This window comes from Amphiura filiformis, chromosome 7, assembly GCF_039555335.1.
Source record: "Amphiura filiformis chromosome 7, Afil_fr2py, whole genome shotgun sequence".
Taxonomy (NCBI): Eukaryota; Metazoa; Echinodermata; class Ophiuroidea; order Amphilepidida; family Amphiuridae; genus Amphiura; species Amphiura filiformis.
Window position 1 is genome coordinate 71,215,495 of NC_092634.1, and position 72,089 is coordinate 71,287,583.

The 72,089-nt window shown below is 36.8% G+C and overlaps 3 protein-coding genes across 3 annotated transcripts; all 3 read left to right on the forward strand.

The window, feature by feature from the left end:
- Positions 1-17,865: 17,865 nt before the first annotated feature.
- LOC140158057 (uncharacterized) lies at positions 17,866-18,525 on the forward strand. The gene has a single exon (XM_072181305.1). The coding sequence runs from the start codon at positions 17,866-17,868 to the stop codon at positions 18,523-18,525; it is 660 nt and encodes a 219-aa protein (XP_072037406.1).
- A 1,182-nt stretch (positions 18,526-19,707) lies between these two features.
- Positions 19,708-20,367, forward strand: LOC140158058 (uncharacterized). Its single transcript, XM_072181306.1, has one exon. The coding sequence runs from the start codon at positions 19,708-19,710 to the stop codon at positions 20,365-20,367; it is 660 nt and encodes a 219-aa protein (XP_072037407.1).
- A 1,181-nt stretch (positions 20,368-21,548) lies between these two features.
- Positions 21,549-22,208, forward strand: LOC140158059 (uncharacterized). The gene has a single exon (XM_072181307.1). It carries the CDS (start codon positions 21,549-21,551, stop codon positions 22,206-22,208), a length of 660 nt encoding a protein of 219 aa, XP_072037408.1.
- Positions 22,209-72,089: the final 49,881 nt, after the last annotated feature.

The following is a 72,089-nucleotide window of genomic DNA, read 5'->3' on the forward strand; positions in this document are numbered from 1 at the left end:
ATTTTTGGCCATTTTCGTCCCATTTGCTTTGCCCTCCAAACTTCTGTCTTCTGTAAGATCATCGTTTGTAATATTTTAACCCTACGGTTAAAATTGAACACGGATCTGTGGATTGAACCACTGAAGCAATACCAAGGACTGAATAATTTGATCGAATCTTTATGAGCATTCATACAGATTCCAGCATGATGAACTAACAAACATAATCCAATTAATATCAAAGATCCTAGTACAAGCATGACAAGATTGGATATACAAAATCTGTCATTTTTCACTGTACACACGAACATCAATACGGACTGTATCAAACAAAATTGTACAAGTGAAAAGCGCCCTCTTTGGCAATTAGAAAATACCGTTGTGACACGATGCTTACATTAACATCAAGGTTGCAGTCTAAGCTCTCAAATGTCTAATGCACCTCCCCCTTCGGGACTCGTGCATTAGACGCATCAACATCAGCGCGTGCATTTTATTTTGTCTAATTTCGCTCCCAACAAGTAATACGCTTTAATTAACCTATAAGTGTACAATATTTGTTGTCTTTTAACATGTCTTGAGTAACAAAGAGAACATGATAAAATCATTGACATTATATTTGATTTTACAACAGAATGTGAAATATTTATTTATCTTTTAATCTGTTTAATACCTGTATCATGATAAAACAGTAAAAACAATGTTGTATTGTTGTGTAATTGATGCTATCATATCAATCATTGATTTACAGCCCCTCTCCCCTAGTATTGTGTGCGGTATTATCGGAAGTAGGAGCTTCTTCGTGATGCGTAGGTTGCGCGCAGGACATTCGGAACGATTCTCACCCCAAGAGTTATCAAAACAGAAGCTACATGTTCACCGCCATGATCATATTGTTGAATGGGCTGTTTATAGCTCGCGCCGCAATATTTACACATTCCCCGTGTGACCTCGGGGTCATTGCAAATGTACAATAATATTAGTTGGTATATAATTTGTGCGGTAACTGTGTCTCACTATAAACAGCAAGGGTATCAGGAGGATCTCCCCTATATAACATAACAACTAGGCCTAATTATTATCGTATACGGTATACTCAAAATGCGGTATATTCACTATAAACACGCTGAAAGAGGCAGTGAAAAATCAGGTAGGACGATAACCTTTACTCAAGTATTGACGATCTTCTGATAAAAAAAAACAACTAACAACAGCGCTGCAGAATAACTAGTGGTAGACAGAGGTCGTCACAACAACATCATCAGTGTTAAAAAGAAATCTGACTAGTTTTCGTAACGTCCATTGTTACGAGTCGTACTTGACTCAAGGCCAAAATCACCTTTTACCCGAACTCACACGAATGCACAACACAAATACACTGTTTGATTATGCTAACAAAATCCAAGTCTTTAATTGAAAGCAAGTTATGATTGGTACAATATATGACAACAAATGCACATACACAATAATCAAATATAATCACTCTTTAACTATTTAGTACTTAGCCAGCATTCTTCTTCTTGGTTATCATAAAGAGTTCTTGCAATGTTCTGGACGGCTGATGTATATCCTTATTCTCTTGCCCTGCGAAAATCAGCGAAGTCCTTTGTACACTTGCATTGATAAATATCCATGCGAATAAAATCCTCACACAAAAATGGCGTTGCTTTCTCCAAACTCTTATCTCCTTGCGCCGTTCTCCAAACGCCTAAATCCTTGCGCTGCTTTCTCCAAACTTAACTCCTTGCACTGCTCTCTCCAAAATTAACTCCTTGCGCTGCTTTCTCCAAACTTAACTCCTTGCACTGCTTTCTCCAAAATTAACTCCTTGCGCTGCTTTCTCCAAAATTGGTGCTATTTCCACCTTTCACACAATATCTTCAGGAAGCAGGACTGCGATGCAGTTGTCCCCACTTATATTGACAGTTGCGTTGAATCAAAAAAACCATAGATCATCATATTTAGATAATCTATGCATAAACAAGGCTTCAGCAAGTCGACAGAAGAATATACATTCCTTTCTTGGAAGAAGTACGCTCTTTGACGTATTGTAGATATTCTCCAACAACACTGGCAGGCAGTAGTACATTAACTACAAAATATATTTCTGGTTTGCAATTTCCTTTCTTTAAAGGAATTGGACTGTAAGCATATTATTAGCTAGCTAGCCCAGATCAACACTATAAACTGTAAAGAATTATGTTTACATTCGCTTATATATCAAGCACCGGGAAATCCCATAATTTTAATGCACATGATGTGATCTTGGAAATTCCCAAGCCTTAATTATAACATTAACCTTTCACATGACATCACTTCCTGAGGGGAATCTCATATATGATGTCATCTTCACTTTACAATCTCAGGGGAATTCCCATATGATCCAAAATTAGAAATGATTCAATTTGTTTTTGATCAAGTTGATGCAAGAAAGGGGAATCCCTAAAATGTCTCATTAAATAGATTTTAATTGTAAACAAAGATAAATCATCAAATTAAAATAGTCAGGGCACATCACACCATATAGTAAGTGCTGTTAAGTCCTGACGAACATGTATAGTAATAATTGTTGTCATATTCTACTTGAATGCTTGATGTGCGCATTGCAGCGCTTAAGAGTCCTTATGATTCTAATATTCTCTGTAAATTTGATATTTTGCCAACATTCGAGCGCAGGCGGAAATTTGAACGGAACAACAATGGCGGATTTCCTTTCCCGACCTGTTTTATTGAGTTTTACTCTGTAATTAATTAACCCTTGGATGATATGAATGTTGGTTGGGGTTTGTGTTGAAAACTTTTTAGTTTTTTTAATTTTATTTGAGCAGAGGTAGAGTTAAATAGATAATAAATCTGAAACAGTTAATGTTTCACGCAATATATAAACTCCTCTACAAAAGTTTGGAAAGTTTTTTCAAGCATCTATATCTCAGATTATTTGTGACTTGCTCATAGCGTGTTTCATATCAATGGATAGCTACATTATTCCCCTCTACATTGACATAACATTTGAAACAATCAACTTTTTCCCGCCTGAGTACACGTCTTGTGAATGTAGTGGGTCTCAATCAGGATTTGTAACTTGTTACAACAATATTCTGATTTTTGATCAAGTACAAAATATTATCTATCATATCTTCAAGACGGTTTTATCAAATGATCTCTGATTTTATTTATGTAAACATTTGTGCGACACCCTGTATTGTTGGATGCAATATCGAGTTTGTTAGATTTTTGTCGGATTTGTCTCTTTTGAGTATAATGCATTTGTTTATTAACAAAACGAACAAAACTAGGTCAAACACTGATGAAGTAATATATTAATAATAAATTAGATTGTAACGGAAAGAGGTACGGTATAGGTAACAAATATTCACGACACGATCGCTGACAATCTCTCTCAATGTCTCTGTCTCTTTCTCTTTCTCTCGCCCTTCTCTCTTTCCTATCTCTTGTCTTTATCTATTATCATTAATGCTATCGCTTTCCATTTTCTCCTCTCGTCTCTACGTCGCTCCAAAATATTTACTCTTTCTGTATCAAGACGGTCTCTTCCTGCATGTATGACATTGTGTAATTATTAAACTAAATAAACATTCTTGATTTACACAGTTTGTTCCAAATGATTAGTAGCCATGCATCCGTGGGGTTTCAACTGACCAACCAATATGATTGCGGTAAATTTTCCAACACGTCCACTATCAGGTGGATGTCAGTTCATAAGAGCAATGTCGGGGATTATAGATCACAATTTTTCAATCGATGGGGAGAGATGAGGTACCACCAGGTCCGACCGAGTCTCCTACACAGGTTACGCTCCCTGTGGAGGGGCGGAACCAAACTGGCTGATGTGGAGACTAAGTCAGTTTGCGTTGGTCTGATACTCGTCTATCCTCGTCTTTGACCATGCGCAGATCTGGCTGGTCAGGAAGATATTTAATATCCCGAATTTATAATATGCCTACCAGTTCCACCGTATAACCGATTTGCTAGAGAATATTTGTTACCATGTTTAATAAATTCGTATTAATCGTATAATAAAATGTGGCCAAATGTATATTTGTGTACATAGTGTGTGGATCCACTCTTCTACGGACTTGGCTACTAAGCATTTCGGGAAGGATATGGCGGTATGCTGACCTGGGTCAATATGTTCTGGGCAGATGAGGTCCCACCAACGACCTACGACCTTGTGTGCGATCATGTGTGACAGGCAATTCCCGATATAATAGAGATTCCCTGCCACTATACACAATGATCCATTTTAACGTGTTCTTGTGGTATTTACCGCGATCACTTTGGCACCCTATGTGAGTAGCACATTAACCCTGCTCCTTCATATTGCTGATATAATTTATTCCGACAATTCCCTCGTCTTGCCCGTCTATCTGTCGCACTCGTTTGATATCTTTGACACTCTCAAAGCAGGAACAAATAATTCAGTTTTATGCACATCAGTACAATACATGAATATCAAAATTTCTATTCAATATTTCATGACACAGATCATAACTTGAGGCACGTTTTCTAGGTATCAATGTTATTTTCAAATTTCCGTTGAAATTAATAATGACCAAAATGTGGAGTTGTAAGTAACTTTTCCAATTTCCTGTCTTGGAATACATTAAATCTTCAAGTTGTTCGTGCACTCCTATTTTTTTTTTTTTTTTTGTAAAAACGTTGAAAATAAGCCCTTAAATCACAGAAGGTCCGCTTATGAGCATGTCGCACCCCAATGCACATGTACAGGGCCACAGTGTCACCCTTCCCTCGTATCAATGTCTATCTCCCTGCTTCCTCCTGCTCCCTCCTCCCAATGATCAGTCTCCCTACTCCCTCCCCGGTCCCTACTCTCTCCTCTCGAGTTCTTCTCATTCTAGTCTTTCCGTCTCTCCACTCTATCTTCGTCACCCCCTCCCACTCTCACTTGTTCAGTCTCAATTTATCAGTATGATCCATGACTGAAAATAAGCTCTGCAAAAATAAACATTTAAAATAACCCCGAGTCTTGCATATACGCCGTAGAAGTGACGTCATAATCGGATTAACTACAATAGATGAATACAATTTTTGAATATACCGCGCTGCTCTACAGCAGGTTGCACTCATCACCTGTCTTCAATCAAATAATGACAATGACTTACCAAAACGGATACGGATACGGAAACAGAAACTGAAAAGATAAAACGACGGTAAGTCTAATTTCAGTTTATGCATTCTAATTTTTGGAAAAGACATTTTTCATTCTTATAACCAACCATTTATTAAAATAACACAAAGAAAGTGAAAATTAGAGCAAAATTTCGGCATATACTCAAGATTTTGATTGCTTAGACTTGTTCCAAGTCTGTGATTTTTGTGACTCGATTGTCAGAATACATGCCGAAAATGCATGTTTTTGGCTCTTTTTTTCAAGAAATTAGTAAAATAGTGAACCTTTTTCTTTTATCTCCAGTTAGGACTAAATGAATGATTAGGATTGAGCTATGTTTCATTTGGCAGAACTTGATAATAATTTTGCAATCCCAAAAAATTAGTGCTATATTTTTCTGAAATGGGGAGTACTTCCGTGGCCATTAATTTCTTATTCAAGGGCGTCAATTACATTTTAATGGGTTCAAATTCACCCCCTAATTTCATGCCCATGAATCCTTGATTGAGGATTTGTTGGCCCGTTCATGCCACATACAAAACAAAAGAATCGGAATGTCTTACCATGTTCATGGCATGATTTGCATAGCAACCAGTAGCGAATTTTGGGCATACCCATGATTTTTTTGGCCTGTGTGCGATATTTTTTATCTTTGCAAGGCTGTCAGGTTGCCATCTTTATTACAACAATACAAATACATTTAAAAAATACAACCTTTTTTCATTTTTTTTTATACAGAAACATAATTAAGAAAAATTAAAGTAAAAATTATATAAGATCACAAAAAAAAGAGATAGATTGAACAATGCACCATGTATAAAATCAAACAAACAAATATTGCACATAAGTCATGTATCTTCGAATCCACAGTCATGCATACCACAGGAAAAAATTTAAAGATCAAACCTCCATTTTTTGAAATGAAGTGAGCGTTTTCCCCTTTTTTTTTGCAATACAATATTCAGTCTCTCTATTATTTTTAATAAAAACTTTACAACTCACAATATTAGGCTTCTTTTTTTGATTTTTACTAACATAAATATAGTATTTTATACAAAGAAACAAATATGTAATAAAGTTGTCTTGAAACACCCCAAAAATCTTATCAAAATTTGAAATGGAAAAAGTAATGTCATGTTTATCTTGAATAATCTGAACAAAGTCATCCCAAATAGGTTTGACACAATCACATTCACAAAAGATATGAATGATTGATTCAGGAAATATGCTACAAAAATCACAAAGGGAAGAATCTTTCCTATTAATTTTGAAAAGAAATTCATTAAATGCAATTGCCTTATGGAAAATTTTAAAATAAAAGGAACGAAGCCTTGTATCAATAGAACATTTAAAATTACGCAAATGAATTTCTTCCCAGTCCGTGTCCTCGGGGCCATCATCATCAGAATCAACATCGACAAGAGTCTCCCAAAAATCAATACGACATCTTCACTAATTCTAACTTGCCCATCTGAACCCCGAAGCCACGAGCTGGGAATACATTTCATGAGAAAATTAAATTTCCTTCTGTCATGATTAGAAATACCAAAGTCCAAAACCAATTCTTCAAACAGTTTACTACCTGGTAAGGGAGGATTAAGAAAGTCATTAATATACACGATTCCCATGTCACACCACTCCTCATAAAAAAATATTTTTTGGTCTTGGACCTAATATTTCTATTGTACCAAAGACATTGATTAAAGCCCATATCAGAAAATTTTTTATTATGAATTTCTTGACAAGCCCTGTCACGATAAACGTACCAAGTCCTAAGCGAGTCAGCTAATTGAGAACAATCAAGTTTATTAAGAAGACTCTCAGGAGCGTACGAAAGCCATAGCAAATCACCATACTGTTGATCCATACTTGATATCTCAATGGTTTTCCAAAAACTATCAAAGTCTTCATCAAGAAGAAATTTAACCCAGGTCATTTTTTTGCCAAACAGAAATTGTATGGGTCAATCATACGGAGACCACAAAATTCAAAATTATTACAAAGATAAATTCTTTTAACCCTATCATTACCCCCATTCCAAATAAATTTATAAAACATCTTATCAAGCTCTTTGAAAAAAATGTTTTGGGACTTTCATACATAAAACTGTAAATAAATAAAGAAGCTGTGGTAAGAGAAGAGTTTTAATAACACATATTTTCCCAACCATAGAAAGGTTTCTTGCACGCCAACAATTCAAGATTCCTTGAATTTGTTTTAACTTTACTTTATAGTTGAGATCAAACATACAAGTACTTGCAGATCGGGAATTTAGGGAAAAGTTTATACCCACAGTTTTAAATTGATTTCTTTTCCAAATAAGACCCTGTTCTAAAAAAGGAAAATTCAAAGACCCCCTTTTGGATCCCACCCAAATAGCCTCAGATTTAGAAAGGTTGATTTTGCAACCAGACCAATTTGCAAAATTATTCAATATAGCAAAAAGATTATCAAAGGAATTCTGCGAGCCGTCCAGAAAACATGTCGAGTCATCAGCTAAAAGAGAAATTTTCAACTCTTTGTCACCAATAGGAATACCTTTAATATTAATATTTTGACGCACTGCAATAGCCATAGTTTCAATAACTAATAAAAATAAATATGGTGAGATTGGACAGCCCTGAAATATTCCTTTAACCATATCAATAGATTCAGTTAAAAACCCATTATTAATAATGTAACTTTTCTACAAGCATAAATAGTTTCTACATATGAAATAAAATGATTCCCAAAGTTAAAATGTTTTAAGACTTGTAATAAAAAATCATGACTGACACTATCGAAAGCCTTTTCGATATCCAGAAGTAAAATGGCACCAGGAATGTCTTTTGCTTCGGTATACTCAATGATATCTAAAATTAAACGGATATTATTACCAATATTCCTTCCTTTAAGGAAACCAGACTGATCAGAATGAATAAGATCATGAATACACTTTTTCAAACGACTGGCCAACACTTTAGCAAAGATTTTGTAATCAACTGTCAGCAATGAAATCGGTCTATAGTTTTTAATACATAAAATATCTTTATCTTTCTTTGGCAATAATGTTATAATACCATTTCTTTGGGACATTGACATGAGACCATTTTCAATTGAAAATTTATAAGAATTAAAAGGCATGTCCGAAATATCTTGCCAAAAAACAATATAGAACTCAACTGGAAACCCATCATACCCTGGTGTTTTATTCTGTTTCATTGAGAGGAGGGCATCATACAATTCTTTCTTTGAAATTTGTTGATCAAGAACTTTCTTGGACTCAGCACTCAATTTGGGAATGTTAATACTCGTAAGAAAATCCTCCATAGTATCACAAGAATTGTCAGTAACAGTTTTACAGAATACAATCTATGGTAAAAGTTATAAATTTCTTTAACAATGTCAGACTGGTTAGAAACAATGTTACCATCACCATCTTTAATCTTATAAATACATTTCTTCTCATAAGATCTTTTTTCCAAGTTACAAAAATATTTTGAACTTTTCTCACCTTCCTCCATCCATCTAGTTCTTGAACGAATAATCAAACCTTTTGTTTCAAAATCCAAGATTTTGTTTAATTCTGCCTCCAAATTTTCCAACTGCGAAAACAGTGAATTATTGGATGGATTATCATTAATCTGAATTTTAACTTTTCTATATCACTCATTAATTTTGTTTTAACACCTTTCCTTTCTTTCTTTTTTCTTACACAGTATTCAATACAAACACCAGCAATAGTACACTTAAATGAATCCCAAAGAACATTTGGATTACAATCAGAATTTGTATGAATATCTTTAAAATCCTTAATTTTCTTTTTGACCAAATTAATGAAATCGGCATCATGATGCAAATAATTACAATTAAGTTTCCAAAAACCACGACCTTTAGTGGGTCGGCCATCATTAAAATTTAAAATGACAACCGAATGATCAGATTGAACACCAGGAATAATTTTACAGCTAATACAAATCTTCAGAAATAAGGATAAAGTCAAGCCTTGAAAGAACCCTTGGATTACGTTGGTGCCTAGTATATTGCCTCAAATTAGGATGGAAATGTCTCCACACATCACAAAGGTTAAATTCATCCATCAATAAAGAAATCATTTCACTGGCCTTGACATTGGAATGCTTATTTTTACTACCTTGATAATCTAAAGGGCCAAGCACTGCATTAAAATCACCACCTACAATTAGGGAGGTATAATTAAATTGATCCACTTTAGCAAACAAATTCAGAAAAAAATCTGGGTCATCATTATTGGGAGCATAAACATTAACCAAAAGTAGGGGGAGATTATTAACTGAAACTAAAATGATTAAAAAACGGCCGTTTGGGTCACTAAACATTGAATGAAAAACAAGAGCGACGGAGTTGCGAATCAAAATTGCAACACCACAACTATTTGAAGATAAACTAGAGAACCATGCATGCTCACCCCATTGGTTTTTCCAAAAATGTTCATCGTTAACTGAAGAATGGGTCTCTTGAAGAAAAATAATATCACTATCAATAGAACGCATGTAATGGAAAACTTTTCTCCTTTTAACTGGGTCTTGCATCCCACGGCAATTAAAAGTACTCAATTTAAGAGGCATTGTGATATGACAAAATATAATCTACACATGATACACATAAAAAAAAAATTAAAAATAGATACAAAATGACTGAACTGTGGATAAACATACAAAAGCCTTATTCTAAACAATATGATACAATTACATATTGATACATGAATTTGCTGAACACACTTAATATACATGGCAACTTTTAAATTGACAACTTGATTGCTTGAAGATTGTGATTGGAAGTAATTAGAAAAAATAATTTGGTTTAAAATTGGAAAAGAAATTGGGAAAAAAAAACAAAAGAAAAAATAAAACCAAAAAAATCATCAGAAAAACTTGATTACACAAACAATGCGACACGCAAAAAGTGCCAGATGGCAGCTAGAGCTTCAAATTAACCTACAGCTCTAGTCAAGGCACAGCGCAAAAGACCACAACCAACTTGTGGGCACTCACAAACGAAATACCGCAAAGCGGGGCGACCCTGGACCACAGGGCGACCCCAGAAATGTTTTTTAAATCACCATCTCAAACCGAGCAACCCGCCCCACATGCATGCCCAAAGTCACCCCACCGCCCAAAGTCACCCCGGCTTACGGTAATCAAAAGCCAGCCAAGATTGTACAAAGTATAAACCAAATACCAAACCAAAACAATCCAGAGGATTGAGCACAGTTTGTATAAATGAAGAAGCACATATTAAAAATGCACTTTTATGAAAATGTCACATTATTAAATCAAAAACAATGTCATTTTACGAGTCCACTTCTTTTTGCCACAAAACTGGTGAAGAAAATATTTCAAAAACAAATTTAGCGAAATGTTTCATGACACAAACATTTTCTAATGTCCCGTCCTCACTCCAGTTCTTGAGAAAAACAGACGCGATATATAGTCACGAGTATAAAACAGATAAAATCATTCTCCTCCAAGTCCAGGAATTATGAAACTCGATGAATACCGACAGTCTACTTTTGCTCAGGGGTTTTGAAATCTTTGAAAACACCCTTTTCCACATATTTCAAAATGGCAGGGAATTTGAAGAATGGCTTTTTACCTTCATCACGTAGCATTTTCATCGCTGGCAGAAGTTCCTTCCTTTTACCTTGCACTCTCTTGCTGAAATCATCAGCCACGAAGAGTTTACGATCTTTGAATTTTTCTTCCTTGAACTTAGCAACTGCAGCTTTACGGACAGAGTTCTTAGTCTGCCAGTTCAGGAAGCAACAATGCATTGGACGTGGCTTAGCCTTATTGATAACTCCATGAGCTGGTGTACGATGTGCACGTTGTATCATTCCAGGTTCAATATTATAACCGACAAATCGGTCCATGAATTGGTAAATGAACTCAGTACAATTGGATGGATCTGGCTCAGTCCCTTCTGGGATGTTGTAAAATACTAAGTTATTGCGACGAGACCGATTCTCTAAATCATCGATCAAGTCAAGATGATGTTTCAGCTCTGCTTCAATTTTACTGAACTTACGATCGTTCTCAGATGTCTGAAATTCCAAAGTATCTTTCACCTCTCGTATTTCTTCTCTTGTTGCTACCATCAAGTCATTAAAACGTTCCTCAAATCCATTAAATCGTTCCTCAAATCGCCGGAACCATACGGGTGCATTGGTGTCCTGGAGGCTGCCATGTTTTTCTTGCTGACCTTCGACCCGAGGAGACAGAGTCCCGGATGCACTTGCCTTAAGCTTATCAACATTAAAATCCAAAGATTTCTTCATCTGTTTATTGGAGTCTGAGAAGGCCTCGTTGGAGTCTGAGAAGGCCTCTTCTTACTCTCTGGGTTTTGGTTTCCAGGCATGTTTACAAAGGATTTCAAAAGACTGGCTATAAACTGTTTAAAAAATGACAATTTACGGAGCACCCACTTCAGCGTGCGAACTACTCCAAACGCATCACGTGACCATGCGATAAGCTTTCTTGGGGCTTTCTTGCAGATTCGGTCGTTTGATATCGTCCAATTGTATGCGTAACATGCAAATACGATGTCCGAATCAACTTAACAAAGAAGCCTTTATCGTGGATAGATAGATAGATAGATTTATTATTATCTTTTCACTCATTTCATGATACAAGAATAATACATAAGAATAATACATTATAAAAGATATCAGGAATAATACATATATAATAAACTATGGAAATGCATAATTCAACGATGAGTGAAGGAATTACAGTAAAGGCCCAAAGGCCTGTAGCTCTGTAACCCCTTGATACAGGTATATGGCATTTATTTGACATGGCAGCAGGTTGGTAGACAACAAAAATGCCGAGTCCAACCAACCAGCTGTCATGTCCATCAATGACATATCCTATGTTAACATTTAAGGAAAAACAAAATGCACATATCAAAAACTAATTATTGAAAGTAAATTAATGAAATTAGTGAACAAAATATTGGTGAGGTACACATGATTGAAAGACTGAAAGATATCTGTTGAACCATACTATTAAAAATAGAATTCTAAAACCACGAAATATCCCTTTAACTATTCATGAAAAGTATTAATTTTTGCAACGAAAACTGGTAAAGGAATCTAATTTATAGATACAGATGTACAAACAACAATTTTGGAGAAAATCACACACAATAATTGCACTGTTTTTGGAACGCAATATATAAAAAGGATAATTCTAAATTTTGACTTTCGTGTGTGTGTTTTCCTTTTAATCTAGACACTCCAGGGGATGTTTTTATTATTATTATTATTTTTAAAAAAAAGATTGCTCATAGTTTACCATGAGCCATACTACTTTTACTAGTTTGAGGAAAGGTGTGATCGGCAATTCTTCAATTGAAAAAGCGTCGAAAAGTCGTCTCATTTTTGTATCATTCTTTCCAACGTCATATCTTTGTACTAGTACTAGTCCGGTCGATAAAAAATAGCTTTACAATGTGGGCTCTGGGAAAAATCAAGATTCATATCAATAAACCATAATTAACCTTATGCCAAAATGTTTGCCAACCCTTTAGCGTTTGTTCAGTGCACAGCTAAAGACCGCTGGACATCTGGTAAGAGGGGCGTGCGCTCACAATGTTGCCACGCATGCTTCACACAGTGCTATACTAACAATAGACCTGTAGGCTTTATCACTCACTGCCAATCTCTTTTGCAGTAAAAAAGCAAGTTTCCATAATATTATTCATATTTTTATCAATGTGTCATTTTTATTTGACATATTATTCTTAATTACACAGATGACAGCCCACTAAAGTAATGAGCTGACCCAGATCAAGTTGTAATAGAATTAAAGACAGAGATAAAAAGAATTTATCGCGTCTGACGTCATCTGTCAATCAAACTCGAGCACGGTTTGTTTACAAGTGTCGTGATGATGACTTGCAAACCATCTCAAAAGTTAGGTCTTTATAGTAGGAACCCAGCAAACACAAAAACCTTTTAAGAACGTTTTAAATAAGTTATATTTTGGCTTTTGGTTTAAGTAAAAACGTATTAATAACATTAAAATGTCGGGTTATATAAAGGTCATGATAATGTTTTAAAACGTTTTGTATGATAACACACTACAACAATATTTTTAAATGTTTTCAAAAAATGTTATTCTAAACTATTTTGCAAACATTTTTGCCAAATATTGTGTCAATACTTAAATAACATTATGTTAAAATATTTGAACCCAGCAAAACCTTTTAATAACATTTAAATGTCGGGTTATAAAAAGGTCATGAAAACGTTTTTAAAACGTTATTGAAAATATTTTGGGCAAACATTTTTCGCAAAATATTTTTTCAACCCCAAAATAACATTTTGTTTAGAATGTTTTGTATCAAGTTTTCAAGAATGTTTTTGGAATGTTATTAAAACGTTTTTATACCCTTTATATAACACGACATTTAAACGTTTTCTGTAAAACATTTTTGTTTGTTGAGCAGTAGATTATCAAAAATGTTTTTAAGGTTATGAAAACGTTTTATACTCTTAATATACCCTTTATATAACCCGACATTTAAACGTTTTCTGACAACCTTTTATAACCTTTTGCGAATGATGTCGAAAAGGTTTTGTGTTTGCTGGGAAACTTTCTTTGACGAAGGTACCATGTCAACAATGCCTAGAAAAGCTGCTTTTTGCCTTGTAAAAGTACGTATTTTTCGCCATTTGCTGCTATTCCTTTTCTCCGATCAGCACCAGATAGATCGGTCTTCCTTTTACGCGCTATTAAGCTGTGTTAACCAATCAAGGATCGTAATTGACAGTGACATCAGACGCGATAAATTCTTTTATCTCTGTCTTTAATTATAGGAGTCCTATCATCTAGAGTTCACTCACACAGTAGAATGTGTGTGGTGCGAGCTTTTGAGAAAACGCTGGGCTGATTGTTCAATGGTTAATCTACCCAGGTTGACATTTGACCCCTTTGTTTAATGAGACATAATATTCTGTTCTAAACCACCGGTAGTTTTAGTTCACCATAATATTATGTTCAACATAATTAGCCACACGATTTTTTGGGAGACCCTGTACTTGTTTTAAAACACATTTTCTGCATTCTATCCTTTCGCCTCCCTTCCCCCCGTACTGATAGCTCCTGGTATATCATTTACTGCGGCGAAATGTTACAGCACTGATAAACGTAGTAAATTTAAAGATGATCTATAAAAGAAAACAGGGGAAGATTTGAGCTTGAAGTTGCGAATTTGGCAATCCCTTCCAGCCGCTTTGAAAGAAATATATTTGTTAACGTGTCAACATCCTGTCACAAGTGTTAAATTTTCTCATTTAAAACAATATGACAGGTGGTTGACACGTTAATTAGTATTTCTCATTCATTTGGATGAGAAATATTCATAAAAATGAAAAATTCTCATACTTTTGTCAAATTCCCATCGCTTTGAAAGAATTCTCATTATAAAATGTCTACTAGTGTATGTTAAGTTCCCCTGACTGACCTACTAATACGCGCACATTACAACTGCATTAGCCTAAACCCTGGCGCGTATAGCTAGGAATAATGGCGTCCGGGCGCGATATTTGTTTTCGTGCATCATTATTTTTTGTAACACATGTGGTAAAATCATTTTTTCCAGTAAATTATGAATGTTAAAGTATGAAAAATGGAAGAAAAAGATCAAAATGTACAAAAACGATGTACGAAAACGAAAATATCGCGTCCGGGGCAAGATAGGTTCCCGTGTTGTTAAAATGCATCGAAAACGAGCCATTGGCAGAAGAAACGTAACAAGTTGTTGAAAAATCCTAGATAAGGGAGACACGATACAACATAGTTTGGCTCCAATCTTTTAAGAAACAAAATACACCAAAACTAAACGAAAGAAAATCCCACCAAGCTGAGTATATTGCGACAAATCAATAAGATTGTGAAAAGCCAGCTCTGTCTACCCGCGATAAATAAACAAGATACTGAAATACTATATAGTCCCTCAATCTAAAACGTGCTTGCATCGATTGGAACAAACCTCAAGTCATTCTTTTTCAAGATGTCATACCCATACGGTCTGTTAATTTACGTCATAGAGGGAATTGATGACGTCATTAACCAACATAAAGGTGTTTTTACCCTTTTCACGCTTTATGTTATACACGGTTTTTATGAAATTGTTTTAAAACAAATCCAAAAGGTACGATAATGAGTTTTATTGAACTTTATAGGAAACATTTTGAAGACTGTCTGGAACTACATGAACTAGATTGCTTTCAGTTCGAAGTAAAATTCAGCTTTATTCGAATCTGTACCTCTCTTTGTGCGCCTTTCAGAGCACTAATCAATACCAATTTGAGATTCAATATCATTTTCATTGCACGCTTAATAATGCTTTTAATTAAAATATCTTCTTAATTATAAACCTATACTAATTTGGCATTAAAAAACGAGTTATCGAAAACACACAAAATTGATAAAAAATGCTTTTTAATAAAATTTCCAATTGGAAAGTTTTTGAACAGGTTTGATTTAGAAATTGTCATGACGGATGCATTTTCCGTTATCAGCCTTAAAAATGTATTCTGTAATATTGTAATTATCTGTATTCATGACCTTTCCGTTAGATCATATTCCAAAAGTTGTCAAGATTATGAATAATTTAATATGCCATTTGCACCGCGCACTAATAAACGAAAGTTTTACTATACATATTTGATCACAGCTTGACCCTTAACAACCACGTCAAAAATCCTACAGTCGCGCCTCGCATTATTATAATTATGAGATGAAGCATTTTAAAAACCAACATTGTCAGATTGTGAATAAATACATGTACACTTGTCCAAACACCAGATATCATCAGAAATGCATTTCACCGCAATTATTTCCCACCAGCCTCTCATGTAGAACAGTAGGAAAAATTTGCATTTTGTATTTCGACGTGTAAAATATATAAATTTCAAGATAATGTTTGTGAAATTACAATTCTATAGGATTCAATAGAATTTGTATCTATTTATCAGATATCTTCTGAACTTGACAACACATATGTTAAAAAGTATCTTTTCCTGAATCCATTTTTACTAAAACCGGAGCAACTTTAATTTGTCACCACTGTATAACATACAAATTGACCTTAGACCTGTTGAGCCTCATAACTTGGTAGGCCCTAATTATATGCCATACCACCCATAGTGGGTAGGAGAACATGAAAACTAATATGAGATACTGTATTAGGATCACATATTAAGTATCATGTGAGAGTATACTCTTGTACTCCAGAAGACAGGATCACATATTAAAAAGCGCCCTCTGTTGTTATTAATCGTATTTAATACGTATTTACAACGTTGTGAATGAATATTTGACACCATAGAATATAAAAACTAGTAATTTGATAAGTTAAAAAAAGATTTTTAACGGAATAAATCTAAATAATATGATTATGCAGTTTATTCCGTTAAATATTTACTCCCATAATTTCCCTCATTCTTCAGGCCCTGCCCTCTATCGGGTGCTAATTTAAAGTTTAAGCTTGATTGCAATTGTTTCTTTGTAAGCCTGCGGCGCAACCTTGAACAATATTGTCCTTGAGATAACGCCCCGTAGCCACCCCCAGCCAGCCCCATACCTCATTTCAATTTTTAACATACCCATATCCTGCTTTTTATATTCCATAGTGTCGCACATTAATATGTGATCCTGTCTTCTGGAGTACAAGAGTATACTCTCACATGATACTTAATATGTGATCCTAATACAGTATCTCATATTAGTTTTCATGTTCTCCTACCCACTATGGGTGGCCATACGCGCTAATATGTTACATTTTGTGATGCTTATTTTATGGAGCATTTTAATTTTTGAATTCAGCATACCCAAATTAACCAAAATATTTTGGTTGCCAGCTTTTACGCCAACTTGCCTTTTGATGCTTAACGAAGCACATATTAAATTCCAGAATACTGTAGAACCAGTCTAATGGAAGATTGTTCTATTGCAAGCGTCGAATATCTATTGAGTATTACGCTTCGAATCACATCGCCGCAAACGTGTCCTTGGGCATAGCTCGCAATCGCCGTTTGCTTCCCTCCACTCAGGTGTAAATTAGTAACTTTTCCTAAGCTGGGAAAGTAAGGGACGGCATCAAAACCGCCGGTTCCATCCGACATATCTTTAGACATGTTAGACGCATCACATCTCTCCTTTAACCTATAAACTATAGTCTCCAAAAAATCGTATGGCGAATTATTTTGGAAGTATGGTGAACTTATATATTTGGACCACAGCAGTTTAATCTACATACCCGTCTTGAACGCGAATATGGCCGGATGGCAACCAAACTAGTTCGACGTTGGGAATTCCTTGAAAGAAAGTTGGCCAGGTTTTCAAATCATCTACACTATACGCTCCACTGTAATCATCACGGTGTTGTACCAGTGAGTCTTAAAATCAAAACATCGGCTCAAAACATAATCAAGAGAGCTCAATTACAACTTACGAATGAGCGCATTAGGCAGATTTACTCAACCATGGATAATACCAAACAACAGATTATCGATATCGATGAGCAATTATTCTGTGAGATACCCGTCGATATTTACACGGAGGTGAAGAACTTTGTTAACAGTGCATATCAAGCAGAGTTTAACAAATGCAAATCGCGTCAGCAAAATAAATTTACAGTTGACGGACAATGAACTTTCGGTCCTTAGAAAGGGTCTAAACTTTGCCGTTAGTCAGCCCAAAATACCTATGGTTGACTTTATTACTGGTATTGAATCCGCTTGTTATCGCGTTGGCGCCGGTGAAGACCAATCTGCTCGTCTCCGTTTTGACTGTGTGGACATCCTTAAGAACGCAAAGCCACCCTCAAGTAATATCTCCAAAGAAGAAAGATCGGCCCTTCGAGACCTGAAGGCAGATGATTCTGTTCTTATTGTGCCGTCTGATAAAGGCAGGGCGACGGTTCTCCTCAACAAAACCGCGTATCAGGAGAAAGCTAAGGACTTATTGAGTGACTCAAAAACCTACCAGCCACTTCCCAAGGATCCTACACCTAAGTATAAGTCTCAGCTAATTAGCCTTCTCCAGTCCCTATGTGACCAAGACGCTATTAGCCAAGCCACCTATAGACATCTGTATCCGACCACTTGTGACATTCCTAAATTATATGGATTGCCCAAGGTCCATAAGGATGCTTGTCCGTTGCGTCCCATACTCGCGTGTCGTGGCTCACTTATGTACAACACGGCCAAGTTTGTGGCAGACATTATCTCTCCTCTGATTGGTTGTACTGAGAGACATTTGAACAATAGTCAAGATCTAGTTCAGAAGCTCTCTAGGGTCATCCTCCAACCTGATGAATGTTTGGTCTCCTATGACGTGATTTGCATTTTGTATTTCGACGTGTAAAATATATAAATTTCAAGATAATGTTTGTGAAATTACAATTCTATAGGATTCAATAGAATTTGTATCTATTTATCAGATATCTTCTGAACTTGACAACACATATGTTAAAAAGTATCTTTTCCTGAATCCATTTTTACTAAAACCGGAGCAACTTTAATTTGTCACCACTGTATAACATACAGATTGACCTTAGACCTGTTGAGCCTCATAACTTGGTAGGCCCTAATTATATGCCATACGCGCTAATATGTTACATTTTGTGATGCTTATTTTATGGAGCATTTTAATTTTTGAATTCAGCATACCCAAATTAACCAAAATATTTTGGTTGCCAGCTTTTACGCCAACTTGCCTTTTGATGCTTAACGAAGCACATATTAAATTCCAGAATACTGTAGAACCAGTCTAATGGAAGATTGTTCTATTGCAAGCGTCGAATATCTATTGAGTATTACGCTTCGAATCACATCGCCGCAAACGTGTCCTTGGGCATAGCTCGCAATCGCCGTTTGCTTCCCTCCACTCAGGTGTAAATTAGTAACTTTTCCTAAGCTGGGAAAGTAAGGGATGGCATCAAAACCGCCGGTTCCATCCGACATATCTTTAGACATGTTAGACGCATCACATCTCTCCTTTAACCTATAAACTATAGTCTCCAAAAAATCGTATGGCGAATTATTTTGGAAGTATGGTGAACTTATATATTTGGACCACAGCAGTTTAATCTACATACCCGTCTTGAACGCGAATATGGCCGGATGGCAACCAAACTAGTTCGACGTTGGGAATTCCTTGAAAGAAAGTTGGCCAGGTTTTCAAATCATCTACACTATACGCTCCACTGTAAACATCACGGTGTTGTACCAGTGAGTCTTAAAATCAAAACATCGGCTCAAAACATAATCAAGAGAGCTCAATTACAACTTACGAATGAGCGCATTAGGCAGATTTACTCAACCATGGATAATACCAAACAACAGATTATCGATATCGATGAGCAATTATTCTGTGAGATACCCGTCGATATTTACACGGAGGTGAAGAACTTTGTTAACAGTGCATATCAAGCAGAGTTTAACAAATGCAAATCGCGTCAGCAAAATAAATTTACAGTTGACGGACAATGAACTTTCGGTCCTTAGAAAGGGTCTAAACTTTGCCGTTAGTCAGCCCAAAATACCTATGGTTGACTTTATTACTGGTATTGAATCCGCTTGTTATCGCGTTGGCGCCGGTGAAGACCAATCTGCTCGTCTCCGTTTTGACTGTGTGGACATCCTTAAGAACGCAAAGCCACCCTCAAGTAATATCTCCAAAGAAGAAAGATCGGCCCTTCGAGACCTGAAGGCAGATGATTCTGTTCTTATTGTGCCGTCTGATAAAGGCAGGGCGACGGTTCTCCTCAACAAAACCGCGTATCAGGAGAAAGCTAAGGACTTATTGAGTGACTCAAAAACCTACCAGCCACTTCCCAAGGATCCTACACCTAAGTATAAGTCTCAGCTAATTAGCCTTCTCCAGTCCCTATGTGACCAAGACGCTATTAGCCAAGCCACCTATAGACATCTGTATCCGACCACTTGTGACATTCCTAAATTATATGGATTGCCCAAGGTCCATAAGGATGCTTGTCCGTTGCGTCCCATACTCGCGTGTCGTGGCTCACTTATGTACAACACGGCCAAGTTTGTGGCAGACATTATCTCTCCTCTGATTGGTTGTACTGAGAGACATTTGAACAATAGTCAAGATCTAGTTCAGAAGCTCTCTAGGGTCATCCTCCAACCTGATGAATGTTTGGTCTCCTATGACGTGATTTGCATTTTGTATTTCGACGTGTAAAATATATAAATTTCAAGATAATGTTTGTGAAATTACAATTCTATAGGATTCAATAGAATTTGTATCTATTTATCAGATATCTTCTGAACTTGACAACACATATGTTAAAAAGTATCTTTTCCTGAATCCATTTTTACTAAAACCGGAGCAACTTTAATTTGTCACCACTGTATAACATACAGATTGACCTTAGACCTGTTGAGCCTCATAACTTGGTAGGCCCTAATTATATGCCATACGCGCTAATATGTTACATTTTGTGATGCTTATTTTATGGAGCATTTTAATTTTTGAATTCAGCATACCCAAATTAACCAAAATATTTTGGTTGCCAGCTTTTACGCCAACTTGCCTTTTGATGCTTAACGAAGCACATATTAAATTCCAGAATACTGTAGAACCAGTCTAATGGAAGATTGTTCTATTGCAAGCGTCGAATATCTATTGAGTATTACGCTTCGAATCACATCGCCGCAAACGTGTCCTTGGGCATAGCTCGCAATCGCCGTTTGCTTCCCTCCACTCAGGTGTAAATTAGTAACTTTTCCTAAGCTGGGAAAGTAAGGACGGCATCAAAACCGCCGGTTCCATCCGACATATCTTTAGACATGTTAGACGCATCACATCTCTCCTTTAACCTATAAACTATAGTCTCCAAAAAATCGTATGGCGAATTATTTTGGAAGTATGGTGAACTTATATATTTGGACCACAGCAGTTTAATCTACATACCCGTCTTGAACGCGAATATGGCCGGATGGCAACCAAACTAGTTCGACGTTGGGAATTCCTTGAAAGAAAGTTGGCCAGGTTTTCAAATCATCTACACTATACGCTCCACTGTAAACATCACGGTGTTGTACCAGTGAGTCTTAAAATCAAAACATCGGCTCAAAACATAATCAAGAGAGCTCAATTACAACTTACGAATGAGCGCATTAGGCAGATTTACTCAACCATGGATAATACCAAACAACAGATTATCGATATCGATGAGCAATTATTCTGTGAGATACCCGTCGATATTTACACGGAGGTGAAGAACTTTGTTAACAGTGCATATCAAGCAGAGTTTAACAAATGCAAATCGCGTCAGCAAAATAAATTTACAGTTGACGGACAATGAACTTTCGGTCCTTAGAAAGGGTCTAAACTTTGCCGTTAGTCAGCCCAAAATACCTATGGTTGACTTTATTACTGGTATTGAATCCGCTTGTTATCGCGTTGGCGCCGGTGAAGACCAATCTGCTCGTCTCCGTTTTGACTGTGTGGACATCCTTAAGAACGCAAAGCCACCCTCAAGTAATATCTCCAAAGAAGAAAGATCGGCCCTTCGAGACCTGAAGGCAGATGATTCTGTTCTTATTGTGCCGTCTGATAAAGGCAGGGCGACGGTTCTCCTCAACAAAACCGCGTATCAGGAGAAAGCTAAGGACTTATTGAGCGACTCAAAAACCTACCAGCCACTTCCCAAGGATCCTACACCTAAGTATAAGTCTCAGCTAATTAGCCTTCTCCAGTCCCTATGTGACCAAGACGCTATTAGCCAAGCCACCTATAGACATCTGTATCCGACCACTTGTGACATTCCTAAATTATATGGATTGCCCAAGGTCCATAAGGATGCTTGTCCGTTGCGTCCCATACTCGCGTGTCGTGGCTCACTTATGTACAACACGGCCAAGTTTGTGGCAGACATTATCTCTCCTCTGATTGGTTGTACTGAGAGACATTTGAACAATAGTCAAGATCTAGTTCAGAAGCTCTCTAGGGTCATCCTCCAACCTGATGAATGTTTGGTCTCCTATGACGTGATTTGCATTTTGTATTTCGACGTGTAAAATATATAAATTTCAAGATAATGTTTGTGAAATTACAATTCTATAGGATTCAATAGAATTTGTATCTATTTATCAGATATCTTCTGAACTTGACAACACATATGTTAAAAAGTATCTTTTCCTGAATCCATTTTTACTAAAACCGGAGCAACTTTAATTTGTCACCACTGTATAACATACAGATTGACCTTAGACCTGTTGAGCCTCATAACTTGGTAGGCCCTAATTATATGCCATACGCGCTAATATGTTACATTTTGTGATGCTTATTTTATGGAGCATTTTAATTTTTGAATTCAGCATACCCAAATTAACCAAAATATTTTGGTTGCCAGCTTTTACGCCAACTTGCCTTTTGATGCTTAACGAAGCACATATTAAATTCCAGAATACTGTAGAACCAGTCTAATGGAAGATTGTTCTATTGCAAGCGTCGAATATCTATTGAGTATTACGCTTCGAATCACATCGCCGCAAACGTGTCCTTGGGCATAGCTCGCAATCGCCGTTTGCTTCCCTCCACTCAGGTGTAAATTAGTAACTTTTCCTAAGCTGGGAAAGTAAGGGACGGCATCAAAACCGCCGGTTCCATCCGACATATCTTTAGACATGTTAGACGCATCACATCTCTCCTTTAACCTATAAACTATAGTCTCCAAAAAATCGTATGGCGAATTATTTTGGAAGTATGGTGAACTTATATATTTGGACCACAGCAGTTTAATCTACATACCCGTCTTGAACGCGAATATGGCCGGATGGCAACCAAACTAGTTCGACGTTGGGAATTCCTTGAAAGAAAGTTGGCCAGGTTTTCAAATCATCTACACTATACGCTCCACTGTAAACATCACGGTGTTGTACCAGTGAGTCTTAAAATCAAAACATCGGCTCAAAACATAATCAAGAGAGCTCAATTACAACTTACGAATGAGCGCATTAGGCAGATTTACTCAACCATGGATAATACCAAACAACAGATTATCGATATCGATGAGCAATTATTCTGTGAGATACCCGTCGATATTTACACGGAGGTGAAGAACTTTGTTAACAGTGCATATCAAGCAGAGTTTAACAAATGCAAATCGCGTCAGCAAAATAAATTTACAGTTGACGGACAATGAACTTTCGGTTCAGGCTCTGAGCGACAGAGCTATGCTCGTGTGTTGGGGCTAGACTGGTTGATCATGTTTAGATAGGGTTTACACACCATTATTGTCACTATAATATACACACTGTTTTATCGGATGGATGCAATATCAGCTATAATAGATTTCTATCAATATGTCTCCACTGAGTACATGAATGCATTTGCTTATTAACGGATGAAATAGAACCAGGTTAAATTTCAGCACTATTTACACACTGATGAACCAATATATTAATAATAAATTGGATTTGTAACGGGAAGAGTTGAGATATTCATGACACGTTGACAATCTCTCTGTCTCTCTTTATTCTCCCTCTCTCTCTCCACATCTCCTTTTTCTCGCTCTTTTTTCTTTCGTTCGCACACTATTTCTCATCCGAATTTATGTATTCCTCATTTTTGTTATCGCTTTCTAGTTTTTCCTCTCCTCTCGTCTCTATATGTCTTTTTCTTGTCACGTCGCTACAAATTATTTACTCTTACTGTATCATTGTGTAATTATTAAACTAAATAAACAACAATATCGAGAATTTTTTGGTTCATACGACGAGGGTATATTTTGATCTAAATGATTAATATCCATTTTGATAGTGTATTACCTTAAAGGGCAAAATTTGAATTGAATTTCAATGATATATATAATAATCCTGTTGTGGCATGTCCCGCCATATAATGCACTTTATTAATATAATTTTTAGGTCATACGCAGTACCAGCTGCACATTACCTTCATATTGCTTATAAAATCTTCTGCAACTCATATAACATAAGTGGCGGCGGAAGAATTAACATTCGGGGGACAAGCATATTTGGTCGCACTTTTACTAGTGTCTTTTTTACGAGAGTGAAGCCCGCGAAAAAGTTCAACTATTTTAGCCCCAAGTGAAGATGTTTTTGCTATTTGATGGGCCAATGCGCGCGAAGCCCTCAAAATTTAATTTTATCCTATTTGAGCCACCCCCCCCCATAAAAAAAAACACCAACAGGTACGTTTTTAGTGCTAAAAAGGAAGATCGTTTCGGCCGCCTATGCTCATATAATATCCTTGCCCATACTTCTTTGATACATCAACTCTTACAATCTCTAGGGAGTAATCAATAATTCAATATCAATAAACACATCAGATCAGTTTCAATACTGCAAAGCTGATTTACTTGTATATACAATTGTCTTATTTCAATAATTCATGACACAGATCCTAACTTGAGGCACGTTTTCCAGGTATCAATGTTGCTGTAATATTTCCGTTGAAACTCATAATGGCCAAAATGTGGAGTTTTAAGTAACTTTTGCAATTTCCTGTTTTGGAATACCTTCAATCTTGATGTGTCCAATACAAACATCACCCACTTAATACCAATACAGTATGACGTAATGATGTGCGCACGCCATCACAAAAATATCTGGTTATGTACCAAAGTAGAGGCAAATTGGATTTTCGGCGAAAAATCACATGAAGCTCACCAGATGTTTTTACTGAACTAAGTCCATATAAATAAAAAATAAATAAACTATTAAAACCATTCAACTGCACTCACGTTTTTAGGAGGCGACGGTATCACACCTTATCCTGTGCATCTTTAGGCCATCTGTTCATCTTGCCAGTTGTCAATCAGACAACTGGCGGCCAGTTGAATGGTTTTAAGAGTATATTAATTATACCTCAACGACAATATCCATATACAGCCTGTCTCAATAAAATTGTGCAAGTGAAAAGCGCCCTCTATGGCAATTAGAAAATACCGTTGTGACATGATGCTTACACCAACGTTAAGGGCGCAGACTTAGCTCTCTAATACCGTTTGTTCTGTTCAATTTGCTTGTTTTAATCTTGAGATGTTTAGTTAACAACGAAAGGGTAAAATCACAATTGTGCCACTTTTACTAGGGAAGAGGGCTGCACATGTAAATCAATGATAGCTGATGTTGATGCGTCTAATGCACTTCCCTTTCGGGGCTCGTGCATAAGACGCATCAACATCAACGCGCATGCATTATTTTGTCTAATTTCTCTCCCAACAAGAGAGAGACAAAGAGTGACAAAGAAAATACTATTTACCATGATAAAATCATTGACATGCACATGTATTTAATGTTACAGCAGAATGTGAAATACCAATTTCTCTTTTAATCTGTTTTAAGTGGAAAAAAGAGAATCATATAATACCTGTATCATGATAAAACAGTAAAAACAGTAAAAACTATTTTTATTGTTGTTTAATTGATGCGTTCTTTTGATTTCACGAAGGAACTCTTGATAAACTTGATGCTATCATTGATTTACATGTACAGTCCTCTTGATCTTTCCTAGTAAAAGTGGCACAATTGTGATTTTACCCTTTCATTGTTAACTAAACATATCTCGAGATTAACACAAGCAAATTGAACAGAACAAACGGCATTTGAGAGCTACGACTACGCCCTTGACGTTGACGTAAGCATGATGTCACAACTGTTTTTTTCAAATTGCTATAGAGGGCGCTTTTTACTTGCAAAATATTTTTTGAGACAGGCTGTATAACTATAGCCATTATATCACCTTTCGAAAAAGCTAACAACTACATTAAGGGTAGACGAGGTATTGTTGGTCGAAGCAACCTAAAAATCATTTTTCATTATCTAGATCAATATATTATTGAATTTAACACCTTGATGTTTTGCAAAAGTTCATTCTACAAATCGTATACTTTGCAAACTTGCTTAATTTATTGTTGTTAATGAGTTATGTACGTTTGACAAAAGTGTTGTTGTTTCAGCCCTCTTTACAACGTAATTCAAGAACTGCAGCACCTATAAAAGTATATCTGTGATATTTTAATTCTTCTACACGCTTGCTATGAATTGAGCAATGCAGTTCTTGTCAAAGCTCACTACCATTCGTAAGATACTGTGAACTACCAAATCACAACAGTTTAAAATAATTAAGAACCTTAAGTCATTTGGTCACCATTTGAAAAGTCCAACAGTTATATAAAGTCATTTGGTCGTCTTTGGCTTCGTCACTGAAAGTACTCATTTGATTTCGTTTATAAGAGACACCCCTATTGTCCTATCTTTATTTTGCTTCACTACTCATGCTACTACACAATGTAATGAACTATACTCTGCAATATTAGGAGGCGGTGTATAATGTAATGAACTATAGTCTGCAATATCAGGAGGCGGTGTATACTGTAATGAACTATAGTCTGCAATATTAGGAGGCGGTGTATAATGTAATGAACTATAGTCTGCAATATTAGGAGGCGGTGTATAATGTAATGAACTATAGTCTGCAATATTAGGAGGCGGTGTATAATGTAATGAACTATAGTCTGCAATATTAGGAGGCGGTGTATAATGTAATGAACTATAGTCTGCAATATTAGGAGGCGGTGTATAATGTAATGAACTATAGTCTGCAATATTAGGAGGCGGTGTATAATGTAATGAACTATAGTCTGCAATATTAGGAGGCGGTGTATAATGTAATGAACTATAGTCTGCAATATTAGGAGGCGGTGTATAATGTAATGAACTACAGTCTGCAATATTAGGAGGCGGTGTATAATGTAATGAACTATAGTCTGCAATATTAGGAGGCGGTGTATAATGTAATGAACTATAGTCTGCAATATTAGGAGGCGGTGTATAATGTAATGAACTATAGTCTGCAATATTAGGAGGCGGTGTATAATGTAATGAACTATAGTCTGCAATATTAGGAGGCGGTGTATAATGTTGTTTGCTTTATAGCCAAGCTCTTGTTGAAATGTTCAGCTTCCAGAACCTTCAAGTACCCCCATTTTATCTTTAACATTTTACCCTACCGTAGTAAAGTAAAAATACGTGCCTTGCATTTATTTGAATGATTGTTAGGAAACTCAAGGGCTGGTCTATCAGAATCCATACTTGTGAACTATACTTATTTTTAGGTATTCGTGGAACGGTTTCACTACGAAAATAATGTATATGGGTCACACGTACAGAGTTGTTTGTGTTCCTGGTCTACATTGGTGACAGTTAAATGAGTTTGTCCTAGATACCCGAGTATTGTTTGGATAAACTTTGCATTTCATCTCAAAATGACCAAGAATTCGATTACAGACATTCAGACAATAATAATGACCGATTTTATATTATGTAACTTTTTTTTATTGCTGCCGCATCAGAGATTTACAATGTTAATACGGATTGAACACGGACATATCCTACCACATAATTCTTAACATGGGAAGCGTGTCACCTCTGTTTCATAGCCACTAAGGTATAGGACATTTTTTGTTTTAGCTATAGCCCCCTCTCCAGAAGTATTTAATTATATTTGTACTTGCTCAAATAGCACTTTGTGCAAATTTTATTACACAATTTGTTGCCGTTCTTTTTTTATGAGCCTAAAATGGCCTAAAATGAGGCTATAGCGCCCTTTCCAGCCTTCACTAATATTAATCTCCATGTAAAACGAAAAGGTCCATAAAAAAGAACGGCAACAAATTTTGTAATAAAATTTTCGCGAGGGGGCTATACGAAATATTTTTTATGTATTGTATGTATGGTCTTTTCAAAAATAAAATGTCCATCTGAAACATAGGTGGTGTATCTGAGTATTTGATTTGCTCGAAAATGTAGTTTTTTTCAACAGTTTTATTCAATCAACAAGTTTATAAACAAATGAGAGAATCAATCAATCAGTCAAACAAATATAACACTCGTTTCTTTGGTAAATGTTTCTTTTTGACGTCTGGACTAGTCCGTACAAAACATAGTCAAACTTATTCCTTTCGTTAACTTCATTTTTCTGTTTAAATGTTACCATGACAGTGGCGTGAGGATTTCATGGGTGGGGGTATATGACACGTGCCCCGGCCGACCTAATAAGATATGCGCACATGACAAGGCTCGAAACCCGAGTTAGGGTGCACCTAGAGATTGTGGCGTCCTTGGCAATGATAGATGTACAATTATTTCAAAATATATTCTGATTGTTCGCGCACAATATATAAGCTATATATGGTCGTGATTTTCGCATGCTGCCGGCCAAACACCTGATTAATATGAATGGAGTGCCGATTTGCCGATCGCGAGTTGCCCCATCATATATTGACTTGCAGGCTGTGTTCATACGGACAAGACAAGGTCAGTTATGACCAGTAATAATTAGGCGGAAATTTTCTATAAATACCCCCTGCAATCAACTGCTATCAACTGGTTAAATCAGGTGAATGATAAGGATGTAGAATATATTATGCCCGGTGCTTTTGGCTTTTTCACAGGTCATTTTGCTTTGATTTGAGAAGGCAGTGTCCACGTAATGAACTTCGTCGTCGACCAAGATGTACCGTTTATACATATCAATTTGTAAGCGCTCTTTAGCAAAGTCATAGTTCATTGAATTTACAACGGTATGACAAAACGGGCGAAAACAGTAAGTTTTTGCACAAGATTTTGCAATTTAAAGAGAATTGACCATTGCTCATTAAAACGAGGTTAGTATGTGGACAATATAAGAGTGCTTTCATTAAATGACATAAATTGAAAAATATTGTATGGAACACTTTAGGTTTTGACTTTTAAAACCTACATTTTGGTCAAAAATTGTGCGGGATAGGTCGTTTTCAACAGATTTACCTCAATCTCCTTGCTATAAACATTGAATTGTGTTATCTGTTGACCTAATGAAAAAAGTGGGAAGTGTTAGCTTTCGTTCGATATAAAAAAATCTGATTGGATGAAGGGAACACTTGAGGTTTTGACAAAAACCAATCACAGATTTTTATTTTCTGCTAGATCTCACACAGCTCTTATAATGCTATGCACTCAACCGTGTAGTAAAACACAGTCTGCGTAGAGTCTAGATTCGCTGTGCTTGGAAATTTCTGTGTGGTCGGGTGTTGAGCTGTAAACTGTGCGTAGATGCATTTATAAGAGAATCGTTTTTGTAGTCAAACCTTTTCATATGCGGTGCTCGTTATTAGGCCTTGTCAGTATCTTCTTGTGTGACACATCCGGTTGCCAACACAACCAATCATAGTGTAATCTATCATGATGGTGTCCTTATAGACCTAGCAAGACTTTTTACGGATTTAACTTATGTAATGCTGTGTCTTTTTAGTTATCATGAAGCTGAGTAAGGCATCAGTCACCTATGCTGTCGGAAAAACCTGATAAAGGAGACACGATACAACATAGTGTGGTTCCAATCCTTCAAAATGAGTATTGGGAAACAAAATACACCAAAACTAAACTAAAGAAACTTGCCCCGCCAAGCTGATTATTTAAAGATAAATCAATAAGATTCTGAAAAACTAGCTCCGTCTAATGCGATAAATAAACAAGATAATGAAATACTATAGTCCTTCAATCTAAGACGTGCTTGCATTGATTGAAGCAAACCTCAAGATTTGATGCCATGCGGACTGTTAATTTACGTCATAGAGGGAATTGATGACGTCATTAACCCCTAAAAAGGTGTTTTGAACCCCTTATGCTTTTTATGTTATTATACTGTTTTTAAGAATTGTAAAAATTGTATATCTTAGAACTAAAGACTGCACAAAAAGTAACGCAGCTGTAACGCAACTAATAATTGTGTTCACAGTATTTCAAGATACCCTATTTGTCTCCAATTTCGTTCAATATTAACAACGCAGCGGTGTTTTAAAGAAAAATACCCTAATTTAAAAGTTGCTGATATTTTTATTGATTTGAAGTCAGCGCGAAGATAAATGGAGGGTTTTACAAGCCACAATGCTTGTGTAATAACTATTGATCGCTGTAAACTGCAACTTTTAAATTCGGATATTTTTCATTAAAAGCAGTACTGTGTTGTTAATATAAATAAGTCATCTTTCTTTCTATGTAGAAATATTGTGGAAATAATTTAATAGTTCTCAAGCTATAGGCGTATTTATAACAGTTACGTTACTTTTTGTGCAGACTTTAGATTACTTTAAAGTACAAAATAACGCTATTCAAATCTTTAATCTCTTTGTGCACCTTCCAAAGCAAAATCAATACCAATTTGGCATTCAATATCGGGTTTTATCGCACTCTTAAAAACGCTTTCAATTAGATAATCTTGTAAATTGCATTTTTCTTTGTTACCAATTAGGCATTCAATATCAAGTTATTACAAATGGGGAAAACTTCTTTCTACATTAAAGTGTCATACTTATTGCAAAGCTTTTGTGCAACTTTTTGAACAAGTCCAATTTTGAAATTAACATGGCAGATACATTAAAATGATTTCAAGCATGCATATTATTGGCGCAATTGTGCTTCATTAGTATTGTAACATTTTCCTTTACTTGGTGGGGAAAGTTATTTTGCTCATATAGCTTATAGATAAAACTTCCTAATCCCCCCTATTGAAGTCTTATGATGCGTCCCTAATAATTATTATTCATTATGTGACAAAAATGATATCCACACCAAATGGCTCCTAATCCATTTATTATAGTGTCAGGTTACTTCTGCTATAGCAATTTTCTTTATAAATGACATTCCCGTTGAAGCACATTCCAAAAGTTATATTTCCTCACAATGTGAGCCTGACCTATAAAAGCTGACAGTCATGTCCAAGGAGTTTATATAGGAAGGAGAGGAAATAGATTATGTAACGCTTATTGTTCCTTTGTGCCAATTGGAGTTCCCGACACGCTATTCATCGAGAGGTACCTTTTGTTCGAGACAAAGGGCTTCCGCCATTAAATCGGTAACTGACCTGACCAGCGTATTAACGCTATAATAGGCAGGCTACTGTCAATAAGTGATGAAACGAAAGTCACGTAAAAGCGCCTATACGAACGAGATGTACCTTTTGTACTAGTCCATCCCAAGGGTGTGCGTGAGTTGTCGCATGCACACAAAACAGAGGTTCACCTACAATACAAACCTATTGCAGCGCCCAAATTGGTTTGGGCGCTCATTTGATTATACTCAGTGAACACGCTTTGCTCTACCATTTCGCTACGGACAGTTCAGCAGCATAGGCAAAGTGTGCGCTCTGTGTGGCGGATATAAGAATCTACACAAGTAAGTTATCTACATTGTTTGCCAATAGGTCTATATATAAGGATTTGAAGAAATTATGATATCATTCCTACTGTAGTATTTTTAAGGACATTAGCCACATCGTGTTTTATTATGTATAGGCCTACCATAGTATTTTACATGAGCATCGCGTATATAGGAGTCTACCCTGGACCTCAAATGTGCTATATTTGCTGATAACTCGAGAAGCATAGCCATACTATTTCTGAATTAATCAATAAAGCAAAGCAAATCATACTTGTAGGCCTATAATACTATATTAAATATAATTGCGGACCAACCGATACAGCTCGATACGCCCAAATGTATGAATAAAAGCACCTAACAATAAAGTCACCCAATTGAACAGTTGTAGGTGTCGATCGCACGACTTCATTAATATTGATTGGCAACATTTTCCAATATGTCAGCGCTCAAATCGGACACAATAGAACATTAGACTCTTCAGTGCGTTGGTCATGTCAACAATCCTACAGTCACGCCTCGCATTATCATGAATATTATACACTAATCCGATGATCCAAGTGATGGTCAGAATTCATTCCGCCATTACTGGGGGAATCCGCAACAATCTTATTTTTTATTGCATTGTAAACTTTCTTCCTTTTCATGTCACCTGGGTGATGGAACACAGTTTAAAATTCCCGCAAAGCCTGCATCATTCACATTTCAGGTCATTTCAGGTTGGATGCCCCCCCCCCCCACTAATGGCTGCCATTGAGGTGTAGGAATGCGTGGAATCGGATTTGTGCATACGATATGAAAAATATTAAAAACCAATAAGTTGGTGAATAATACAAAATGCACTTGAACAACCACGAGATGTCATAAGAAAGGCATTACACAGCACTTATATATTTCCCAAGAGTTTTCCATGTAAAGCAGCAGAAACAATTTGCATTATACTTCTCAAAGTCACTCCAAATCTACATAAGACCAGAATAATTATTATCGCTAGGATGCTCTGGTTGTATTACAACAAACACGATTTTGACAGGATTGTACAATCTACTTTGTAATCTACTTCGATTTATCGTCTGATAATGACACGTTTTACTTGTAATGTAATGTAATGTAATGTAATGTAATGTAATGTAATGTAATGTATTCATCAAAATGTATATCTGATCACCGAAAACAATAAAATTGCTTGCATTGCACGTATACTTGAATTACCAATAACCTAGTGTGCCAATTGATTTGTGAATAACAGATCAAAATAATGGTGCACAACATTCATATTCGATTCAGCTTCTCACGATATTCATGTTTCATTTATAGACAGTGATATTTACGATATATTATTATCTTTCTACACTATTATTATTATCTTGCGGATACCTTGGACGATGTGTAATTAGAACATGGGATGCGGTTGAAAACATTTGCGATTTAGTATTTATTTGATGTTTTGATTCAAGTACGAAGCGATTGCATAACTCAGTAAAAGATTATGCGAGCCTCGTACGTACAACTTAACAAGCAGTGAGGAAAATATTGAAGTCGTGGCTTTGCGTCACAGACTTCAAGTACTTGGGTTCCAAGATGGGCTCTAGTGTTGGAGACCTAAAAAGAAGAAAAGCACTAGCCTGGGCAGCTTTCTGGAAACTGGAACGCCTTTGGAGAAGCCCATCCCTGCCAATCGAAACGAAAATCATGCTGTTGAGACAGCCTGTGTTACTGTCTTTCTGTACGGTGCGAGTCATGGGTAATCACCAAAGACATGGAAAATAAGATCAATGTCTTTGCAACATCTTGCCACACAGTCATGTTAAACATCAAGCGTGTGGATCGGATTCCAAATGAAACTATCTACAATCTGACCAACACCACTCCACTGGTTGCCAGAGACAGGATTCATCAACTCAAATTTCTCGGCCATTATACTGCGTCTTGAAGATGACGAGCCTGTGACAGAAAGTGCCCTTTATATTCCACCACATGGGAAGAGGAAACCGAGACGGCCGCGCACACTGTACTTACAGTATGTCCAGCACCTCCTGGGAGATACTGAAGGGATGCTGCAGCCAAACAAAATTGTTTCGCTTGCCCAAGATCGCAATAGTTGGAGAAAGCTTGTAGTCCCCTACTCCGCAGCCGACTGATGATGATGAGACCCCTACTTCTCCACGCTGCTAGGCAGGCACATACCCCTCATTTTTAAAGTTCAGTGCCCTCTCCCAGTGACGTAGCCAGGGGAGAACCGGGGAGAAACTCCCCCCCCCCCCATACAGAAATTGTCACAGGACGAAAAATTGACAAAAGGGTCGAACATTTGACTTTACCCCTTCAGAGTTAAGAGCTGGCTACGCTGCTGATGTCCCGAGTCTTTGAATATTTCTTATGAAATTAACCTGAACACAAATCGATCTGACGACCGTGTAAAATTCTATACGAGGTGAAGCATGTTTGAAAACCAAGAGGTTTTTAATAATAATAATGAAACCTCAATTGAATGAACGAAAGAACTGATCAGAAATTCATCTCATTTTTTTAATTGCACACCGTTATAACTGTAAACTTATTTCCCAAACATTTGGAGATTCACTAGCGTCTGATCAAGAAAGGCAGATATCGTATATAATGCGCTGGTTGTATGTGAACACATAACGTGACCTGATAAATAAATAAATAAATAAATAAATAAATAAATAAATAAATAAATAAATAAATAAATAAATAAATAAATAAATAAATAAATAAATAAATAAATAAATAATCGAGAGAAATTTGAATAAATCGTAGCGTAGCATTAAAATCACAAAAAATAAACTTCGCTGACAGGAGGTCTCGTACCAACGACCTTTGCATTACTAGTCGTCATGTTCTACCACTGAGCTATGACAGCATCTAGTGGCAAAGATCGAGTTTGCCTGGGGATCGACACAATGCCGCCTCGTAAAATAATCAATCAATCAATCAGTCAAGAATAGACAAGTTATCCATGTCGTCACAGAGCGCAAACAAGTACAAAGCTGTCATTACATATTCACATGTTTACTTATCCATCTCGTCACAGTGCGCAAACAAGTACAAAACTGTCATTACATATTCACATGTCAACGTATCCATCTCGTCACAGTGCGCAAACAAGTACAAAACTGTCATTACATATTCACATGTTTACTTATCCATCTCGTCACAGTGCGTAAACAAGTACAAAACTGTCATTACATATTCACATGTTTACTTATCCATCTGGTCACAGTGCGTAAACAAGTACAAAACTGTCATTACATATTCACATGTTTACTTATCCATCTCGTCACAGTGCGTAAACAAGTATAAAACTGTCATTACATATTCACATGTCAACTTATCCATCACGTCACAGTGCGTAAACAAGTATAAAACTGTCATTACATATTCACATGTTTACTTATCCATCTGGTCACAGTGCGTAAACAAGTATAAAACTGTCATTACATAATCACATGTCAACTTATATCCATCTCGTCACAGTGCGAAAACAAGTACAAAACTGTAATTACATATTCACATGTCAACTTATCCATCACGTCACAGTGCGTAAACAAGTATAAAACTGTCATTACATATTCACATGTTTACTTATCCATCTGGTCACAGTGCGAAAACAAGTATAAAACTGTCATTACATATTCACATGTCAACTTATCCATCTCGTCACAGTGCGTAAACAAGTACAAAACTGTCATTACATATTCACATGTCAACTTATATCCATCTCGTCACAGTGCGTAAACAAGTACAAAACTGTCATTACATATTCACATGTCAACTTATCCATCACGTCACAGTGCGCAAACAAGTACAAAGCTGTCATTACATATTCACATGTCAACTTATCCATCACGTCACAGTGCGCAAACAAGTACAAAACTGTCATTACATATTCACATGTTTACTTATCCATCTGGTCACAGTGCGTAAACAAGTACAAAACTGTCATTACATATTCACATGTCAACTTATCCATCACGTCACAGTGCGTAAACAAGTATAAAACTGTCATTACATATTCACATGTTTACTTATCCATCTGGTCACAGTGCGTAAACAAGTACAAAACTGTCATTACATATTCACATGTCAACTTATCCATCACGTCAGAGTGCGCAAACAAGTACAAAGCTGTCATTACATATTCACATGTCAACTTATCCATCACGTCACAGTGCGCAAACAAGTACAAAACTGTCATTACATATTCACATGTCAACTTATCCATCTCGTCACAGAGCGTAAACAAGTACAAAACTGTCATTACATATTCACATGTTAACTTATCCATCTCGTCACAGTGCGCAAACAAGTACAAAACTGTCATTACATATTCACATGTCAACTTATCCATCTCGTCACAGTGCGTAAACAAGTACAAAACTGTCATTACATATTCACATGTCAACTTATCCATCTCGTCACAGAGCGTAAACAAGTACAAAACTGTCATTACCTATTCACATGTCAACTTATCCATCACGTCACAGTGCGTAAACAAGTACAAAACTGTCATTACATATTCACATGTCAACTTATCCATCTCGTCACAGTGCGTAAACAAGTACAAAACTGTCATTCATACATGTCAACTTATCCATCTCGTCACAGTGCGCAAACAAGTACAAAACTGTCATTACATATTCACATGTCAACTTATCCATCTCGTCACAGTGCGCAAACAAGTACAAAACTTACATATTCACATGTCAACTTATCCATCTCGTCACAGTGCGCAAACAAGTACAAAACTGTCATTACATATTCACATGTCAACTTATCCATCTCGTCACAGTGCGCAAACAAGTACAAAACTGTCATTACATATTCACATGTCAACTTATCCATCTCGTCACAGTGCGCAAACAAGTACAAAACTGTCATTACATATTCACATGTCAACTTATCCATCTCGTCACAGTGCGCAAACAAGTACAAAACTGTCATTACATATTCACATGTCAACTTATCCATCTCGTCACAGTGCGCAAACAAGTACAAAACTGTCATTACATATTCACATGTCAACTTATCCATCTCGTCACAGTGCGCAAACAAGTACAAAACTGTCATTACATATTCACATGTCAACTTATCCATCTCGTCACAGTGCTGTCATTACATATTCACAACATCCAGTACAAACAAACAAAACTGTCATTACATATTCACATGTCAACTTATCCATCTCGTCACAGTGCGCAAACAAGTACAAAACTGTCATTACATATTCACATGTCAACTTATCCATCTCGTCACAGTGCGCAAACAAGTACAAAACTGTCATTACATATTCACATGTCAACTTATCCATCTCGTCACAGTGCGCAAACAAGTACAGAACTGTCATTACATATTCACATGTCAACTTATCCATCTCGTCACAGTGCGCAAACAAGTACAAAACTGTCATTACATATTCACATGTCTTATCCATCTCGTGCAAACAAGTACAAAACTGTCATTACATATTCACATGTCAACTTATCCATCTCGTCACAGTGCGCAAACAAGTACAAAACTGTCATTACATATTCACATGTCAACTTATCCATCTCGTCACAGTGCGCAAACAAGTACAAAACTGTCATTACATATTCACATGTCAACTTATCCATCTCGTCACAGTGCGCAAACAAGTACAAAACTGTCATTACATATTCACATGTCAACTTATCCATTACATATTCATGTCATCCAGTGCGCAAACAAGTACAAAACTGTCATTACATATTCACATTACTTATCCATTCAAGTACAAAACTGTCATTACTCACATGTCCATCCATCTCGTCACAGTGCGCAAACAAGTACAAAACTGTCATTACATATTCACATGTCAACTTATCCATCTCGTCACAGTGCGCAAACAAGTACAAAACTGTCATTACATATTCACATGTCAACTTATCCATCTCGTCACAGTGCGCAAACAAGTACAAAACTGTCATTACATATTCACATGTCAACTTATCCATCTCGTCACAGTGCGCAAACAAGTACAAAACTGTCATTACATATTCACATGTCAACTTATCCATCTCGTCACAGTGCGCAAACAAAACTGTCATTACATATTACAAAACTGTCATTACATATTCACATGTCAACTTATCCATCTCGTCACAGTGCGCAAACAAGTACAAAACTGTCATTACATATTCACATGTCAACTTATCCATCTCGTCACAGTGCGCAAACAAGTACAAAACTGTCATTACATATTCACATGTCAACTTATCCATCTCGTCACAGTGCGCAAACAAGTACAAAACTGTCATTACATACTGTCACATATTCACATGTCAACTTATCCATCTCGTCACAGTGCGCAAACAAGTACAAAACTGTCATTACATATTCATTACATCCATCTCACAGTGCGCAAACAAGTACAAAACTGTCATTACATATCCATCTTATCGTCACAGTGCGCAAACAAGTAACAACTGTCATTACATATCCACATGTAAACTTATCCATCTCGTCACAGTGCGCAAACAAGTACAAAACTGTCATTACATATTCACATGTCAACTTATCCATCTCGTCACAGTGCGCAAACAAGTACAAAACTGTCATTACATATTCACATGTCAACTTATCCATCTCGTCACATTGCGCAAACAAGTACAAAACTGTCATTACATATTCACATGTCAACTTATCCATCTCGTCACAGTGCGCAAACAAGTACAAAACTGTCATTACATATTCACATGTCAACTTATCCATCTCGTCACAGTGCGCAAACAAGTACAAAACTGTCATTACATATTCACATGTCAACTTATCCATCTCGTCACAGTGCGCAAACAAGTACAAAACTGTCATTACATATTCACATGTCAACTTATCCATCTCGTCACTCAAGTACAAAACTGTCATTACATAGTGCGCATCCATCGTCAACAAACAAGTACAAAACTGTCATTACTTATCCATTCACATGTCATAACTTATCCATCTCGTCACAGTGCGCAAACAAGTACAAAACTGTCATTACATATTCACATGTCAACTTATCCATCTCGTCACAGTGCGCAAACAAGTACAAAACTGTCATTACATATTCACATGTCAACTTATCCATCTCGTCACAGTGCGCAAACAAGTACAAAACTGTCATTACATATTCACATGTCAGTTTTGTACTTGTTTACGCACTGTGACGAGATGGATACATATTCACATGTCAACTTATCCATCTCGTCACAGTGCGCAAACAAGTACAAAACTGTCATTACATATTCACATGTCAACTTATCCATCTCGTCACAGAGCGCAAACAAGTACAAAACTGTCATTACATATTCACAGTGTGTAGATCTCGGTGGTTTAAAAAAACAAAACTGTCATTACATATACATGTCAACTTATCCATCTCGTCACAGTGCGCAAACAAGTACAAAACTGTCATTACATATTCACATGTCAACTTATCCATCTCGTCACAGAGCTCAAACAAGTACAAAACTGTCATTACATATTCACATGTTTACTTATCCATCATCTCGTCACAGTGCGCAAACAAGTACTGTCAAAACTGTCACTTTCCACATATTCACATGTCAACTTATCCATCGCGTCACAGTGCGCAAACAAGTGCAAAGCTGTCAGTACATATTCACATGTCAACTTATCCATCTCGTCACAGTGCGCAAACAAGTACAAAACTGTCATTACATATTCACATGTCAACTTATCCATCTCGTCACAGTGCGCAAACAAGTACAAAACTGTCATTACATATTAACATGTCAACTTATCCATCTCGTCACAGTGCGCAAACAAGTACAAAACTGTCATTACATATTCACATGTCAACTTATCCATCTCGTCACAGTGCGCAAACAAGTACAAAACTGTCATTACATATTCACATGTCAACTTATCCAACTGCGCAAACAAGTACAAAACTGTCATTACATATTACATCCATTCACAGTGCGCAAACAAGTACAAAACTGTCATTACATATTCACATGTCAACTTATCCATCTCGTCACAGTGCGCAAACAAGTACAAAACTGTCATTACATTCACACATCCATTCACATGTCAACTTATCCATCTCGTCAAACAAGTACAAAACTGTCATTGCATATTCACAATCCACAAGTACAAAACTGTCATTACATATTCACATGTCTCGTCACTTATCCATCTCGTCATCAGTGCGCAAACAAGTACAAAACTGTCATTACATATTCACATGTCAACTTATCCATCTCGTCACAGAGCGCAAACAAGTACAAAACTGTCATTACATATTCACATGTCAACTTATCCATCTCGTCACAGAGCGCAAACAAGTACAAAACTGTCATTACATATTCACATGTCAACTTATCCATCTCGTCACAGTGCGCAAACAAGTACAAAACTGTCATTACATATTCACATGTCAACTTATCCATCTCGTCACAGTGCGCAAACAAGTACAAAACTGTCATTACATATTCACATGTCAACTTATCCATCTCGTCACAGTGCGCAAACAAGTACAAAACTGTCATTACATATTCACATGTCAACTTATCCATCTCGTCACAGTGCGCAAACAAGTACAAAACTGTCATTACATATTCACATGTCAACTTATCCATCTCTCGTCACAGTGCGCACAAACGTACAAAACTGTCATTACATATTCACATGTCAACTTATCCATCTCGTCACAGTGCGCAAACAAGTACAAAACTGTCATTACATATTCACATGTCAACTTATCCATCTCGTCACAGTGCGCAAACAAGTACAAAACTGTCATTACATATTCACATGTCAACTTATCCATCTCGTCACTGCGCAAACAAGTACAAAACAGTGCGCAAACAAGTACAAAACTGTCATTACATATTCACATGTCAACTTATCCATCTCGTCACAGTGCGCAAACAAGTACAAAACTGTCATTACATATTCACATGTCAACTTATCCATCTCGTCACAGTGCGCAAACAAGTACAAAACTGTCATTACATATTCACATGTCAACTTACATTATCCATCTCGTCACTTATCCAGTGCGCAAACAAGTACAAAACTGTCATTACATATTCATATGTCTTCTAATGCTACGCCGCCCACCGCGTACTACACTCTTACCCTGCCCGAAGCTCTTCAGATCTGTGCTCATCCATCTCGTCACAGTGCGCAAACAAGTACAAAACTGTCATTACATATTCACATGTCAACTTATCCATCTCGTCACAGTGCGCAAACAAGTACAAAACTGTCATTACATATTCACATGTCAACTTATCCATCTCGTCACAGTGCGCAAACAAGTACAAAACTGTCATTACATATTCACATGTCAACTTATCCATCTCGTCACAGTGCGCAAACAAGTACAAAACTGTCATTACATATTCACATGTCAACTTATCCATCTCGTCACAGTGCGCAAACAAGTACAAAACTGTCATTACATATTCACATGTCAACTTATCCATCTCGTCACAGTGCGCAAACAAGTACAAAACTGTCATTACATATTCACATGTCAACTTATCCATCTCGTCACAGTGCAAGTACAAACATTACAAGTACAAAACTGTCATTACAAAACATCATTCACATGTCAACTTATCCATCTCGTCACAGTGCGCAAACAAGTACAAAACTGTCATTACATATTCACATGTCAACTTATCCATCTCGTCACAGCGCGCAAACAAGTACAAAACTGTCATTACATATTCACATCAACTTATCCATCTCGTCACAGTGCGCAAACAAGTACAAAACTGTCATTACATATTCACATGTCAACTTATCCACGTCACAGAGCGTAAACAAGTACAAAACTGTCATTACATATTCACATGTCAACTTATCCATCTCGTCACAGTGCGCAAACAAGTACAAAACTGTCATTACATATTCACATGTCAACTTATCCATCTCGTCACAGAGCGCAAACAAGTACAAAACTGTCATTACATATTCACATGTCAACTTATCCATCTCGTCACAGTGCGCAAACAAGTACAAAACTGTCATTACATATTCACATGTCAACTTATCCATCTCGTCACAGAGCTCAAACAAGTACAAAACTGTCATTACATATTCACATGTCAACTTATCCATCTCGTCACAGTGCGCAAACAAGTACAAAACTGTCATTACATATTCACATGTCAACTTATCCATCTCGTCACAGTGCGCAAACAAGTACAAAACTGTCATTACATATTCACATGTCAACTTATCCATCTCGTCACAGAGCGCAAACAAGTACAAAACTGTCATTACATATTCACATGTCAACTTATCCATCTCGTCACAGTGCGCAAACAAGTACAAAACTGTCATTACATATTCACATGTCAACTTATCCATCTCGTCACAGAGCGTAAACAAGTACAAAACTGTCATTACATATTCACATGTTTACTTATCCATCTCGTCACAGTGCGCAAACAAGTACAAAACTGTCATTACATATTCACATGTCAACTTATCCATCTCGTCACAGAGCTCAAACAAGTACAAAACTGTCATTACATATTCACATGTCAACTTATCCATCTCGTCACAGAGCGTAAACAAGTACAAAACTGTCATTACATATTCACATGTTTACTTATCCATCTCGTCACAGAGCGCAAACAAGTACAAAACTGTCATTACATATTCACATGTCAACTTATCCATCTCGTCACAGAGCTCAAACAAGTACAAAACTGTCATTACATATTCACATGTTTACTTATCCATCTCGTCACAGTGCGCAAACAAGTACAAAACTGTCATTACATATTCACATGTCAACTTATCCATCTCGTCACAGAGCTCAAACAAGTACAAAACTGTCATTACATATTCACATGTTTACTTATCCATCTCGTCACAGTGCGCAAACAAGTACAAAACTGTCATTACATATTCACATGTCAACTTATCCATCTCGTCACAGAGCTCAAACAAGTACAAAACTGTCATTACATATTCACATGTCAACTTATCCATCTCGTCACAGTGCGCAAACAAGTACAAAACTGTCATTACATATTCACATGTCAACTTATCCATCTCGTCACAGAGCTCAAACAAGTACAAAACTGTCATTACATATTCACATGTCAACTTATCCATCTCGTCACAGTGCGCAAACAAGTACAAAACTGTCATTACATATTCACATGTCAACTTATCCATCTCGTCACAGTGCGCAAACAAGTACAAAACTGTCATTACATATTCACATGTCAACTTATCCATCTCGTCACAGAGCTCAAACAAGTACAAAACTGTCATTACATATTCACATGTCAACTTATCCATCTCGTCACAGTGCGAAAACAAGTACAAAACTGTCATTACATATTCACATGTCAACTTATCCATCTCGTCACAGTGCGCAAACAAGTACAAAACTGTCATTACATATTCACATGTTTACTTATCCATCTCGTCACAGAGCGCAAACAAGTACAAAACTGTCATTACATATTCACATGTCTACTTATCCATCTCGTCACAGAGCTCAAACAAGTACAAAACTGTCATTACATATTCACATGTCAACTTATCCATCTCGTCACAGAGCGCAAACAAGTACAAAACTGTCATTACATATTCACATGTCAACTTATCCATCTCGTCACAGAGCGTAAACAAGTACAAAACTGTCATTACATATTCACATGTTTACTTATCCATCTCGTCACAGTGCGCAAACAAGTACAAAACTGTCATTACATATTCACATGTCAACTTATCCATCTCGTCACAGTGCGCAAACAAGTACAAAACTGTCATTACATATTCACATGTCAACTTATCCATCTCGTCACAGAGCTCAAACAAGTACAAAACTGTCATTACATATTCACATGTCAACTTATCCATCACGTCACAGTGCGCAAACAAGTACAAAACTGTCATTACATATTCACATGTCAACTTATCCATCTCGTCACAGTGCGCAAACAAGTACAAAACTGTCATTACATATTCACATGTCAACTTATCCATCTCGTCACAGAGCGCAAACAAGTACAAAACTGTCATTACATATTCACATGTCAACTTATCCATCTCGTCACAGTGCGCAAACAAGTACAAAACTGTCATTACATATTCACATGTTTACTTATCCATCTCGTCACAGAGCTCAAACAAGTACAAAACTGTCATTACATATTCACATGTCAACTTATCCATCACGTCACAGTGCGTAAACAAGTATAAAACTGTCATTACATATTCACATGTCAACTTATCCATCTCGTCACAGTGCGCAAACAAGTACAAAACTGTCATTACATATTCACATGTTTACTTATCCATCTCGTCACAGTGCGCAAACAAGTACAAAACTGTCATTACATATTCACATGTTTACTTATCCATCTCGTCACAGAGCTCAAACAAGTACAAAACTGTCATTACATATTCACATGTCAACTTATCCATCACGTCACAGTGCGTAAACAAGTATAAAACTGTCATTACATATTCACATGTCAACTTATCCATCTCGTCACAGTGCGCAAACAAGTACAAAACTGTCATTACATATTCACATGTCAACTTATCCATCTCGTCACAGTGCGCAAACAAGTACAAAACTGTCATTACATATTCACATTTCAACTTATCCATCTCGTCACAGTGCGTAAACAAGTACAAAACTGTCATTACATATTCACATGTCAACTTATCCATCTCGTCACAGTGCGCAAACAAGTACAAAACTGTCATTACATATTCACATGTCAACTTATCCATCTCGTCACAGTGCGTAAACAAGTACAAAACTGTCATTACATATTCACATTTCAACTTATCCATCTCGTCACAGTGCGCAAACAAGTACAAAACTGTCATTACATATTCACATGTTTACTTATCCATCTCGTCACAGAGCGTAAACAAGTACAAAACTGTCATTACATATTCACATGTCAACTTATATCCATCTCGTCACAGTGCGCAAACAAGTACAAAACTGTCATTACATATTCACATGTCAACTTATCCATCTCGTCACAGAGCGCAAACAAGTACAAAACTGTCATTACATATTCACATTTCAACTTATCCATCTCGTCACAGTGCGCAAACAAGTACAAAACTGTCATTACATATTCACATGTCAACTTATCCATCTCGTCACAGTGCGAAAACAAGTACAGAACTGTCATTACATATTCACATGTCAACTTATCCATCTCGTCACAGTGCGTAAACAAGTACAAAACTGTCATTACATATTCACATGTCAACTTATCCATCTCGTCACAGTGCGCAAACAAGTACAAAACTGTCATTACATATTCACATTTCAACTTATCCATCTCGTCACAGTGCGCAAACAAGTACAAAACTGTCATTACATATTCACATGTCAACTTATCCATCTCGTCACAGTGCGCAAACAAGTACAAAACTGTCATTACATATTCACATGTCAACTTATCCATCTCGTCACAGTGCGTAAACAAGTACAAAACTGTCATTACATATTCACATGTCAACTTATCCATCTCGTCACAGTGCGTAAACAAGTACAAAACTGTCATTACATATTCACATGTCAACTTATCCATCTCGTCACAGTGCGTAAACAAGTACAAAACTGTCATTACATATTCACATGTCAACTTATCCATCTCGTCACAGTGCGCAAACAAGTACAAAACTGTCATTACATATTCACATGTCAACTTATATCCATCTCGTCACAGTGCGTAAACAAGTACAAAACTGTCATTACATGTTCACATGTCAACTTATCCATCTCGTCACAGTGCGTAAACAAGTACAAAACTGTCATTACATATTCACATGTCAACTTATCCATCTCGTCACAGTGCTCAAACAAGTACAAAACTGTCATTACATATTCACATGTCAACTTATCCATCTCGTCACAGTGCGCAAACAAGTACAAAACTGTCATTACATATTCACATGTCAACTTATCCATCTCGTCACAGTGCGTAAACAAGTACAAAACTGTCATTACATATTCACATGTCAACTTATCCATCTCGTCACAGTGCGTAAACAAGTACAAAACTGTCATTACATATTCACATGTCAACTTATCCATCTCGTCACAGTGCGCAAACAAGTACAAAACTGTCATTACATATTCACATGTCAACTTATATCCATCTCGTCACAGAGCGTAAACAAGTACAAAACTGTCATTACATGTTCACATGTCAACTTATCCATCTCGTCACAGTGCGCAAACAAGTACAAAACTGTCATTACATATTCACATGTCAACTTATCCATGTCGTCACAGAGCGCAAACAAGTACAAAACTGTCATTACATATTCACATGTCAACTTATATCCATCTCGTCACAGTGCGTAAACAAGTACAAAACTGTCATTACATATTCACATGTCAACTTATATCCATCTCGTCACAGAGCTCAAACAAGTACAAAACTGTCATTACATATTCACATGTCAACTTATCCATCTCGTCACAGTGAGTAAACAAGTACAAAACTGTCATTACATATTCACATGTCAACTTATCCATCTCGTCACAGTGCGCAAACAAGTACAAAACTGTCATTACATATTCACATGTCAACTTATCCATCTCGTCACAGTGCGCAAACAAGTACAAAGCTGTCATTACATATTCACATGTCAACTTATCCATCTCGTCACAGTGCGCAAACAAGTACAAAACTGTCATTACATATTCACATGTCAACTTATCCATCTCGTCACAGAGCGCAAACAAGTACAAAACTGTCATTACATATTCACATGTCAACTTATCCATCTCGTCACAGTGCGTAAACAAGTACAAAACTGTCATTACATATTCACATGTCAACTTATCCATCTCGTCACAGTGCGCAAACAAGTACAAAACTGTCATTACATATTCACATGTCAACTTATATCCATCTCGTCACAGTGCGTAAACAAGTACAAAACTGTCATTACATGTTCACATGTCAACTTATCCATCTCGTCACAGTGCGCAAACAAGTACAAAACTGTCATTACATATTCACATGTCAACTTATCCATCTCGTCACAGTGCGTAAACAAGTACAAAACTGTCATTACATATTCACATGTCAACTTATATCCATCTCGTCACAGTGCGTAAACAAGTACAAAACTGTCATTACATATTCACATGTCAACTTATCCATCTCGTCACAGTGAGTAAACAAGTACAAAACTGTCATTACATATTCACATGTCAACTTATCCATCTCGTCACAGTGCGCAAACAAGTACAAAACTGTCATTACATATTCACATGTCAACTTATCCATCTCGTCACAGTGCGCAAACAAGTACAAAGCTGTCATTACATATTCACATGTCAACTTATCCATCTCGTCACAGTGCGTAAACAAGTACAAAACTGTCATTACATATTCACATGTCAACTTATCCATCTCGTCACAGTGCGCAAACAAGTACAAAGCTGTCATTACATATTCACATGTCAACTTATCCATCTCGTCACAGTGCGCAAACAAGTACAAAACTGTCATTACATATTCACATGTCAACTTATCCATCTCGTCACAGAGCGCAAACAAGTACAAAACTGTCATTACATATTCACATGTCAACTTATCCATCTCGTCACAGTGCGTAAACAAGTACAAAACTGTCATTACATATTCACATGTCAACTTATCCATCTCGTCACAGTGCGTAAACAAGTACAAAACTGTCATTACATATTCACATGTCAACTTATCCATCTCGTCACAGTGCGCAAACAAGTACAAAACTGTCATTACATATTCACATGTCAACTTATATCCATCACGTCACAGAGCGTAAACAAGTACAAAACTGTCATTACATGTTCACATGTCAACTTATCCATCTCGTCACAGTGCGCAAACAAGTACAAAACTGTCATTACATATTCACATGTCAACTTATCCATGTCGTCACAGAGCGCAAACAAGTACAAAACTGTCATTACATATTCACATGTCAACTTATATCCATCTCGTCACAGTGCGTAAACAAGTACAAAACTGTCATTACATATTCACATGTCAACTTATATCCATCTCGTCACAGAGCTCAAACAAGTACAAAACTGTCATTACATATTCACATGTCAACTTATCCATCTCGTCACAGTGAGTAAACAAGTACAAAACTGTCATTACATATTCACATGTCAACTTATCCATCTCGTCACAGTGCGCAAACAAGTACAAAACTGTCATTACATATTCACATGTCAACTTATCCATCTCGTCACAGTGCGCAAACAAGTACAAAGCTGTCATTACATATTCACATGTCAACTTATCCATCTCGTCACAGTGCGCAAACAAGTACAAAACTGTCATTACATATTCACATGTCAACTTATCCATCTCGTCACAGAGCGCAAACAAGTACAAAACTGTCATTACATATTCACATGTCAACTTATCCATCTCGTCACAGTGCGTAAACAAGTACAAAACTGTCATTACATATTCACATGTCAACTTATCCATCTCGTCACAGTGCGCAAACAAGTACAAAACTGTCATTACATATTCACATGTCAACTTATATCCATCTCGTCACAGTGCGTAAACAAGTACAAAACTGTCATTACATATTCACATGTCAACTTATATCCATCTCGTCACAGTGCGTAAACAAGTACAAAACTGTCATTACATATTCACATGTCAACTTATCCATCTCGTCACAGTGAGTAAACAAGTACAAAACTGTCATTACATATTCACATGTCAACTTATCCATCTCGTCACAGTGCGCAAACAAGTACAAAACTGTCATTACATATTCACATGTCAACTTATCCATCTCGTCACAGTGCGCAAACAAGTACAAAGCTGTCATTACATATTCACATGTCAACTTATCCATCTCGTCACAGTGCGTAAACAAGTACAAAACTGTCATTACATATTCACATGTCAACTTATCCATCTCGTCACAGTGCGCAAACAAGTACAAAGCTGTCATTACATATTCACATGTCAACTTATCCATCTCGTCACAGTGCGCAAACAAGTACAAAACTGTCATTACATATTCACATGTCAACTTATCCATCTCGTCACAGAGCGCAAACAAGTACAAAACTGTCATTACATATTCACATGTCAACTTATCCATCTCGTCACAGTGCGTAAACGAGTACAAAACTGTCATTACATATTCACATGTCAACTTATCCATCTCGTCACAGTGCTCAAACAAGTACAAAACTGTCATTACATATTCACATGTCAACTTATCCATCTCGTCACAGTGCGCAAACAAGTACAAAACTGTCATTACATATTCACATGTCAACTTATCCATCTCGTCACAGTGCGCAAACAAGTACAAAACTGTCATTACATATTCACATGTCAACTTATCCATGTCGTCACAGTGCGCAAACAAGTACAAAACTGTCATTACATATTTACATGTGTCAACTTATCCATCTCGTCACAGTGCGTAAACAAGTACAAAACTGTCATTACATATTCACATGTCAACTTATCCATCTCCTCACAGTGCGCAAACAAGTACAAAACTGTCATTACATATTCACATGTCAACTTATCCATGTCGTCACAGTGCGCAAACAAGTACAAAACTGTCATTACATATTCACATGTCAACTTATCCATCTCCTCACAGTGCGCAAACAAGTACAAAACTGTCATTACATATTCACATGTCAACTTATCCATCTCCTCACAGTGCGAAAACGAGTACAAAACTGTCATTACATATTCACATGTCAACTTATCCATGTCGTCACAGTGCGCAAACAAGTACAAAACTGTCATTACATATTCACATGTCAACTTATCCATCTCCTCACAGTGCGCAAACAAGTACAAAACTGTCATTACATATTCACATGTCAACTTATCCATCTCGTCACAGAGCGCAAACAAGTACAAAACTGTCATTACATATTCACAATGTCAACTTATATCCATTTCGTCACAGTGCGCAAACAAGTACAAAACTGTCATTACATATTCACATGTCAACTTATCCATCTCGTCACAGTGAGTAAACAAGTACAAAACTGTCATTACATATTCACATGTCAACTTATCTATCTCGTAACAGTGCGCAAACAAGTACAAAACTGTCATTACATATTCACATGTCAACTTATCCATCTCGTCAGTGCGTAAACAAGTACAAAACTGTCATTGCATATTCACATGTCAACTTATCCATCTCCTCACAGTGCGAAAACAAGTACAAAACTGTCATTGCATATTCACATGTCAACTTATCCATCTCCTCACAGTGCGCAAACAAGTACAAAACTGTCATTACATATTCACATGTCAACTTATCCATCTCGTCAAAGTGCGCAAACAAGTACAAAACTGTCATTACATATTCACATGTCAACTTATCCATGTCGTCACAGTGCGCAAACAAGTACAAAACTGTCATTACATATTCACATGTCAACTTATCCATCTCGTCACAGTGCGTAAACGAGTACAAAACTGTCATTACATATTCACATGTCAACTTATCCATCTCGTCACAGTGCGTAAACAAGTACAAAACTGTCATTACATATTCACATGTCAACTTATCCATCTCGTCACAGTGCGCAAACAAGTACAAAACTGTCATTACATATTCACATGTCAACTTATCCATGTCGTCACAGTGCGCAAACAAGTACAAAACTGTCATTACATATTCACATGTCAACTTATCCATCTCGTCACAGTGCGTAAACAAGTACAAAACTGTCATTACATATTCACATGTCAACTTATCCATGTCGTCACAGTGCGCAAACAAGTACAAAACTGTCATTACATATTCACATGTCAACTTATCCATCTAGTCACAGTGCGTAAACAAGTACAAAACTGTCATTACATATTCACATGTCAACTTATCCATCTCGTCACAGTGCGCAAACAAGTACAAAACTGTCATTACATATTCACATGTCAACTTATCCATCTCGTCACAGTGCGTAAACAAGTACAAAACTGTCATTACATATTCACATGTCAACTTATCCATCTCCTCACAGTGCGCAAACAAGTACAAAACTGTCATTACATATTCACATGTCAACTTATCCATGTCGTCACAGTGCGTAAACAAGTACAAAACTGTCATTACATATTCACATGTCAACTTATCCATGTCGTCACAGTGCGCAAACAAGTATAAAACTGTCATTACATATTCACATGTCAACTTATCCATCTCCTCACAGTGCGTAAACAAGTACAAAACTGTCATTACATATTCACATGTCAACTTATCCATCTCGTCACAGTGCGAAAACAAGTACAGAACTGTCATTACATATTCACATGTCAACTTATCCATCTCGTCACAGTGCGCAAACAAGTACAAAACTGTCATTACATATTCACATGTCAACTTATCCATCTCGTCACTGTGCGCAAACAAGTACAAAACTGTCATTACATATTCACATGTCAACTTATCCATCTCGTCAAAGTGCGTAAACGAGTACAAAACTGTCATTACATATTCACATGTCAACTTATCCATCTCGTCACAGAGCGCAAACAAGTACAAAACTGTCATTACATATTCACATGTTTACTTATCCATCTCTTCACAGTACGCAAACAAGTACAAAACTGTCATTACATATTCACATGTCAACTTATCCATCTCGTCACAGTGCGTAAACGAGTACAAAACTGTCATTACATATTCACATGTCAACTTATCCATCTCGTCACAGTGCGCAAACAAGTACAAAACTGTCATTACATATTCACATGTCAACTTATCCATCTCGTCACAGTGCGTAAACGAGTACAAAACTGGCATTACATATTCACATGTCAACTTATCCATCTCGTCACAGTGCGAAAACAAGTATAAAACTGGCATTACATATTTAGCCTACATGTCAACTTATCCATTTCGTCACATTATCTTTAATATGTATCAAAATTTCTTTGATGTGTACAAACATACATGCCAAATATATGTTCAATGTTTGTTGCGATATACATTTCGGGTTTCACTATTATAAAAGAAATCAAAAACTTAATACGAGAAATTAATAGCCCTGTGATGATACCATATGATGAGTGGGATAGAATAACGGATAGTGCAGTCTGAAGCATCGAAACATAAAAATATAGTCTAGTTATACGATGACGGATTTTGACAGTGGTAAAGCACATTACAATCATCACTGTTATATTCAGTAATACGTAACCAATCGAGGACATGTACGTTACCATTGGCCTCATACTTGAGGGCTGCAGATGCGAAATTGAGACCCCACTCCCTGTCTCTAGATATAAATGTACTTTCCTCTTTAATGTTTGAAGGGTTTTTATATGACAATTCAAAACTGTATTTCTGCATTGATGGAATTTATTGATGCTTCAATGTGTGCTTTTATCGAAAGTTGACAGGTTGTAACAAAAATATTTATACAATTTAGAAAATAGTATTAGGCAAATATGTCACCTATAGGTGGTCTACAAGCGACGATATGACCAATTGTCATTACATATTCACATGTTTACTTATCCACCAAAAGCGACTAAATTGAGTTGCTCTTAAGATGTGATTTTAAACAATGGGGCAATTGAAGTGGTATTTTCATTTATAAATTTGAAATAGATGTCATATTATTTATGGGAAGGAAACCCCGAACAAACCAATAGGGACCCCTTACGTGTAAATTAAAGGCAAGTGGCTGGTGGCCCACCCCTATGTAAGTAATGTAACAACTCACCCGACTGGGAAGTCATTGGCCGTGAGCCCAGTATGCAAAACAGGTCAACACTCTAACGAGTAAACTCCTATCATGAAAGTCGACCCCTCCGTTAAGGCCCCGGGTCCCGGTGGCTGCTCGTCGGCAACAGAGTAGCAGGGGTACTAAGAATCCACCGGATGATTGGTTGCCATCTCTACAGGTACAGCCAGATGAAGAAACAAGGATCAGCGTAATTAGCCGGAAGTCGACAAAATGCCAAAATTTGACAAAAGCCACAGCTGAACAGGCCTCAAATACAAGGAGCCGCACTGTGACAAATAAGTCAATAGTGACAAAACAGTCAACTATAACAAAGACTGCTGTAGAGGAGCCTACAAAGAAAAGGAGCTCCAATGGTATTAATGTAGGAACCTGGAATGTCAGGACGCTTAGGACGGAAGGTAATTGGATAAATCCTCCTTGATGAGGTTAGAAGATTTGATCTTGACATCCTTGACCTCTGCGAAACACACCTGACAGAAACCGAGACACTCATCAACAAAGATGAATACACAATCCTTCTAGCATGAAGGAAAGATGGCATTGGAAGAGACGGTGTTGGACTTCTAATATCACAGCCACTTCTTAAATGCCTTGTCAGCTATGAATCTGTCTCTTCTAGAATCCTAACAGCAAAGTTCAAAACGAAGGAAGGAATACTCAACATGCGTAATGTTTACGCCCCATCTCTACACACAGCGATGCAGAGAGTGATGAATTTTATGATGGGCTACAACACCACCTTCAGAAAGTCAATAACAAGGATAAATTTATCCTGATGGGGGATTTCAACTCCAAAATATGCTCTGACAGTAAAGCTTGGACCCTCACAATGGTTGTATGGTATTGTTAAGTACCGTCCAGAATTGCCGATCATAATGGTCACCTGATGGTGACGATGACGATGTGGTGGTCACAATCTAATGGTCGCTAAAGTGGTATCAGCACCAGTTAGAACCAAACGCTTGTAAACAACTCCAAACAGAGAGCGTGTTCTTATAAGTGCGTTAAGGTTACAGTACGTGTGCGATCATGACGCGATGCCGTCTGCGCGCACAGTGGAAGATTACATTGAAACGCATCCCAATGTGGATCCCACCTGTCGTATGGAATCATCTAGTACTACATTTGTCATCCATAGAATGATAAACCAAACAAACAAACATAAATATGCAAGCTGTTATAAAACACAACCTAGGGTTGTTTAACCTTAAATACCGATATAAGAGGGTGCAATGAAGAAGAAAGTCTAAAGTGTAATTATAAAAGATGTTGTCCGTGTTTCCTCACGGATCTGCCATGAATGTCATCTGTGGGCATTATGACAGGAATACAATAGTTTCAACTGTTGCACATGGACAGCATTCCATCCATAGCAGCTCATGCACCAAAGTGAATAGGTTATTCTGGTATTCAGATTGATATATTACAAAATGCTCGCTATTTCGATGCGATCTACTGGAAGAGGTCCAAAACGTGTTGGAATGAATGTCCAAAACCTGTGGCACATTTGTAAGCGACTAATTTGAAGTTGTCATTGGTATTTTTGATAATGTACTGATAGATTATGTAGATAAAGAGACGGACATTAGACATTGGTCAAGCCTGTTGAAAGAAGGCTCGCCAATTTGTTAAATATTTATGTCATGTTGGCATTGAAATTGAAACTGCAAGGGGAAATGTTGTGTCCTCTCTCGCTAAATCTACACAGTTGCTCCGGCCGCATAAATTACTGTAGTTAGCGACTTTTAAACTTGTTACTTAATCTTGTTATCAATATACATTCTGTGAGGCATTCTTAAAGGTCTCTCCCTGCTTGAACATAATATGGTGTGAGAATAAAAATGCACATCCACGTGCGATGGCAGTTACATCTTAACCTCCACCTGGCGTTTTATGCATTTAGCACTTATACAAAAGTGCCATTTGAGTACATTTTAAGCTTTTAAATTCGATCGCTAATAATGGCCTCTGTGATGCATTGCACGACGTTAACTCTCTTCACGCGGGTGTCGACTGCAGACGACATGTTTCAAAAAATGTTTAAAAATTCAAAAATTTCAGAAATGTAAATTTTCATGACCATATTTGGAATCAGCATGAAAAATGCATTAAAATGAATCCAAACAAGCCTAGTATTGGTTCAGTAGTTCTTAAGATATCTCTTGATATTTTGAGAAAATATTTCAAAACTTCAACTTTTTCCGTTGAAGTGCATGGCTAGCACGCAGAGCATTAAGATACATAAAAGGGGAGCGGAAAGGTGAAAGGAAATTCTGAAAGCAGTCAAGTAATGTTTCCCATCTTATCCTCCTCGTCCATGGAATGTAGATTACTCAAACTATTACTATATATACACTGTAACTCTCCACTCTCTGGAATCCCTTACAAACATTTTAGAAAACTTGCAATTATTATATATTTACAAGACATTCACATGCCGTATGTTGCGTGTGGCACATGAGCTCAGAGCTCTTCGCTTGTGCGCACCGGTCGGGGACTTAACATCGGAAAATACATTGATTTCCGTGGCTGAACCTGAAGAACAAAACAAAACATTTTATTTTTCATTTTTTTATTCATTTGTCGGATTGATTGAAAATATGAATGTACTTTGATGCTTGGAATTAATACATGAGGTGGACGGGCCATAATTGGCCTAATATCCGTCTTCTTCCCATCTTCAACTGCAATGGTTTTAGTTACGGACAATAATTTACTCTGCAATTTTCCCTTGCCATTTGGCCCGCGAATGAACAAGTCTTGTTTAATATGCCAACGGGTGTTACAGATTTGATCTTTGTTAAAATATCGGACACAATGTCTGGGTATTGATATAAGAAATGTACCTTGAAGATGTTGCTTAACCCCCTCAGCACTACCTGTCGATCTAACATTGCCTCTGATTGGTTAATTACATGATATTACACTTTTATCACCAATTGGAGGTTTGAAAATAACTCACCCCAATTTTTTGTGTGATGAAATTATTCTAACCATGTTGCTGATTGGGCCAATCAATAATGAAAACTTCATTTTGGCCAATCGACAGGTAGTTCTCATGGGGTTAACTTGGTTGATTGATAGAGCCAGTGTGCCAAGCCAACATATGAATTCAGCCCGGCAGTGTCGTCTGGGAGGCCCACTCATCCATTGTTGCAAGACAATAGATATATATCTGTAAGGCCAAACGTTAAAGATGCCCGAGTTTGTACTAACATCCGAAACATGATAAGTGAAGATGAGTAGTGTCAACAGCAAACATTGCATGTGTCTTCACATGATTAATGGCTTTAGGAAAGCTACTGTCTTTAACAACATTGTATCGCGCAGAAGGTATGCAATACCAAGTCACTCGTGGCAGACTCATCTTTTTTTTAAATAAGGTTATCAATCCAGTCCGACTGTCTGCCAAGCAAACACTGCCAAGTTTGTACAATTTCTGATGGTTTTTGAAAATTTGATTTAAATACACAAATTGATTTTTGAATTATTTTATTAAAAATCGATGGAAATTAAAAAATCCCACTTGTTGTATATCTATTGATAATAATTATTATACATTCTACTTGTGAATTTTGCACATAATACTGTACTAGAATCTCCATGTAACTGTCGAAGAGATTCTATTATCATTGTAATAATATTACAAATGAAATTATAAACTCACAAGAGAATATGTTGAGGTATTTTTGCCTCATCACGCTCATTGTGCCAGAACAATGCATTTATATAATAATCGAGTTTAGGCAAGTCAAGACTTTCCATACATGACATAACGATGAGCCTAACAGGTTTGCTAGACAACAAATTCTACATTAACCGTATTGCCAAGTTATATAAATCGCCTATTTCCATCTATGTCTGATAACGTTTATAGCTTTTTGTTATTATTTTTACGTACAAAGAAAATGAAACACAAAGATTTTGATTTGTTTTGTTTATTTGTAATTGGAGTAAATAGAATCGGTCACTGATGGAGTAAATTTTATGTTCCGAATCATAAGAACTAAAGACATGATATCCAGCAAGTAAACATGGAAATGAATTCAATTTTATAGGATTTTGCTAATTTAGCATTTTGTTAGATGTGTATGTTATTTTTCAATAAACGTTCTTCCAAGGAAACGTGAATTTGTATAATGATTCAATTGTATAACCCGTAGTTTAGCACTTCACTTATTTCATTGTAAAAATCACGCACAGGTTTCCCCAGGGTAGTTTACATGTATTCATTTAGTAAATATAATTTTCCAGCGTAGATAATAGGTGTATTTACGGACACGAACTGTAAAGATATTAGCGAGATTGCGATGTTCCAAACGCAGCACGTAGAACGTACGTTTTTACGTACGTTAATACGGTGTTAAATATTGCTAGTCTCGGTTCCAAACTGGATTGTGCTCATTCGTCACGAAGGAGAACAAGTCGGCTGGAATAAAGATCTGATATATATATATATATATATCGGAATAAATATTTGATCTAATCTAATCTAGGTCGATAGAGGGCATAGTGATTGAAAAAATAACAGTAAGCTCAGGCTACTGAGTCTGTGCCTAATTCAAACAGGCCGCTTTTGATTTTGACTAAAATTTTGACTTAACATGGTGATTAAACTTAATTGGTTTTTTGTGCTCCCCAAATATTATAGTTGCCCAAAAACATATATTTTGGTAGATTAAAGATCACTACATCCATATATCATGACTTTACTTTCAAAATGAGACTTTTTCGTCCTGAAAATTGGGCGCGTTGTATGAACTTCGACATGAGGTAAAATCAGCATATTTCAACGCACGCATCTGCGTATGGACATTGCGTATAAATTTAGTCGATTTTCAACACATCGCTGTACCTTTATTATAATGATTTGTTACAAACAAAAAGAATCATAATAGTAATAAGACTTTCCTTTGTATGTTCGTTATCATTGACTGTTTTTAACATATTGTAAAATGGATAAATTTTGTGCATTTTCAACGATGAAATTCTTCAAAACTGGCTAAATACGTGACCTCGCTTCGATACAGAAGAGTGGTTTTGAATAGATCAACGTACGTTTGGAAATCGCAATCTCTCTATTTCCAAATATTCGGTTAAATACAATGACATACCAACGATTTCGCGTAACAAAAAACAAGCCATAAAGCATATATTTTATAGTAAAAACAGGATCAGTGTGAAAGTATATCATTTGTACAGTACGTTATAGAATAATAAGATTGGTTATTAGTGATATTCCTTTTGTTCTTTGCGTGTCATCTGCTACCATAGGGGTATTCGGGCTTGTTGTTTACTAAGCATTTTGTTAAAATGATCTTATACTCGCAAATAAAAGGGGTAACGTTCTTGCAAAGGAAACAAGAGAGCCTAGTGCTAGGATTGTTTTCATATTGTCTGTCTGATTAAGGACGAGTAATTTCACAGATGAGTTGACAACCCGGCCATATTAAAACTAGAGAGATTGCGGAGAGGCGTTCACTGCAAACGCCATACGGGTTACGGATTTCTGCATTTTGCGGTAGAACGTCATAGTCCCGTTCACATCCAAACTAGCCTCCTACACAGCCAGTTTGTGTCGGTCCTAACGCTCGTCGTTCCTAGTATGTTCATGATAGCCGCATAGAGTCTGAACCAAGACTACGTGTAAACGCAATTGCAATCATGATGGCGCTATGCTGAGACAAATAATCTAAAGGTAATAGGAAGCACCCATTGATTCACCTTGGGTGCATCGAACCAGAGAAGATTATCTTCTTTCATCGAACAACTTTCCTCGGTATTGATATGCAAATACGACTGGCTGTATCTGTAATGCTCTAAGCATTCAGTCCAGATTAGCGATATTTTGAGTTTTGCGGGCTATTGGAAAATGAGTATAGGCCTATGTTCACACGTGTATGCTATTTAACATGATAAACATAACATTTTTCTGCATTTTATAATGCGTTTTTTTGTCATTTTGGAACGTCATTTTTTGCTACCAACCGCAACGTAATCGCCTTACGGTAATTCCACGATTGACCAATTCACAATAGATTTCACCCTCTAGAGGGCATAATAACCGATTTCCGACTAATGTAGCTTGCCGTTCGCGTTCCCGTGTCACGTTTCACGTAAATTTCGCAATCTCTCTACTATGTCTGATTGGACGGATAGAGATGCCGTCTGCTATACTGGGTTGTGTATCCTTTATGTTGTTTCTTCTAGATAGAAAGTACATTCACGGCCAATTTCACTCGTGTTAACACAGACATTGATAGTTTACTCTTACATAGTTAAAGGTATCTATTCATATTCATTCACATTTTTCTATTAACCAGATTATGTTTACATCCAAGTTCACTGTTAAAAATCTCTTATAGGTGATTGAATTCGCTGAATGGCAATGTCTTTTGTTGTAACGTACATGAATGAACAAACTAATGTTTTGTTCGCGAAGTGATAGTACATTAAATTACATTTCCGGTCAATTTCTTTCAAGTGCACATGGGTAACATGCCTAATACAGCTCAGTGACGCTGAACTTGCATGTGATGTAAATGTTACGTTGTAACTTGGCACACATGACCACGATCCTTGGTCAAAACCTAATGAATCTCCAGATGATTTGAGGAAGCCCGGAGGGGCTCTACTTTAGATATCTATCTTGGAGGGCCCTAATCATTTGTATAGGTATTCATTTATTTCTTTCAATGGCTCAAACCACCAAATCGTGACAATGTGTCAGATTCAACCAGAGGATTCAACTGAACTAAAGTCTGCACAAAAAGTAACGCAGCTGTTATAAATCCGCATATAGCTTCAGAACTAATAATTGTTTCCACAATATTTCTATATAGAAAGAAGATTTATGTATTTACTCGCATTTTGTTACCCCATTGGTCTAATATCGTTCAATATTAACAACACAGTAGTGTTTTTAAAGACCCGAATTTAAAAGTTGCCGTTTATAGCGATCAATGCTTATTACGCCAGCAGTGTGGCACGTAAAACCCGCCATTTATCTTCGCGCTGACTTCAAAACAATACAAATAGCTGCATTTTTTAAATTCGGGTATTATTCTTTAAAAACACTGCTGTGTTGTTAATATTTAACGAAAGTGGACAGACGTTTGGTTGCCCCATGTTGACACCGTTCTATTATACGTTTTCTATAAAGGCACTTACCAAATGGATAATATTGCTGATCGAAATTTTCTCCAATAAACCTGAAATTGTACTATATTAATTAATATTTTTAATGAATGTCTTTATGACTGTTTTCCACAACAACCCACAATTCCATTGATTTCGGTGTGTATCAGATTCAAAGACAAAAACACTTGGCTTCGCTAAAATTGGGGGAACTGTAATTCGTCTCGGCAAAATCGAAAGAATATATTTTCCATGCCTTTCCTCTTCTAGCGCAAAATAATCGCAGACTATTAAACTCAAATCTGATTTTAGTGGATAGCAATAACGTCTGCTAGTATATGGGTGCCTCAATCGCAACATACCTATAGTGTAATGTTATGTTTACATGGATAGTACATTACATTCACGGTCAACGCAACATTGATAACGTATGTCACTCTATGTAATTGCATCGTTATTGCATGTAAGGCTCGCCAAAACACAAGATTCCTCAGGCGCGCACGCCAAACTCGGGGTTTCTGGGGATGGGGCTAAAAAAGCTTACACTGGGTCAGAAAATGCTACAAATAAGAGGGTAAAATATGGTATTGGTAAAATCACAATAAAGGCGCTTAAAACGCCAATTCTTCCAGGCCGCGCCACCGGTCAATACTCATATCAACACCATTGCTGCATAATACAATTGATATGCCATTAGCGTACATAGTACTAAGAAGTATGTCACACCTAGCAAATTGAGGATGCAAGGGATGTGATAAGTATCCCCTTACGTATCTTGTGACTTTTACAAATGTCCTAATTTACGTAGCAAAATAATCTTAATCGCACCAGCAGATATTATTGTTTTGTCTAACCAAAGCAATTGAACACCTATTTGAATACGTGGTTATGATAATTGGTCACAATACTGCTCTGTTTCTTTTTCTTCTTTTTCTTCGTCTTCTTTATCTTCTTCTTCCTCTTCTTCTTTCTCCTCTGATCTTCTTCTTCTACTTCTTCTCTTTCTTTTTCTTCTTCCTCCTCTAACTCTTCCTCCTACTCTTCCTCCACCTCGTTCTAATCATCCTTGTTTTCTCGGTTTTCTTTTCTTTTTTTCTCTTCCGCTCATTTGCTCTTCTATATCCAACTTTAATATATTTCACTCTTTATACTAAAGCAATCTTTCATGACACTGTCAGCCCGCGCAAAATAATGCACATTCTAATTATAAGACCATACGCGCACCCTTAATTATTAACCAAAAGATGCCTGAAAGATTTCTTATCAGATTTATATGCATTTGCATTCCACAATCTAAGTGCCATCGGAGATACCCTTAACTTGATTTGATACTCGAATTTGTGCTAGAAATATACCATGTTGAACCTGCAAAAAGTAAGTCATAGATACATTGCCCTTTTCTGACCTGCCAAGTACAACGCAGTATCGTATCTAAAAATAAATAATAAAGCAGATACTGCCATTCAACTTGCTTCTTTAGATCCAATCTGCTCCAATGGTAAAAATACGGTATATCTGATATACAAGTAAATAATATAGGTATTTGCTGGTAGATGTTTTTTTTTTGTTTGGAGAGCAGGTTTACTCTCCTAGAAATTTTATCCTTGGACGATCATCCCATAGATTAATAAACACGTAGATGCCTGTGCCCTCTAAGCGTACTTGAATTCAGCTGACCCCGGTACAGCGTTCGGAACGGGCGACATCGCTCATCAAAGAGTACTCTTTTGCGTTCGCCCGTGCTTTGTGTTATTTTTTAGTTCGCTAACACACCCATCACTTATTGTCGTAACCCATGTAGCCTATCTCCCGTGGTATGGCTCATCCAAAACGGTGTATTCCACACATGTCACCTATTTTCTTGTTTAAAGCCAAATATTTTTCAAAGAAAAGTTTAATAAAATCAAAAAAGATAACTTAATTTGCATGAAAAATATTTTCACCCAATAATTGGAACTTAGTCTCTTTGTAATTGTTGTCGTTGCAGATTATCATAAGAGTATTAGGCGTTTTTACATAAAGAATATCAGCAGGTAAATGGCAAAGGAAGTATGTCACTCTTGTATCATTCCATGATTTCTCCACGGGTGTAGCCTAGTTTTGTCACGGCAAATGACATTAACAATCGGATATACTCCTTAATACATGATGTCAAGAGGTAGGTTATTAATCAAAGGTTCATCGGCCGTTGTCTTAGCTCAGTCTTTCGAGATGACATCCCTACACAGCAGATCATTACACTTTCCCATCAAAGCATGCTTTATTTCACAGTCTAGTAAACATATTTTCAAGTACACATCAGGAAATATTGTCCCATAACCATATTGGGTTATACAGGGGTCAAAAATGAAAAATTGAAACTCCAATCTTATTCAAAAGCATATCAAATTATTCGTCTGTTGTAAGGATCACACAAAAATTGTGTGCGTACGATCTGTACGGGTCCGTGGCCGGCATCCACTACTCACACTACAAGTATCACACGGAAGAGGATAGTAAAGACAATCCATATAGGCTTTGGTGATGATTCAGAGAATATGCCACTTGCGGGTCAACTGACCCGCATTACAGAAAATTTAAAAGTTTACCCCAAGAAACAAAATACCCAACCCAATCGATTGGTGCTGAAATAATCTTGACCTTGTTTTCAAAATATCAATAAATGAGAAATGTAACTTTTATATTTCTGTACGTGTGACGCATAAATTGCAACCGTTCCTCGTCTTGATTGCACTACCCACTCAATTCAATACCTTGCACATTGAATTACCCTTAGGATAAACATTATGATGGCAGCAGCTGAAATGTACAGGTGAGTAGACTTGTTTGTTATCAGCGAAATATCAACCCACGACTTGCATCTATTTGAATTTAATCCCATACTGAGACAAGCTATGCATCAATAGACAAGAAATCTAACTAGATTGTTGTAATGTAATCTAACCTATATTTTATTCATTTTATTTTTCAAATCACGTAGACTCTAGTAATCCTCAGAGCTTCAAATAACACCTGGAATAGATGTGATAAAGTAATTATTTTTACGAATAATTCAAATTCACATTTTTTAAGAGCTGTATATTCGGAAAATGAAATTAGTAATATAGTTCTTGTATCATAGAATATCAGTTTACATTATTTGAATTTTGTAAAGTGAACGTTTCATACTATATAGAAGGATTTGGCTTAGTTAAAGAAAGATATCGTAAAGATTAATAATATCGATTTTTAGGTTTGCAAACGAATGCAAACTTGCCCGTTAACATATACTCATGGTTTATTATTGATGTTCAAAATACAGACAAAAGAGACTGTTGTTGACTTCTTGAAAACATGATGTGAATAGTGATGCTATTACATCTTAAGGCTTTCTTCTTCTTGTCTTTGATTACGCAGAGTGCATTTAAATGATGAAATGAAAAATCATCTGAAGCTGACTGATGGCATTCAAATAAAGATTTACAAAACACACTATTAATAAATAATATTAGTTATTTGACATTTTCTGTCTTGCATTTAAATGAAGAAATGTAAAGATCAACTGCAGACATCCTATCGCAGATTTGCATAAAACATTTTGTCACTGATTGTAAATTGGCAATTGTCTTGCATTTCAATCGCTGAAGCTGCCAAATAAAAACTTGTCGTAAAACATCGTTATTAATTGTAACTGTCATTTTCTGTCTCGCATTTAAATAATGCAATATGCTAAGATCAACTACGTGATTGGTATTCCCTGTCAGTGTTAAAGTATAAATGGATAATGTCAATCAAAACAGTTGCCCCTCCCAATGTAAAATGTAGTATCTACTCTACCAATAGCAATCACATACTGTGTTTTACTTTGAAAGCAGAGTGATTTAAAAAAATCTAAATATCTGTTTGGCAAATAAAATAATAACTGTATCAGTTGTGTTATTTCCTTGTAGTTAGGGCATTGTTACTCTTGGAGTAGACTGTTTCAAGATAGAGTGAAACGCATTTATCTACTGTGTACTGTTAACTTGGTCGATTCAAAATACGATACGCCTCTAGCGGTTGCTGGGGAGATGCCACAATGCGCAGTGCATCATGGGAAAAAGTCGGCATCCAATATGAGAGTAATTAATTAAGAGAGGAGCTACTTCGATCGCCAGTGTAAGGACAGTGTGAGCTCGGGACCTTGTGTAAGAGCAATGTATATTTTAGTCTGTCGTGGCCATGGTCGTAGTACATTTATCTTTTTTTACATCGATATATTGATATGACCGAAAGGTATGACCCATTTTTCTTCTACAATTAGTGGTTAGCGAAACACTTCACACACCCCAACCCCCATGCTTGAAAGCCTTTGCGCATAAATTTCATTAGAGCAACTGGTACTACATTCCACTTTTCACACCGATAAATAAATTGCATTGACACAGCATCATAAGGATATGTACTCTTCAATTTACCTCTAGAAGAGTGATAAGAATTGTTGCAAACATACTGTGTCAAAACCCATTAGCCTATTAGGCCCTCGCGTCAACCCTCCGGGCTCAGCGACATGGATATATAAACCCATATAGTAGACACTTTTAGGCTGTCCTAATTACCGATTTTGCTCCTTTTTTACGAACAAGGAGGTCATGTTACTACTTTAAGGTAACCTATTTTCCTGGGCTTATCTTTCTTTGTAGATAAGTGCCACTTTTAAGACCGCACTTTTAAGACGAGGAGCTTCGGCATCCCTTCCATGATAGCATCGTTTAAAGGTTAGTTGTTTTTAAATATTAGATTGTAACTTTTAAAAAAACAAAAAAAAACGTCTTTTAAGCCACAACCCAGGGACAAAATATCCGGGCAAAATATTGACATACTTCCACCGTCCGAGACGATGAATTCGCGTATATATTCCACTTAAAATGTCGGTCATATTGTCAGTAGGTCATTGAGATACGATCTCCAACAATAACAGCTGGGATAGTACTGCGTGTAATACAGACAGCAAAAGAATTTTAATTCGTAGCATTAAAACGTACGTTCCACGTTGAAATATGCTGATTTTACGACATGTCGAAGTTCATGCAACGCGCATAATTTTCAGGATTAAAAAGTCTCATTTTGAATGTAAAGTCATGATGTATGGATGTAGTGATCCATAATCTACCAAAATATATGTTTTCGGACAACTATAATATTTGGGGAGCACAAAAATACAATTAAGTTTAAGCAGCATGTTAAGTCAAAATTTTAGTCTAAATCAAAAGCGTGCTATTTTAATTAGGCGGAGACTCGGTAACCTGGAGATATCATTATGTTTTCAATCACTATGCCCTCTATCGACCTAGATCCGCCTAGATCAGATATTATAGTCTTTATTCCAGACGCCTTGTTCTCCTTCGTGACGAATGAGCACAATCCAGTTCGGAACTGAGACTAGCAATATTTAACACCGTATTAACGTACGTAAAAACGTACGGTCCACGTGCTGCGTATGGAACATCGCGATCTCTCTATTATGACTGATTTCCCTTTAAAATGAACTACACATGTAGTCGCACATACTGTGTTCGAACACGCGCATAATTTGACAATACTGATGTTGTACTCGGGTTTTTTTCGTTTGTTCGTTATTCTTACAGCTCAATACCATACAACCGCAAATAATGTATGCACCACCTCCCAGATACATAGTGAACATACTGCGGCAAGTTAAGGGCTCTGGTATGAGCATTTGGAAAGTATTTTGTGTGGGACCTGAGAGCACATCAGACATATCAACATATCAAATTGTATTCTGAATACGAAATTATCCTTCTGATATCAAATAATTTTGATTTTGTGAAATTAGCGATGCAATACGCATGGCAAATGATTAAAAAATTATATTTTTGATATTTTACAGTCCTCCTCATCAGAAGGACATACTTCGTATTCAGAATGCAATTCGATATATCTGATGTGGTCTCATGTCCCACAAAGAATACTGTCCAAACGCTCATACCAGTGCCCTTAAGACAAGAAGTGGACTTTCCTGCCGCTGGAATTCCTCACAAAACAAATTCACATGGATTGATGTCGTCCTAGTAAACACGCTGTGTCTGATTAAATTAACAATATGGTAAAGAAATTCGTTTTACTCTAGGTCTTGAACCAGTCTGTTTCAAGATTAACAATACCTTGTCATCAAGAAAATAATATAAACGTAAATAACACAGTGATTTTATTTGGGAAACAGATATTTGGATTTTTCAAATCAATTTGCCCCCAAAGTAAAACACAGTATGTGATTGCTATTGAAAGAGTAAGATACTACATTTTACATTTGGAGGGGCAAAAGTTTCGATTGACATAATCCATTTATACTCGTACTTCAGACAAAACAGTGACTGACAATGAATGCCAATCAAAAGTATTACGCTCAGTTGATTTTAAATGTGAGGCAGAAAATGACAGTTACAATTAATAACGATGTTTTACGACAAGTTTTTATTTGATAGCTTCAGCGATTGAAATGCAAGACAAATGCCAATTTCCAATTAGTGACAAAATGCAAATATGCGATAGGATGTCTGCAGTTGATCTTCACATTCCTTCATTTAAATGCAAGACAGAAAATGGAAATGAAATTACTAAATTAAAGACAACGTGTTTGTACATGTTTATTGGAATGCCTTCAGATAATTTTGTATTACTTCATTTAAATGCACTCTGCGTGATCAAATAAAAGGAGAAGAAGAGTTTAAGATGTAATAACATCAATATTCTTTGCGTGATTTTAAAAAGTCAACGGCAGCCTCTTTCGTTCGTATTTTTAGCGTCAATAATAATACAGTTTGCATTTGTTTACAAACCTAGAAATAAATTATTTCCGAATATACAGCTCTTGTTTAAATATTGTGAATTTGAATTATTCGTAAAAATAATTGCTTTATCGCATCTATTCCAGGTGTTATTGGAAGCTCTTAGGATAACTAGCGTCTATGTGATTTGAAAAATAAAATGAATAAAATATAGGTTAGATTACATTACAACAATCTAGTTGGATTTCTTGTCTATTGATGCATAGTTTGTCTCAGTATGGGATTAAATTCAAATAGATGCAAGTCGTGTGTTGATATTTCGCTGATAACAAACAAGTCTACTCACCTGTACATTTCAGCTGCTGCCATCATAATGTTTATCCTAAGGGTAATTCAATAAATACATTTCATGTGCAAGGTATTGAGTTGAGTGGGTAGTGCAACCAAGGCAGAGGAACGGTTGCAATTTATGCGTCACACGTACAGTGATACAAAAGTTACATTTCTCATTTGTTGATATTTTGAAAACAAGGTCAAGATTATTTCTTGGGGTAAACTTTTAAATTTCCTTTAATGCGGGTCAGTTTGTTTTGACCCGCAAGTGGCATATTCTCTGAACTATCACCAAAGCCTCTCTGCAGTTAATAAGAGAATACGACGACATGGATTAGTGTCTTTACTGTCCTCTTTCGTGTGATAGACGATAGGCATTCCAAATATTTTGAGTAGTGGATGCCGGCCACGGACCCTTACAGCTCGTACGCGCACAATTTTTTTGTGATCCTTACAACCAGACGAATAATTTGATATGCTTTTGAATAAAATCGGAGCTTCAATTTTTAATTTTCGACCCATGTATAACCATTAACCCGATATGGTTATGGGACAATATTTCCTGATGTGTATTTGAAAATGTGTTTACTAGACTGTGAAATAAAGCATGCTTTGATGGGAAAGTGTAATGATCTGCTGTGTAGGGATGTCATCTTGTCAACCCGAAAGACTGAGCCGAAAGACAACGGCCGATGAACCTTTGATTAATAACCTACCTCTTGACATCATGTATTAAGGATTATATCCGATTGTTAATGTCATTTGCCGTGACAAAACTAGGCTACACCCGCGGAGAAATCATGGAATGAGACTAGACTGACATACTTCATTTGTCATTTACCTGCTGATATTCCTGTGTTTTTAAGCAATGTAAGGTACTCTTGCACCTGGTCAAGATTAAGTTTTCATTCTGGATTGATCTTTTTTTTTGCAAAACATCATCATCATCATCATCATCATCATCATCATCATCATCATCATCATCATCATCATCATCATCATCATCATCATCATCAGTCGGCTGCGGAGCGATCTTGTGCAAGCGAAACAATTTTGTTTGGCTGCACCATCCTTTCAGTATCTCCCAGAACATTGGCTACAAGAAAATAGGTGACATGTGTGGGATAAATTGTGTTGGATGAGCTCCCAAGCATACATTTACTAGGAGTAAACCTACCCTCCCAACAAAAGACACATCTTCTACTTCTGTAATTACCAGCCAATATCTATATTATTTACTTGTATACACCGTATGTTTAGCCTTAGAGGAGACTGAATCTAAAGAAGCAAGTTAAATGGCAGTATTTGATATATTATTTATTTTTAGATACGATACTGCGTTGTACTTGGCAGGTCAGAAAAGAGCAATGTATTTATGGCTTACTTTCTGCAGGTGTCCAGGTCCTCCTTTTACCATGTTAAAGGGCAAAACAATGAGGCAATATTACATGGTATACGTATATATGAGGTCGCATTAAAAACCTGACAGCGTAGTGACAAACGTCCCCTGGTAATTGTTCAATTAATTCAATATGGTAAATTTGTAACATAAAACGACCGCGAGTGACGTCAAGGAGATAGGTACTAGCCATTGCGATGGTAATGTGAATAATAAACTCAATCGTTATTCGATGCTTTAGAAATCGGGAGTAGTTCATTGGTTAATAATTATTCGCTTGGCGCTCGCGATTTGCGTATCATATCAAGTTAATGGTGTCTCTGGTGGCACTTACATTGTGGAAAAGAAATGAATGAAAACTTGATGGAAAATTGAAAGTGGAATTATGTAGCAAAATTATTTGTACGGATAACAAGAAAACGTAAATCGCGTAATGCGATTGCGGGGAATTAAGTGAGGCATATGGAAATGGTGACCACTATTTCAATTTACAGAAGGAAACAAGGGAATGTAATTCAATATTCAATAGGGTTGTGTAAAGGGAATAGGGAGAAGAGAAGTTTAAAAAAATACGAGTTCTTTTTTAGTTGAATGGCTGCCCCCTTGTAAATAAATATCTTGACTATTATGTCTTATTAATATTATAGGCATATTTCAGACTTGGGCACCTTTCTATAACATAGCCTACAAATGGTTTAGGCGAAAGCCATGTAATAAAGACAAAGTAAGACATTTTACATGAATCTGTAATCATATTTCTCTACGTATTCGCAAACCCTTTGAAATTATTTGGTCTCGGAATCACTATTTAGACCATTGTTATTTGCAAATTCATACAACTAGTCCAATGAAATTCCACTCGCATGCAGACGTTTCGTAAACTACCAGTTTACTTTTTCGATGCTATTGTTGCAATGACGATCTGTGTACAGCTGATGTTTTCTGCTGCTTGGCAACGGAGTTACCAGCTGATTTTCCATTGGAAATCAGATCGTCAAATACGTGACTTAAGTTGTATTGCCCCTCGTCTCTGTTCATGGTGTTGCCCTGCTTCCTAATGGTAATTGCCTCCTTGATCCACCTCTTTATCTCCACAGATTTATGGACGACTGATTGGGAAGCCTTTCTGGTGGCTCTAGTTTTTATGTTATCGCCAATTTTCTCTGCCTCCGTTTTGTGTTCATCCAATCGCTTCCCGAACTTCCTACCCGTCTCCCCGATATATGACAAATCACAATTTCTGCATGGTATTGAATAGATGACGTCAGTTGAGTTATGCGGCTCCCGTTTGTCCTTGGGATGGACCAATATACGTAAAGTACAATGTGGTTTCATGGCTGTGGCGATATTATAAGAAACACCCTGGACACGCCCTCCACGTAAGGGATGACAACCAACCCTTTTGACTTTGTGGCATCACTTTTCTTGATCCTTTCTTTCACAGGCTTAGGCTTGGCCATCTTAACTTAACTTTCTCAACACTCCATACTGGATAGCCACATTTTTGGAGGGCATCTTTGATGTGTTTTTCCTCTTCTACTTGGTCTTGATCTTCCTTGACAAGTTTGTTCTTTCTGTCTAATAGCGTGCGCACAACACCAAGTTTCTGGTGGAGAGGGTGATGCGATTTGAAGTTCAAGTATTGGTCAGTGTGAGTTGCCTTACGATAAACCAATAATTTCACTGACCCATCCTCTCGCCGAACAATCAAAGTGTCAAGAAATGGTATCTTGCCGTCTTCTTCCTTTTCAAAAGTAAATTTGATGGAATCGGTGTCATCTGTTTGATTCAAATGGTCGGTAAGATTGTTGACTTCGTCTTTGGCAACAATTTCTAAGTAAACTGGTAGTTTACGACACGTCTGCAGGTAAGTGGAATTTTATTGGACTAGTTGTATGAATTTGCAAATAACAATCTACTATGAACAGTCCTGATGAATATCTTCAAGAACTATTTAGACCAATGCACTATTTCCAACATAAATATGACGTCTCAAAGTTTCTTCACACGGCCTTTCTGAATACTAGTGTACCTACTTGAGTGCCTCAATATATCTTAACAAATTCAGTAACTTCAAGAGCATATCTATTGCAAAAACAAGTTGAACTCCATTCGAAGAGAATAATAATATTACAAGTTGACACTCGTTGCAATTTTTTTATTCGTATTTCTCCTGAAAAAAGACAAATTGTGTTGGTAAAATGCTGCCTCGTACGGTCCTTCCCCGGTTCGAAGCGAAATTGATTTACAATGCAGGAGACTGATAACGTCACAGTAAATGAAAAGTAAATGTTCACAAAGAGATACATACACATGAGCCCTCGATATGAGCTCTTTTATATTCAGTTATGTGTATAATGCGCGACCTTGTACAACGAGAAATCGGGAAGGTTGAACAAAAGAGTGGATATTCATAGGTAGTGGTAGATAAAATGAGTTTAACTTCAACACTACACTATTTTTCGCTCACCTGGAACGTTTTCACTATTTCGACTAGCGTCTTCAGCAGATGGTGATGCTGTAATGATATCTTGTCTGCAGTCATCCTGTCAATCATATGACGTCATCAGTGAGAGAAATATATAGTCCGAGCAATATGCCCTTTAATGTGTGTTCTCACCAAGGACGTCAATGGTGTGAATATAATACCGGCAGTAGCCTGTAGAACATTCCTCCCTTTTTTAAAGATATACAAATATTCAGTAATATTACATGATAAATACACTAAACTAAAGCCACACTGGAACGAGACATGAACAAGACTCACAATTCAATACAGACGAACAAAATGACCATTTTCGTTTAAATTTTATAGTAAATTGCGAAGAAAAAAATTCAATTTCGCGGAGCATATGAAATTGCGCCGAGATTTCGGGTCGCGAAAATCGTTGGACCCTGCTAATGACATCTTTCAGCTGATCTTTTACGACTTATCCTTCCCTTTAAGGTAATATATAATACACAATAAATAAGCCTTTAAAAATAGTCTGCGTTAAATATGGCCTCACACGGTCCCGGCCCACCGTCCCGGCCCACGGTCCCGGCCCACGGTCCCGGCCCACGGTCCACCCAATTAAATAGTACTGTTCCCCAAGTAAAATACACTATCTGCAAGTATATAACACATCCAATACTGCCTTTTACCTTTGACTGCTCTCTAATTGTATTTTGACTGACCATCTATTCAGACAGGTGTTTATTTGCGTTGGTTAGACAAACACAGTAATGTCTGCTGGTGCGATTAAGATTGTTTTGCTACGTAAATTAGGACGTATATAAAAGTCTTAAGATACGTAAGGGGATCACATGCCTTGCATCCTCAATTTGTAACGTGTAACATACTTATTAGTACTAGTACTTCTTAGTACTATGTGCGCTAATGACATGGCAATCGTATTATTCGGCTACGGTAATGACGACTCCCCTGACGAATGTAGCCTATGTAGGTGTTATGAAAAATAACCCGATATAAACCGGGCCTTACGGATAATTGACAAATACCCTCTTATTTACTAAATTTTCTGACACCCAACAACCTAAAATCCCCCCAGTGGCTTTCTGTGGTGTAAGAGTCTGACGCCCGCACCTGAAAAACATTGTAGTTTGGCGAACCTCACATGCAACAACGATGTAATTACATACGTTCCGGGCATACGTTATCCATGCTGCGTCTCCAAACACATTTGGCCGTGATAGTAATTGAATGTACTATCCATGTATGTATAAACAAAACATTACACTAATAGATACGTTGGGATAGAACTAGAGGCACCCACTACTAGCAAACGATATCACCATCCGGCGAATAAATAAGATTTGGAACTCTGCGATTTTTGGTGCGCCATATGGGAAAAGGTTTTTATTGAAAAGTTTCCTTTCCATACAGTTTTCTTTTCTTTTCTTTTTTCCTTTTTTTTTGGGGGGGGTGGGGGGGGGGGTGGATGTCGATTAACAACATTACCATTGTGTTAAAGTGCCTTTATATAAAATATGATATTTCACGGTAAAATTGATGGAAATAATTACTCGTTTAATCAAAGCGATTAGCAACAACATTAACATATATTGGGAGGGGACGTTAAGCCGTCGGTCCCGTGCACAGAGAGCCATACCTGTACATGTATCTAACAGCTAGTTTCTAAAACAGTAGGGTGTTATAACCCTTGACTGTTCCCAACCCGTCCTGGTGTTCAAATGGACCCTAATGGTAATAAGTTTTAATAGAGGCGCTCTCGGGTTATCCAGGGTCAAAATCTGAACAAATCAAATCAAAACAGGTCCCCCACTGTAAAAATCGGACCAGCCAAATTTGCACGCTACAGAGCCTG

Coding starts and splice junctions, on each gene's coding strand:
- LOC140158057 (XM_072181305.1), top strand. CDS start 17,866: ATGGTTGACTTTATTACTGGTATTGAATCCGCTTGTTATCGCGTTGGC.
- LOC140158058 (XM_072181306.1), top strand. CDS start 19,708: ATGGTTGACTTTATTACTGGTATTGAATCCGCTTGTTATCGCGTTGGC.
- LOC140158059 (XM_072181307.1), top strand. CDS start 21,549: ATGGTTGACTTTATTACTGGTATTGAATCCGCTTGTTATCGCGTTGGC.